Raw genomic sequence first — 60,319 nt, 5'->3', positions numbered from 1 at the left:
TAATGTTATGTTCATGGAAAGAGGGTTACAGGATGAATTACTATGAGTTAAAGATTCAGTTTTAAAGAAGATCTAATTCATGTAGGTCAGTCATGGCCCCCAAAGCCTCTATGTAGCTCTTTTCAATTTACTGACAATTTTAATAATATATGCAATGGTAATTTTTTTGAATAAATATGCATATTGGCTCCCTCAAATATATATTTGATCATCTAAAAACTCATTTACTATTACATTTATACTGTAAGTATGCTCTGGTCGATAAAGATTAATACTTATTTTATTGCCCTAGTTTTGGTTTTAGTGAAATTTGTTAAAACAATTAGTATTGATATATCGTTATTTCTAAACTAATAACAAGTTATCTACCTAGCTTTACCTTCTTGTCAGTTTGAAATTTAATTTAGAACAAATTTTACATTAGAAAAGCGACACAAAAATTGTGTGTTTAATTTATAAAACCATGTAAAATTTTATTTATTTATAGGCCCCACTTTATGGCTTAATACTAATTTTTCCTTGACGTTGTTCGATCAGCCAACTTTTTTTATTTTTATACTTATTATGTTGATTAATGGGTTATTGAGGTTTATTAGAGTATAGTTTAATATTATTTAAGTGCTCTTTTGGGGTTAGGGTACAAAATCGTGGTTCTGGAGCTTATGGCTAAACCATAAACCATACGCAATCAACAAAATCCAAAAGTGAAATGAAAAGCAAACTCAGTGATTGAGATAAATGTAATTCTTATAGACATTTGAGTATTATTTTAGGGTTTAGGGTTTCGATTTAGAATTTAGGGCTCTAGGGCTTTAGCTAGACACCTACATCCTAACTCAATTGTAAACACGATGCTAAAAATTTAATTACTACCAAAAAATTGGCCATCAGCCACCGTCCACATTGTGGGCTTTACCCAATTTTTCCATTGATATCCATGTCTAACCCAGCTAGCTACGGAACAGCTACTAAAACTGGGTCAGTGGGTACTATTTGGGTGGGTATAGGCCATTCACTCACATTTTGTGTAAAACGGTGGGATAATATGTTGACTTCTTACCATCTCCAACAACTATAAAATAATCACCTACAGTATTTGTGATATAATTAAATATAAAATTCCTTGAAAGTTGTGTAAATCAATATCAATAAAATATATTAATTATTATATCAATATCCTTGAAAATTGGATCGGGCAGAGATTCTCGAGCAGTCCATAATTTATCTTCGTAATGTGTATCCATCCCATCAACATACAAGTGGTCTCTAACCAAACCAGGGTGAAGCCAATCACTAACCAAACCAGGGTGAAGCCAATCACGGTTACAACAACGCTTACATGGACACTTTAACAAACCATCTTGGCTAGCAACACGTAATGAATGATCAATGAAATTCTGTAATCCTGCAATGAATTCTGGACTCAGCCTATCCAGTTTAACCCAGCTTTTATCCATTGTTGCTGCAATAATTACAAAATTGAACCCAATTAATCACTTTGGATGCCTTGGTAAAATGATAGATATTACCTACCATTACAAGTTTATGATATCACAGTACAACTAAGATATGGTAATGGATCAATAAGTGCCCAAAACAAAAAAATAAAATAAAAACTATACGTATTTGTGAAGCCGATTGTCAATAAGTGTAAATGGAAAGGAACCAACTTAATGAACATACCTTGATGATTAAAGGTGATTTTAACGATAACCAACTTCCAATTCAATCAACTGCTCCAAGGGAAGGTTTAACTGAACTCATCTTGCTGATTGGAAGGGCACTCCATGATCTCTTTTGTAATCAATTATGTTAAAATTGTATTGGGGGTTATCTACGCTGCAGCAATTGTAAACAAAATTGAAGCAAATTGAGTCACTAAGTGTTCCAAATATGCGGCAATTGTTATGTGATTGTTAAAAGAGCTCAACAACGTTGATCTATGGATGTTTACAGCTTCAAAAAAAATCCAAGCAAAACATACAAAAACACCAAATTCATAGCTAAAGTTGTTGTTGTTTGAATCCGCACCAAAACAGTTCATTCCAATTACATCCAGTTAAATCAAGAGGGCTTCATTTAAAAATTAGAAAATAGAAATCCAAATTCGAAAATAGAAATCCAATCAAGAGGGCTTCATTTAAAAAATAGAAAATAGAAATCAAGCGGACTAACATACGCACCAGATAATTGAGAAAATATGCAGAGTTTTGCCGACCGTAAGCAAGGACACCCAATGTATCGGAATCGTTCCTTTCAATTCCTTTCATCAACAAATTTAGGAGATGAGCTGCAGAAGAACACAGAAGTCTAGTTCAGAGATGTTTTGTTCTTTTCTTTTCCTTTCATAAACAAAAGTATTTAGGAGATCTATGGTTCTTTCCTTTCCTTCACCCAAGTCTAGTTCTGTAATGGACCAAATAAAACAGAAGAACACCACAAAGTTTTCAATTCCATGAGTAGAGTTGTTGTTTGACTTGTGAGGAAAAAGACCCAATCTGACGTGTGCCAGGCTTTGGGTCCATCAAAAGTGAGTAATCATCTATTTTACCCCTTGTAAAATTAGTTTTATATATATATGTGAATATATATAAAAAGTTATAAAAAAATATATATATTATAATTGAATAAATTAATTTTTTAATCTGTAGACATAGATATAAATATCTGTGAGATCTATTCTCACATATTCTCATCAATTGGTGGGTTGTTTGAACTTAATAAAGGGAATAGCATTGACTGAATTGAAATTTGTCACAGAATTTTATCTATGGCTAAAAATTTGTTCCTATTGGCCAATTTTTTGGTAGTGAATGAATTTGAAAATGAATTTAATTAAAAAAAAATGAAACTCTCTCTGATTTATAATTTGTTGAATTGATGCATTATTGTTTTAGGGTTTATGCCTACAAAATAAGGGTTTAAAATGTAGGATTTAGGATTTAGGGCTTTAATGAGCCATAATTCCTAGAAACTAAACTATCAATCCTAAACTCAAAAAGGAATCACAAAATTAATTTAACTGCGAATATAACTTTCAGTAAGTGATATTATATTTCATAAAGTTACAATTTGCTAATCGAATTGGTGTAATTTTGTTAAATTGGTATACTAAGATTTATGATTCTAAAAGGAAAAATGTGTTAGGGATTGAAACAAAGCTTGTTTGGTGTTCAAATACTGTGTTTGATTTTGAACATCTTATTTGGGTGTTCAACGCTCTATCCTTGAGTTTGGAAAAAACAAAATCGATCATCACAAAACTCTCATCACTCTCTCTAAGCTCTTATTCATTATGAGACCAACAAAGAACGAGTGGACATAGATCGATCAAATTGCAAGTTAATTGTTAGATGTATTGATACAAATTTCATTTCTTTCAGTTGCAATTCCTCCATGACCTGACGGATGTACCTTAGAACCTGATAGTACAAATGAGTATAAACTACATTTTTGGTCCACGTGTTATATCCCGAAATAACATTTGGTTCTGGTATGTGTTTTCCATTTTTTCATTGTGGTCCTTATGTTTTACGTTGTTTGCAATCTTAGGACTATTTTAACAAAATTCAAATTTTCATTTTGGGATAAATTATCCACTTGTTTTCAAAAATATTTTTTTTTTTTGGGAATTGAAAGACCATCTTATGAGCTTTTTAAAATTAAGGCATAAATTCAATTTAGACACATAACTATATATGCTATTTCAACGGGGTCCACGAACTTTCAAATATTTCAAATATACACCTGATTTATTATGTAAATTGAAAAATGAAATTTCGTCTATCAATTTATTGAGAGATCAGTTAAATGTCAGCTTGGCTTTTGCTAACGGGAATTAATTGGCGACGTGGCACCAACTCAGCATACATTTCCCGCCAAATGAGCAACACATGTCCACTTGACACGGGCCCACACACTCATCACCTCTTTCCCGCTCGTCGAACGCTCTCCTGACCATTTAGTCTCCAAAAAATATCACGTTCCCCCAAATTCGAATATAAATCTCTCACTTGTGTTCAACGAGTGAGAAAGAGATGATGACTTTGTGGACCCGTGTCAGGGGTTAGGTGGACTTGTGTCGCTCATTTGGCGGGAAATGAGCGATACGGGTCCACCTAACCCCTGACACGGGCCTACAAACTCTCACTCTCTCTATTATTAATAAATTGTGGGCCTGTGTCGCTCATTTGGTGGAAAATGTTTGCTGAGATAGCACCACGTCGTCAAGTAATCCTAATCAGCAAAAGCCAAGCTGTCATTTAACTGATCTCTCAACGAATCAATAGACAGAAATTCATTTTTCAATTTAGATAATAGATCGGGTGTATATTTGAAATATTTTAAAGTTCATGGACCCCGTTGAAATAACTTATATAGTTATGTGTCTAAATTGAATTTATGCCTAAAATTAATTTCAATTTTTCATTTTTGTATTTATTTGTTAAGAAATTGAGGCTCACAAACTTTTTAGGGTTTGAACTTTAAGTTTGAGATTTCTTTGAATTCTTGTTTGAAAATGATCTATTTCAATTTTAGACACATCTTTAGAAAATAAAAACTAAAGAGTAAATATTTCTTGATTCTAATCTTCTTTAGAATACATTCTCCAAACTTTAGTTTCCATTGACATTTTATGTATCAATTAGATTGTCACACATATACTAGCTTATATATTAACAGATAAAATAAATATTTCCCTTTTATTTATTTATTTATTTAATCCCTAAAAAACCAATAACTAATTAGCTTTTAGGGCATACATTCAACAATGATAATGTGTAAGAATATTTGTTATAAATGTCGACAAAGTTAAATTAAATTATTCAGAAATTAAACTAAAAAGATTCAATTGAAGTTGAATATACATTGAGAAATATGGAAGGCATACATTAAAGTTGAGGGGAGCTTTAAAGAACTGAGGTGGCGGCTAAAAAGAACACCCATTTAACCTTAAGGTTTAGAGTTTTTGGTAGGATCGTGGTCCCTAACGCAACAAGTTCGCTAAGTCCTTCGGCGCCTCACTAGCTCCGTTTGGTGGCTATAATGTCTGCTCAACACTGCTGTGATGAGATCTTGGAATTTATGTGGGCTTTGATGCTCTACTGTTGTAGGCTTTTGCCTTCTTGTAAGCCTTTGAGCTCTTTCTTTGTATTTACTCTGCATTTTGGCTGATCTAATGCAATGAGATGCTTTATAAAAAAAAAAAAAAAAGGGTGTTGTTAATAAAGTGAAATAAAATCACTTGATATGAGTCATATGACACAAGGGTTTCCTGGAAACAACCTAAAAGTGGGAATAAAATATTCACATTATAAATGCAGTCACATTTCTATATGTACACGGGATATATTACCATTAGACTAGCTTATGTATGGCGTGTGTCACTCCATACTTATAGACATTATGCTTATATGTGAAAGTCTTTAAAGATTATGAGATGATCGATGACTATCACCATACGTAATTATTTTAGGGATATGAATGCTCAGTGCTAAAAATAAATCTCGAAAAAATAAAGTGTCATTTCAATTGCTTGAAGCAAATTCATGAAGGATATAAGCAAGGAGTGAAATTTTGAAATTTTCGGCAAAATTTCGTAGAAAATTTCGTTTTTTAGGGGTATGGAAATTTTAACACCATACCAAATTGATTTCAAAAAATTTTGCAGCAAAATTTCATCAAAAATTAGGGGTATAGAAATTTTAACACTATACCAAATTGATTTCAAAAAATTTCGCTGAAATTTTGCCGAAATTTTCCGTCTCGAATTTTCGATGGTAGCTAGAGACCAGAGGGAGAGAGGGGAGGAAGAGGCAAAGTCGCCGTCATCGCTGGAGGGAGAGAAAAGATCGGGGAGGAAGAGGCAGAGCCGCCGTTGTCAGAGGGAGAGAAGAGATCGAGGAGAGAAAAGATCCAGGGAGGGAAATGAGGAAGAAAGGGAGATCAGGGTGGGAGAGGGAGGCGAGAAAGGAGATTAAGGAGGGAGGTGGGAGTGAGGGACTAGGGGAGAGAAACAGAAGGTTTCACAGAGAAGAGAAGAAAAGAAAGACTACTGGAAGTCACAGGGGGAAGAAAAGGAAACAGAAAAAAAAAAAAAAAAAAGAGAAGAGAAAAAAAAAGAAAAAAAAAAGAGAAAAAAAAGTGGGGTTTGGGGTCTTTGGATAATTGGAAAGAAAAAAAAAGGGTTTGAGGTTTTGTTTGGGGTTTGGTTTGGCCGTTTTGGTGTTTCGTTTAGTTGTTTTTAAATCCTAATAGATTTCCATATGAAAAATAATTAAATTATCCCAAAGTGTCTAAACTCTAATATCTTATACCATATCCTAAACAATATAGAATATACATTATAGAGTATATAAGGTTTAGTGTATAGATTATAGAGTATAAAAAGTATTAAGGTATATAGAGATTAATTATTAATTAGTGACCCATTTTTTTAACAGTATTTGTCTTCAACGCGCATTATTATATTCACCTTATATCACATGAAACCTACTATATAATTTGGTTTATTCAATGTTTTTTTAATGTAGTAGATAATATGTTAAATAAACATATGGTTAAGTTTCATTCAAAATTTTTGTATTTTGATAGCCATTTCCGTCGTTTTTGTCTAATTTTGTCGAAATCAAATTTTAATCGAAACCTAAATTTTACTCCTTGGATATAAGGAGTTTGGAGCTCAAAATATGTTCTAACTTTATTACCATAAATATGATCTAAATTGCCTCAGTGAATACTTTGATAAATAGATAAATCGTCGAATTCAATGTCTTTGCAACGTATTCAAAATCTTGAGCAAGTTAAATCAATTAGAGTTTCTGAAGAGCTTATGGAAAACATACAAAAATTCGTGCATATATATTAAAATTAATGGCTGGTTATATATGCCATGTAATTTTCTCAATGCTCCAAGTATTTTTCATAATACTTAATGATGTTTATTTATCTATTGTTATTATATATCTTGATGCCTTTTTCGATCTATAAAATAAGTGCATGAAATTATTTGAGATTTTCGACCAAAAAAAAAAAAAGAAATTATTTGAGATTTGTTTCTAACCTTTTTATTTAGTGGAACTATATTTTGTTGGTATTGCTCTAATTAACCTTAACAGGAATTTAATCGATAGTGACGATCATATAACCTTTACTGATAGTATTGAAGACATGTTCATACAAACACTTCCAAACTTCACTATCTAGAAGATAACATTTGAGATGAATTATTCAATCGGTCAAATTAAAGTTTGTTGTTCTTAAAGGGAATAATCTATTAAGGGGAGCATTTAACCATTTTTGCGTGCTGTATATTTTTTTTCTTCGACTAGGTTTATGTCCCACCGTGTTTTTCTTAGCAAAGTTTTAACGAGATAGCATTAATTAAGCGCATCCAACAATCCTGAAAAATGTTATACTATTTTCCTTTCACTTCAATTTTTGGGTTTTCCACAAAAAGTTTTAATGAGGCAATCATCATTGATTGGAGAACTTATATTAACATTAGGGAGAGTGTGACATCAATTGATGGCACGTGTACTATACTCTTTTCCTTTCATCCAAGGTTTTTGTTCACTTAGGATTTAGGGAAAATGTTGGCAAAAAGACTCCAATTATACCTTATTTTCAGTTGAGAATCATGGTTTCACTTTGATTCAATCTAGGATTATTATTAACGATTTGTTTCAATCAAAGACATTTTGTCAAGTCTGTCAAAATTTTTTTTAAAAGTTGATCACATGACCCACACGTGACCAACTTTTAAGTACAAATTTGTATTATAATTTTTTTAATTGAAAAAATAGTTTTAAAAATAAAAAAAAGCCCAATTAATTGGGTTTTCAATCAGCTTAGGACCAGTACTTGCAGAAGACATGGTTAGAGCGAGAAGAGAGGGAGAGAAAGCGAGATACAGACAGAAAGGAAGGATAAGGAATGAGAGAAGAGATATAGAGAGAAAGTGAAATGGGGGGCCACCGGCGGGGGTTGGGGGGTTGCTGACAGTGGTCGGACAAGGGAGAGAGAAGGTGGGAATGGTGAGGGTTGGTGGGGGAGGGTTTCTCCATCCCTTTCCCTTTTTATTCATATAAATTTTTATACAATATTTTAATTTTAATTTTTTTGGTAATTATTTTTTAGGTAAATAGACATTTTTATCCCTAAAAATTGGTCATGTGCTTGACACATGACCAATTTTTAATGAAAGTTATAACAGAAATGATGGAAATCCTATATTGAAACAAATTATTAATAATAGTCCTTGTTTTAATCAAAGTGAAAATGAAATCTTCAACTGAAAATAGGGGTATATATAGTTGAAGTATTTTTGCTAAAATTTTTCCTTGATTTTTCTGGCAAGGTTTTGATGAGTTCATGTTGCATGTCTGTCATAGTAATTATGAGATACACATGAAGCTAGATTGTAATCTTTTCCTTTATCTAGTTATTTTTTCCATAAGGTTTTGGCCAATATGTTTTTTAATAAGGCAAAATTTATATGTAGTGGGCATCCAAAGGGAAGTGTTGTGAATATGATAAATTGTGTGGCTATCCACAAATGAGTTTATGGTTAATATGTAATATTTAGATACTTTAAGGAGTCATTTTCATTGTAAAATATGATATTTCTATAAACCCTAGACCCAAGACTCCGTTTGGTCGACGTAATGGGTCCTTGCGAATGTCATATCCATGCTTTCTATATTTGATTTGTATAGTAATAGGAATCAAAACTTGTTTCCAATAATACCCTAGTTTATTATGTTTTTAAAAAATATTTTAAGGGTTTTTTTTTTTAATTTGGTACCTAAACTTTAATCTGTGTCCTAACTTAATACCTGAATTTTTATTTGACCTGATTGGGTATCAAAACTTTTATTTTGTATCTAATAAGTACCTAATCTAATTTCCATCCAATCTGTTAACAGAACACAGGGATAAGAATGTCCAAAATCATCCCAGCCGCACCCCTGCCTTCTGCCACCCTCGTAGCCAACGGTTGTACTCATCCCTCTCTCTCTCTCTCTCTCTCTCTCTCTCTCTCTCTCTCTCTCTCTCTCTCCCTCTCCCTCTCCTTCTTTTTCTCCCTCTTCTTCCCTGCTGAGAAAGAGGGGTGGGTAGACTCCCCCACCTAACCTAGACCCAGCCTTGTCACACTCAACCTCATCCCCTCCCCGGCTCCCCTAGAACAGCCCCGCCCAGACTCGCCTTGCCCGCCTCAGCCTCGACCCGCCCTAGCTTGGCCCACCCTCACCCAAAGAAGAGAGGTGCATGGGATCTGAAAAAAAAAAAAAAGGAAGAAAAAAGATGAGAATTTGTGAAGAATTCTTGATTTTTTTGTTGTTTTAAACTTGTGTATTTGAAATTTAAAAAAAAAAATAGAGAAAAAAATGGGGACATGTAAAGAAGAAGAAGGTGATGTTGATGTGTAGGTTGTTGTAGAGGTTAATAGAAACTGAAGAAGGAGAAGGTAGCGTACGTCTAGGTTGAGTTTCTGTGGAGGTTAAGAGAAAAAAACAAAAGATTGATTTCATATTTTCATGCATAAGAAGTCCAATGATGCCCAAATGATCAAGCTGAAGACAAAGCTTTACAATGAGGTGTTGGACTTCCAAAGTAGGTCCATTGGTATAGAAACTCTTGCTCATCTGAGGCAATGAAATCAAAGTGTGATTTGGTCCCAATAGGGCAAAAATCACGGTGATCTTAAACCACTTCAAGAGAAAATCACTCTTGCTTACCTTTCCTTTTCACCATGTTTGGGTGAAAAAGCTGGCGTGTAGGTTGCAGTAGAGGTTAGCATAAGAAAAAAGGAAGAGATGATGTGGGTTTGGCCCGTTAGGGTGGATGGGGGCAGAGGGAACTGCAGAGGAGAAAAAAAGATGATTTTGGACATTCTTACCTTTGGGTTCTGTTAACAGATTGGATGAAAATTGGATTATGTACTTATGAGATACAAAATAAAAGTTGAGGTACCAAATTGGGTCAAATAAAAGTTTAGATATCAAGTTAAGACATGTGTTAAAGTTTAGGTACCAAATTTGAAAAAAAAAATAAAAAACCCCTATTTTTAATTTTTTAGTGGGGTTATTTTGGTATTAAGTTTCAACAATAAATCCTAATTTCCTAAATGATGGGAATAGCAACCCAAAGGGGACCAATTAACCAAGGGTTTCAAATGAGGGCTGTTATATGCACACCTCTCTTTCTCTCATTACACACCCCTTTCTCACCCATACCCCATTTTCTTTTTTATTTTATCATTTTCTTAATACACACTCCAAAAATTTTAAAAATACTTCATTAAACAAAAAAAAAAAAAAACCCAAAATCCAAAACCCGGCCACCCCAAGTCCCGATCCCACCTTGACCTCGACCCCATCGAGCGTCGGCGCTGCCATTGTCACCGACCTCCTTTGTCTCTCCTTCCCTTTCTGCCTATTTCCTCTCTCTCTCTCTTCTCTGTCTATTTCTCTCTCTCTCTCTCTCTCTCTCTCTCTCTCTTTCTCGCATTTTTCCTCTATCACTCGATCTCTCTTCGATCGGTAGCAAGGTTGCCAACCTCAAGATTGGTGGACGCCGACCACCGATTTTGAGTCGCTAGCCCCTGCAACCGATCGGAGATAGAGTGACAGAGGAAAGATGCTAGAGAGAGAAATGGTGAAAGGAGAGGAGAGAAAATAGAGAGGAAAGTGATAGAGAGAGAGGAGAGAGAAATGGATGTTGACGGGTTAAACCGCCAGCAATAGTGGCGGCGCCGCCGATATGCGGTGGGGTCAGGACTTGGAGTGGCTGGGTTTGGGTGGGTTGTCCTTTATGGTCATTTGAGTTTGGGTTAGAATGGTAATTCAATAATTTAAGAGTGAGGTGTGTAATGAGAGGAAAAATGACATGCATATATAGTAGCCCTCTTTCAAATTCTCCCTTCATGGGTATCTCATACCCATGTAAAAGGTTACATATTCTAGTGAATGTGCTTACCAAACAAACATAGAAATGAAATCTCATACCAATCCCCAAGCCCCAAATTCGCCAACCAAATGGACACTAATTCTCTTTTGTAGTATTTTCACTATGCCTCTCTTAGTTTTATAACACTAAAAGATCATGTGAGCATGTGGGTATAATGAGCATGTGGGTATAATGAGCAGATTTTCGTGTATATATAGAATTTCCAAAAGATCAATAAATAAAAAAAGCTGGGACACAAGGATTTTCAGTCCTTTGCTCTAACTAGCTGAGCTACCTGACTGCTTCTATTCACTTTGCTCAGAGCATTTGCTTCGGTCTCCTCTCTAATGATCTTTTCTATAGGTAGAACTACTGTAAGCAGGCGCTCGACCAAAAAAGAAAGATTGAAACAGCCAACTCCCTCCTGCTGCAACCTTTGCCTCGATCGAGACCAAGCCGAGCCACTAGTGGAGTGGCGAAGAAATGCATCCATCTCTTTTAGTTGAAAAAGTTGGACTCTCACTTAGATTTTGAAACTCTTTTCAAGAAGGCTTGTTTACACAAATACTACCCAGGCCATAGCAGGTGCACATAAATATCACCAAACAAAATTTTTCTAACTATTTGCCACCCAATCTTATTTCTATGTGACAATGTGAAACCTACTTTCTATTTTCATTAAATTTTCTGTTAACTTCAACGGTACTTTCGTCAATTGACGTATTAGAGTATTTAAAAACTAAAAACCAAATATAATATCCAAAACATTTTAGAATAAATAACTCTTAACCCAAAAAAAAAACAAAACGTACACCTAGCACCTAAACATGATTGACAACACCTAGCACCTAAAAGTTATAGCAAGCCCCACCCCGCCCACTCCCTCCACTCTTTACGTCATCTTCGCCGTCGACCCTTTTGCGTCACCATCTTGTCACCTTTGTGTCATCGGAGATCAAACATTCATTGACCTCAGACTAATGAGCTTAAACACTATTATCTCAATGAGAATGTACTTATTTATCTACTTCGGACTACCATGTTGCCATTCAGACTCGGAAATAATTCAAAAACTGTTCTGTTTAATTAGATTTAAGCCGAAACGATCTCAGCCATTCGGATCCAGAAATAGTTCAAAAATTGTTCTGTTTTATTATATAGATTTTAATTTTTAAGTCATAAAATTAACTTTCAAACTACTCTAGATCTTTTAATGTGATGAATAATGCATTTCTTGTGTCATGTAGGTATGTTTTAGGTATTGATGTAAATTGACATAATTAGCTAATTAGGTATGCATTTGTTGTATTAAACCCACAAAAAGGGCTGATTTAAATCCAAAATTTGGCCTAAAAAGAGGCCTACTTCAAGTTGTCAGAGTGTGCCAATTTTGAACCGATCCAACCATTGGTGTCGATAAAACCAACCTTTAATAAACCGACATTGTCGGAGTCGGTTCGAAATATGCCCATTCCAACAATAGTCGGTAGGTGGTTGGAGCCTATCGGTAATTGAACCGAACCCAGCCCTAGTCTAAAATCGAGTGACAGACGTTGGGTTATAGTATATTGAGTTACTGAGTGATAAAACACGTTAGGGTTTTGGGTTTTCGTGGCCCAAAAAAAAAAGGGTTTTGGGTTCTTACGGGAGGACAGGTGTCAAAAAAATAAGCAGGAGACAGGATAGGGACAGGTTTTGGAGACAGCAGATTTTGCCTCAGTTGAAAAAAGCCTTTATGAAAGTTCCAAGCCAAAGCGTGCGGCTTTCCGTAAATTGCATTTGGGCGGGGGGCGATAGATAGCTTGTGGGGGGTCCTGTGCTTCGAAATGATGCTATGAATTCATGGCCTGCTTTCACTCTTCGCTGCTTCACATTCTTCCCCTTCGCAGAAACTTCACATTGTTTTGCAGAAGCTTATCAAGCACTGCGAGGGTTGGGCACCACTTGCGCAGTCCGAAGAAACCCAATTCAATCCATTTTTCTCCTATAATATCCCCAAAGGTATATTACCCAATTATGTAGTCAGTGTTTGAAACGGTTTGAGGCGGTCTTTTTGTTATTTTAATGTGAAAAATTTGATATAAGACAACCTCTTTAAATTTGAAGTTAGTTTTGTATGATTATCATTGGTATACCAAGTGACCACCATGAAATTCTGGGTTGCGTATCCTTAATTTTGGTACACAACAAGTTAGTATGAATTTGTGATATATGTATAACTGTATTGTATATCTGTGTATAAATATATGGTAATTGGTTTTTGGGCAAGTTTTTTTTGAATATGTTTAGTGAGTTTAGTTTATATTCTTATGTTATTCATAGTTATAACTTTTGTTTTTTTAAACTGGGTTCTTTTTCATACATTTTAGGGCTATTGTAATATATCCAATAGTTTTACTTCGGCTTTCCCGGGAATTGTTAATGAGAGCGGTAGTGCAGAGCAAGTACGACAGGGAGATATGCTACTTGATTTAGTCAAACATGAAGAAAAAACAGTGAATAGTAACCCTTCAGATGGTAGAGTAATGCTCATTGACGGCACATCAATCATATATAGAGCATACTATAAGCTCTTAGGTAAGTTATACAATTCCTTGTCTTGGTATATCTATTTTTTTATTCTGGAATTGGATTCGTCTATTGCTTAGGGTGTACATTGAAATAGATGAACTGGTTTACTTTTTATGATGTTTTTGCAAATCTAATTTGGGTGTAAGAAAGTAGGGTGCAACATTTAAAGCCATAATAATATGATGGCTACCAACATGTTCTTTGAGCATGCCAGCATTACCACAACTCTCTTCAACATAACACATGTAACCTGAAACAAAAGACCATAAGTGAAGTTAGTTCTATACAAACACCAATGTATAATCTTCTTGCGTTCTAAGGTTATCCATATTACAATCTGACCTAGAGCCACTGATCAATAAACAAAATGCCACTTTTTGAGGTACAATCTACTGCCAATTTTTTCTTTTTCTTTTTCCTTTTTGGAATGCCAATATCCAATCTTACTTTTGATGCCTGATAGTTAATTTTAACCTTTGACATTAAATTCTCAGATGATGAACATGTAAACCTATCATCCACATCTGTCTGATCTCCGAGTCTATAAAAATAATACAACATGAAATAAAAAACTGATAAATTTTGATGTTAAACTCTGCCAGAAACCTGATATACAGATTCTGATCATTGTCTTTTGAATTCCTTCTTGCGGCCTTTGGATTCTTCATTTTCTGTTGTTTAGGCTTTTGGGGGCTAGAACCTGTTTCTTCCTTGAAATAACTGTCGCTTTTGTAGGAAAAATTCAGGCTGACTTGTCATATGATCGACATTTTGTGGTTGAACTTCTATGAAATTCCTAGTTTTCACTTCTCTGTCTCAATTTAAATACAATCATGTTCTGCTCCTCTTATGTATAATTTTGTGTCTTTGTTACTCCTTTCCCTATCTGCCGAAGTCAGTTTTACTTCTGAAAAATAAATTTTAAAGTACTGGAAAGATTAGAAATTTAAAGATTTTCTCAGTCAAGTATGATGTTAAATTTATGGCGATATAATATGCACATTATAATTGTACACTAGCTTTATTCTACAAATTAGAAAATTTGTCATTTTCTATTGCCTAATTGAATGCTTAACAGAAGGCTACCCCCCCCAAGATGATGTTTTCTGCCATACTTTAAAAAATCATAAACCAATTTCCTTTCTTATTATCTTTTGCAACTTTGCACGAACAAATTGAAGATTTAGGGCAGTATGTCTGTATTTGAAACTTCCTTTTAAAATTTTAAAAATGGTTAGAAGAGGCACCACATTTTTAATATTTCTCTTTGTTTGGTAGTTCGCTTCTATGGTATACAAGTTGCTTTTGGTCATAGAGTGTGCATCCTAAAATTAGCTCATTTGAATTTGAATAATGTGCTTTTTTTTTTTTTTTTTTTGATAGTTTAGCACCACTAACCATTGCTTTATTTCTTTTGATGAGAGTAGCGAAGTTGCACCATGGCCATCTGACACATGCTGATGGAAATGGAGATTGGGTGCTGACCATATTTACAGCGCTTTCTCTTGTAAGTGATGTTCATGTAAAGGATTCAACATTTTTTCAGTTCTTTCTTTTTATGTACTTCTTTATATTAAATTTATATTTTCTCATAGATTATAAATTTAGCTGCAAAATTACGTTAATTGCTGTGTGAATGTATGATTGTGTCACCAAATTTCAATTATTATTCTTCTTTTCTTTTTGACCCTGCAAATAGAATCCTGATTCTGAGAATAATAAGAAATAGTCCAATTTTTGTTAAATTATGGGAAGTTATCTTGCTCCAGTGCTTTTTTAGGATGTAACTTGGTTTGAGTTGGTAAGGTTGTAGATGTGTACCTTATTGAGTAAGTTAGACTATATGTGATTAATCCTTGTATCCTCCTGCTATACTAGCCACAAGAAAATTTGATTATTTTCCCATTTCAGATTCTTTTTACTAGTATCTGGTTCCTGTCTAATAAATACGGTGTATCAGTTGGCTGGACTTTTCTAAAGGGCTTACTTGGAATATTTTATATAGGATTGCAATGCGCTAAGAACTCTTTATGGCTGGGTCGAATGCAAACCAAAAGTAGATACATTTCCTTTTATCGTTTGTAATTTTTAGGTCTAAGGCATTTTTTATTTTGATTTTCTTGCAGATAATTGATGTGCTAAAGGTTGTCCCTTCCCATGTGGCGGTATGGTTTTCTTCCATTATGTGTGTTCATACATTATATCTGCATTATCATCCTATTTCGCTCATAATTTCTGGTAGGCATGTTCTTGTTTCATTTTTCTGTTCTTAATTTGTTGGCTTACATTTTGTTTCTTCCTGATTGGCCTTTTCTAATTTTATTTGACAAACTTAGAAAGGTTAGTGATGCAGAACCAATAGGGAAAAGAGAAGAAAGAGAAATAAAAGAGGGTGAGGAAAAAAGAGAGGGAGAATGAGATGAGGAGAGGGGGAAGTGAGAAAAGCAATAGGGAAGAATAGGATTTTAACATATGTGTCTCAAAAGTGTTGTATCATAGCCTTTTTATAAGGCCAGTCCTACAATCACACCAAAATCAACCCCTCAATCAACTCCCTCAGCCGAAACCAACTCAAATCAAAATCCTTAATCAAACCATATCCCTTGTTTTTTCCCTCTCATTCTCCATCAACTAGTGCATTGTTGTTTTCATTTATGTGGTTTCAAATGCATTGTTGTTTCCATTTATGTGGTTTCAAATGGTTTCAAATGTATTTCAATCATCATATAAGATGCAAATATTGATTTCACAGAACAGTTATTTCTTCTGAATAGGACATAGCAGCCATTGATCCTTGTTTGGTTCTTGAATATTTCTGAATATCATATCCTCCATTATTTTCTTGTAAGTGTCTTTCTACTTTTGAATTGGCTGCAACTGCTTGTAATTTTTTCTTCTTTTGTTCATCTTTTCATGCAGGTGGTATTCGACCATGATGGTGGGATATGAATTTTGTTAACCTCTTCCCTTTGTACTTATTTGCTTAAATGCTGTATATGAAGTTTGAGTGAAGTCATATATAGTGTGCTCAATATGTAAGTTGGGAAAATTGAGGGGGGGGGGGGGGGGGGGGGGTTATTTTGCTTAACATACCTCATCATAAGGTTACTATGTTGTACAGACAGCGGTGTTGCAGGACATCCTGACTGTTGGATGTCAGGGATGTCCGTGTTGTGTGTTTAATGTGGTACATTTTGAAAGAGAAGAATAAGATTTCCTTGAGGGCTTGTAGTTTCACACTGCTTTAGATAAAATATAATTACAACAAACTAAGTGGTTTTTCCCCCCTTTTAAGGAGCCAATTTGTTAGCTTGCTATATATATAATATATATATATATATATTTTGGGTTCCACTTTTTGATTTTTCAGATCTTTTCATGTAAATACTATAAATTAACTTGTGCAACATGATATATTAAATATACTAAATTGATGATCTGACAGCCGCCCACTCCTACCTCTTTACTGATGGGAATATTTTCATATATTTACTCTGGTAATTTTCCCAGGAACCATTTACATATGGAACTATTTACAACTTTTTCTTCTTATAATATCTCTTTCCATATCTCTATCAAGTTTAATTTAATAATTTTTTCTTCTTCTTTTATTCTCCAAATTCTTTTCATTTACACATTCTTCTCATTAGATCTCCATTTCTCATTCTAGATTTGTGAAACCAGGTGCAACTTATGTTTTAATTATGAAGTCTACTGCACGTTGGGTATTTCATGTAAAGTAATTCATTAACTAATGGATAAGCTTCAAGAGCATTATGCTAAACTAGCATTTTGTTGTCCAAGCAGTAATGTACATATGCCTGGAAGAGCTTATTTCAGAGGATGTATCATGTCTTGTGGTTCTTTATGTAATAAGTAGCTTTAGGAGTTGATTGACTTATAAATTTCCTCTCAATGGATCAATAAGTAGTTAGTTATCGAACATAATTATGCATTTCTGGCGGGTGAAATCTCTATTTGAAGGAGGAATTTTGAACAAGAGTCTATAGAAAGTACTTTGTTCCCTGTTCCTTTAGGTGGTTTGAGATTACAAAGGGCCACACTTGGTCATTCAATCTTGTGCAAAAAAAAAGAGATGTATATTCTTTTGTACATTTTTCAGTAATGGTTTGCCTTTTGGTCATAAATTAACAATTGTTTTCTTATGTCATATAATATTTTGCATATGCTTCTAGAAGCAGTTAATTTTAGGTTTTATCTGAATTTTAAGATATTGAACACTGTTATGTAGTTTCATCTACCTTTCTCCCCAATTACTGGCTAATTATGAGTTATCAGCTGCTTTGGTTTTTGTAGCTGTTTTTTCAAGCCCAATTTTGATTGGACAAACCTTCTCTTTTCAGGAGTTTCATTTGGTCAAACTTGTATTTCATCCAAAGAAAGTGTTAAAAGAAAAGGTATGATTCTTTGTATTTTAGTTTTTTTTTCGGTTTGCATGTTGGAGTTAAGAACGTAGGCCAATCTGAAAAGTAATTCGCGGTTGTTAGTAGGTGGGAATAGATTCCTGCCAAGTCTTGTGAGGTTTACTTACATAGTATATATCCTGCTGAGTTTACCTACATGATTTACACCTAATGTAGTCATCAAACACCCTACCTTGTTATAGGATGACCTGGGTTACCTCCTATGTTCCCACATAAGCATATGTAATGTCTTTTAAGCCTGCTTTCTTATTGTAAAATACTGTTACCTAGGCCTAGTAATGATATTTGTTATTTTTCTAGAGATTCTGATAAATCTTTTTTTGAAAAGAAACAAAACTTTATTAACTCAAAAGTCATGTATGATGTCCACAGCCAACATAAGAAACAGTATGACCAAACACTATACAGAATACAAGTCAACAAAAAACAAACTGAACTAACAAGCAAACATCAATCCACCACAGCTAGAAGATCTAGAAAAATAGTTGAACGGGCAATCCCCCTAAAATCAGTAGAAACGCACCCACAAGGCTGACCAAAATCCTGTGGAAAGAACAAACATATACTGATATCCTTGTTTTCCTTCTTTTTTGGTTTCTCTGCCCTTATTCTTGTGGTTGGGTATGAATAATTTTTTTTGTCTTTTTCCTTTTCCCTGTGATACTGCTAATTTGGGTAATACTGAACTTAATATTTTTTTAGCTATAAAATTTAAGGTTTTAAAACCATGTGTTGTCTAAGAGCTGCTATCTGCTTTGTCTCTTTTTCAGGAATGACATGTCTTATAATGTGATCTTTATTTTTATTTGAAGGCCTGAATTTTCGTCATACTTTATACCCCGCATACAAGAGCAATCGGCCCCCTACACCTGATACCATTATTCAGGGACTTCAATACTTGAAAGCATCCATCAAGGCTATGTCCATTAAGGTGATTGAGGTAATAGCTCTATATCACGGCTTAATATGAATAGCTAATCCTAGGTATGTGGTGATTGATCGTGAGTCTACTCAAAGGCAGGTGCCAGGTGTGGAAGCTGATGATGTGATTGGAACGTTGGCTGTTAGGAGTGTTGATACTGGGTACAAGGTTAAATTCCGAAGTTCTATTATTTAAAGAAGACTGTTTTTTGAAATATACTTAATGCTATCCCACTATGATTTTTCTTTTCGTTGTAGCTGAAGAATGATTGAACACACTTTCTTGTTCATAAGATAATTCACCACTTTGATTGTCAAGTGGGAATCCCACTTTCATATATGCTCCAGCTTGAGGTGGAGTGCTGGAGATTAACTGTAATTAGGATTCTAAACATATTTTTAAGGGTGTGATCTAATTTTCTGAATTATGTGATTTAATTGTTATTTAGTTTTCTATTGTAATTAGGGTTGTACCTTTAACTGTATGATTCGTATTCTCTCCCTGTTTTTCTTAAAAAAGGAACAAATCAAAATAGTCGCCTGATAAATAACATAGTGGGATAATAGTATACATTTTTTTCTTATAAATCTTCTCAGTCACTTTTGATTGCACTGACTTTTTCACAGGTACGTGTTGTCTCCCCAGACAAAGACTTTTTTCAAATCCTATCGCCTTCATTACGGCTTCTACGAATTGCTCCACGTGGATTTGAGTAAGTAACTCTATTGAATTTCCATGTTTACTTCATGGCTTGTGCTAAAATCTTAGTTAATGGGTACAAATGTGCTTATATTTATTATGTTCATGCAATATTGCTTAGTATATAGTGTCTCTGCCACTCCATATGGTCCATGGTTTTTTAATTCTGGAAAGCCTCATCAAGTGGTGACTGGTGACAGTCTCTCACAGTCCTTAGGTTATCCAAAATTAAAAATGAAGAAAGCTCGGAAGAGGATTATGTATAACAATTAACCTATGAAAGAGTGGTCTGATTGGTTGATACAGGGTTTTTCAAATTATAATAATGCCAGAGAATTAATCAGTATCATTTTCTTTTACGTCCAATAGGTTAAAATCATCGGTTACCTTTGACTTTAGGACATTTCAGTTCCAAATATTTTGCTGGATTGGGTAGCTTTGATGTGAATTCTGCATTTTTGTTTTTGCAATTCTGTTCTGTTAACTTCGGTGTCTTGAATTATCTTGATAGACTTGAGTGTCATGTGTTCTTGGTTTAGTGTAATCTGGCTTTGGTTTCATTGTCCACACTTGTCTTAATGATTAAAACACAAATTTTTTTCTTATTGAAAAACAGTATAATTTTTTCTTACCGGTGCAAAAGATTGTTGCATCTTCTGTTTAGTTTGCACTTCAATGAAGTTTCAATAGTAGAATAGTTTGAGATAAATATCCTTCTCATCCTGCTTCTTATTTATAAACCCAATGGAATTACATCTTGATTGACCTTACACCTTCATTTGCTGTTATTGGTTAGGAAAAATTTTTATGGCACAACTTTATGAACCTTAAAGTATAGATGAGGGAAAATGTCTGAGATGATTTGATCAAGAGCCTTGGGGATCCAAGGATGATCCACTATGGAAAACTAAGTTGGTAAACCAAAAAATCAACATGAAAAGAAGTAGTAGAAAGCATAGGGATTAATAAAGAGTGAGTTTGGGTAGGTCCAAGTGGTTGAGGAGAGTTCATTGAGGACCCCAAATTATTCATGAATAGGATTCACCCCCAATATCTAAGATAAAGGCTTGAGTTGAGTCGAATTTTATTGAATGGTTCAGTGTGTATCAATTGAAACTTATACATCTGCATGCCCTTTCCTTGTCAGGAAAAGAGAAGGGTGATGCATAGAAATTTTTTTCTTCCATCGTTGGTGTCGCTGAGAATGAAAGTTATTTGAAAGTGTGAAACTTTGTATTCATATTCTTCATTTATTGTTATAGTCTTATTTTGTATTTGTTCTTCAGTTTGAGTTTGGACTCTGATATATGCATATTGCTTTCCCAGGATGGTTTCATTTGGAATGGAGGATTTTGCTAAAAAATATGGAACCTTGCAACCTTCTCAGTTTGTTGATGTGATCTCACTTGTCGGTGACAAATGTGATAATATTCCAGGTTATATGTGTTTCATTTTGCGAAAAATTAAATGCAAAAGGAAGAAAGAGTTTTTGGTTTTCCTTGTTTAATGGAAGAAAATGTATAGAGAATATGAAAAAATGACGAGTAATTATAGCATGATATTCACTGTTTCCAAGGCATGAGATGAAATTCAGTGAAATTTTTCTTTGAAATGTGAGACATCAGCCTCGTGGCAATATTTTCATAAGAGAAAAAAATTGTCAGAGTTTTCATTCTGGGAAAGTGACAATGATGCATCTGTTCTATTTTTCCAATGGAAATGTAAGAGCATTTATGTAACAATATTGTAATTTACCTAGATATCTTAATAAATTATCTTTCACTTGGGCTGGGGGATGGGTGGTTGACGTATCCCTGTTATCTAGCTCAGCCCTTGTACTAGAATAATTAAGAAACAGAGGTATAGTTTTAATGAATGTCAATGGCTTATAAGAATGTTGTATTGGGCTTGGGAAAGAATCCTTGTTCTGGAACTTTTAAGCAGTTTTCTTTCCATTATTATGTTTCTGAGAGCAAAATGAGCATTGAAGCTTGTGTTTCAATAATTGGTTGTAATAACTGCAGGAGTTAATGGAATTGGAAACGTTCATGCTGTGCAATTGATCACTAAATTTGGTACGTCAGTTTGTCATCTTTATACTTTCTTTTGGAATGTGAACCTTGCATGGTTCCAGAAATGGGAAGTCTTTCATGAAGGCCTGACTGCTCAATGTAGTGCTTGGTATACTAATAATTAACCTGATTTCTGTTGACAGGCACATTGGAGAATTTATTGCAGTGTGTTGATCAAGTTGAGGAGGAACGAATCAGAAGGGTAATGCTATAAGTTATGAGTAATTAACAATTTCATGAATAAAAAATGCTTGTTAAAATAATTTTTCACTCATTATCAACTTTCTTTATTAAAAAAAAAAAAAAAAAAACAAAGAACACTGGTCTGGTGTCGGGGGATAAGCTGGGGTGAACTAGGCCAGGTGATTATTTCTGATTGATTGAACCTGTTTGGACTCTTGATCACATTTGAGATCTTTGGTGGGATTTGAATCAATATGGCTGATGCAACTTGAGTTCAAACAGTTTGAATAAAATTGTATTTTTAATCCTGGAAACATTTCAATTCACATTGGGTTCTGTCACTCGGACCTGATTTGAGTTTTCATGGTTTTAAATCGATCAATGGAGGGAGCATATCTGATCCTTACTGTTTTTAACTTTAAATTGGTCCATTGGGTACACAGCAATCCGATCCAATGTTGATTGTTTTGTAAATTTTGCAATTTTCTAATCTGACCTAGGATTGTAATCCCATTTAATGTCGATTGGATTAGATTGGATGATCGGTATTTAGTGAAGGAAGAAGTATATTGAAAAATAAAAAACTGTCATAAAATTAAATCCAATCACAGATTTGATTAGATTTAGATGTGAAATGAAGATTGAAGGCAAAAGAAAAGTATTATGTTTATATAATGTTCCAAACATAATTCTATGGAATGCTATATTATATCATTCCAGAAAACAGAGCTATATATATTAAAAATTTCAATAATATCAATGCCTACAAGTTACAGCCAAAGAATCATGAAACCAACCAAATTATGTTGTGGGGAAATCTGCATGACTTTTGACTTTTTTTTTTTTTTTGAAAAGAAAGAAACTTTATTAAAGAGAGCTCAAAAAACTGTACAACCAATGGACAAGGAGTCCATTAACTTAGTTACAACACAAAAAAACAGCCCTCAAAACTCAACCTTGACTAAACAACTCAATCCAAAACTACCTAATTACTGACTTCCAGTCAAGAAGTATTGTAAACAAAGGCACTCCCCTAAAAGCACTAGACACAGAGGCCCAAAAGGATGACCAATAAGAAACTAACTCCCACAATTCTTCCACTTCTACCGCATGACTGATCCAAACATGTCTGTTTTTGAATTTAGAGATCCAATCCAATTTGCAAAGTCATTGAAACTAATCAAGTTATATTTGGTTGGATTGGTCGGTTGTGAATTGGATTGGATTTGAACACCCCTATTCTCTTGGACAGACAGTATTACCTGTAAGCTAATTCATAATTGTTCAGAACTTATAATGTGATATCTGACTGACAATGCTATATCTTTTTGTTGTTGTTGTAGGCCTTGACAACAAGTGCTGATCAGGCTCTCTTGAGCAAGAACTTGGTAATCATATCATCAGCATTTGCTTTACGTAGTTTGCTCTTCTTTCTTTCCCTTGTTTCCTTTTCTCTTTTTTCCTTTTGGGGTTGGGGTTTGCCCATTTAAGTCTATTTGCAGGAACTCTCAGTGAAAAAAAAAAAAGTTGTCCTTCCATGAAGTGATATTTCGAGGGCATAAACATGTTTTTATGCTATTAAATGTTAAAAAGTGAAGTACTTATTTCTGATAAATCAGAAGAAAAGTTGAAAGCCCTGTAAATTTGTGGTTGTGCAGTAAAGACCACACTAAAAGAAAAACTGGAAATGTTTAATCAATGGAATAGTGAGATCGACCAAACAAATAAAAAAGAATGGGATAGTGAGGATTTTGTATGATTTATGCAGATTTTGACTTTGTCTGGGTAGAGTAAGTATCTATTTATTGTCATTTGATTCCTATACGAGGACTTCCCAAGAGTCATTGCCATTTCTTTCTTATGGCTAGTAATGTTTTACATATTTTCATAACATATTCTTTTGATATGTAATTGCTCTCTATTATGACAGGCACTACTACGTTCAGATCTTCCATTCTACATGGTACCTTTCAGCACAAAAGATCTGACATTTAAGAAACCTGAGGTTTGTGCCTATAATTTTGAAGTGTGCAGTTACATTGGCTTGAATCCCATAAAGCAAGTCATCATAAATGACAGCACTTCTTTTGTTTGTTATGGAATGAATTCTAATAGACTGAACATAGTCTGCGGCTTAGAGTTTCCTATTATCTGCAATAGATGGATGCTAGATCTACCACCTACTCGGTACTGTGTTGGGCTGATGTCGTAGTTTACTTTTCCTTTTGAGAAATTCATTACATCTCTAAATTTTAAGATATTCTTAAATATTGCTTGAATTTGTAAAGCTTCCATTGTTACTGTTTAAAATGTGTATAAATTTACGAAGTGCATGAATTATATCTATATCTTGCTTAACTAATCTAAACATGGTTGAACGCATGCATTTAGTACACAAGTAAAATGTTATGCCCTGATGGAACAATTAGTGATTCTGGTTGTTGGAAAACTGATTCGTATGGTTACAGGACAATGGAGAGAAATTCACGAGCCTCTTAACTGCTGTAAGTGCATATGCAGAAGGATTTTCAGCTGATCCACTCATCAGGAGAGCATTTTCCTTATGGAACAAACTTGAAAACCATAATCAAGTTTTTTAGTTCTGCTCTTGGTCATATAGTAGGAAGCCTAAGCTTGTTATAAAGAGGATACGCAAGCAGCAGAAGATTCAGGGGTTTTCTTTGTAAATTCAGTTATCAATTTTGTTTGATACTGGGTATGTAGGCTCATCAGCTTGAATTGTATTCATTGTAGTCAATCGGACCCAATTTCGTCCATATCAGCCTGAAATGTATTACATGAAAATTTCAAGAATGCCAGTCAATTTCTGAAAAAATCAAGGGATCACAACCTACAAAAAACAGATTGAGCTCCTAGCGAGTCAATAGTTACAGCGTCCATGAGTTGCTTGACTTCGGCATAGCCGCCTCTAAGGGAAGGCTTTTGCTCAATATGAGGCTCAAGGCAATGTGCGTTGCTCACCCTGTGTTTAAGGTGGCCCTGAATAAGGAGAAATTATTCCGTGTAACCAATACATACACCCAATAATTTTTCTTGAATTAGATAATACATTATAAGAGAACATTGAATGTTGGCAAGAATATTTTGAACTTGTATTTACTAGGCCAAAATGGAGGTGAGACTCTGAGATGGTAATGGAATTAAAAGAGAATTTGTATTTGCTTGCTTAATTGCTTTAGAGAATAAAAAGTTTGATGAGTGGAACCTGAAGAGAGACCCAAATATAGCTGACAAATTAAACATCTAAAAAGAAAAAAAAAAAATCTTTTCTAATCTGCTAAAAAAAAAATATCAATTATTTAACCATATATACATAATAATCATAAGAGAAACTCAATTCCTTTTGAACGTTTTTTATATGTTCTCACTTCTCACATAAAAGTATATATAACAAAAATTCATCCCAATTGCCCGCATCTACTTCAATGCAAATGACATATCCCTGCCTTTCCTAACTTAATAAAATTGCCACAATTTTTTAAGGAAATTAGGCTTCCGGTAAAACTGAAAGTGAAGGTGGTGTACAGATTCCATACTTTTTTTACGCATTTAACGGAACCACATCTTAGATCCAAAAAATAGTATACAGTAGCATGAGATTCCAGAACTCTTTGGACGAAAAATATGCCATGTTCCCACTCCCAACAATTACATTCTCTAAGCCCAGGATGACAAGGATGATGAAGACGATGTACAAACATTCGAGTATCCACTTTGTAATCTAGCACCCATTCTTTCTTATCATAATTTTTCATCACCCATATCCCAATATACTCTACTAATGATGCATCCACAATGGCCATAGATCCTCTAAGATTAAGCAAGTGAAAGTCATCAAGACATAGCATACCTGGCGAGCTTCGTAAGGTCGGATGAGAAGTCCAATAGAATTCCTCTTTCTTAAAGTCAAAAGAAACTATATGGCTTCTACTTCTTCCTCCTCCAATATCAATATGACTTCCTTCTTTGACCAACCAATGCATGTCTCCATGTGCACATACCTTCTTTTTGCTTAAATTACAAGGTGGAACTGAGCGTATCTCTCGCCATGATGAGTTTGTGCCCAATACATAAACTTGGGCCGCCAAGTAGTTGTGCTTTGCATCTTCATAAACACGAACAATCTTGTGAGTGCTGGTTATATTATCAAATCCCATACCATACCTAATTATAGTAAAGTCTGGAAGTTGGATGTTACTCATTGGGAGCTTTAGAACTTCTCCCCTAAGAGGGTTGAGTAAAAAGCATGGACCTCCACATCTCGAATCCTCTTTAAAGAAAACCAAATTGCAGAAAACAAAATCTACACCGTAACTTTCCCAGGAGATAACATTTGAGACAAAAAGAGTGCGATTGCTTCTTGTCAAGGCATGCTTTCCATTGTATTTCAATGGCTGAAATTGGGATTCACAACTCCAAATGTAGGATCGAGCAAGAAGCATGAGTTGAGGTACTTCAACATCAACAGAGTAGGTAGCAGCAGAATTAAGTAAACGTGGAGTGTGCAGTTTAGCAAACAAGGGGGAGTCAACAATGTTTAAACAGGTCTTACAGGCAGATTGCATGCAACAAAGTGATTTTATGGGTAGTCTCATAAGGATGTCCACCATAATATCATTGGGTAGGTCCATCAACTTCAACTTTGTGTTTCTCATTTTCTCGAATCTTACAGATCACCCAACAAAAAAAATAAAAAACTCATTAACAACTTAAATTGAATACTTATATTCAATATATATGTACCTGAATTAAGCAAACTAGAAATTGAATAACTTATCCCAAACTACATATGGATTGAGCTTCCAAAAACTAATCCAATACTAAGTAATCTACATAAATTAATTTAACAAGGTAACAAATTACTCTACATGAATGTTTTTCAGTCCAACATATATATATTTATATACATGAACGATCTAACCTAGCAATGAACTTTATTAAATATGTATTTAAACAAATATGTGTATTTACCGTTAAAAGGAAAAGTATATGTGTACTTAATTTGTCATGTATTAATAGAAAACAGCATCGCACTTGATGTCATACAGTTACTAGTTTAAGTAAATTAAATGGTAACAACAAATCAATGATACTTGTAATAAAAAACAATAGAAGATGTGGTACCAAAACCATTAAAACATCACCATATCCGTTTAAGGAATTTCTTCCAAACCAGAAACTACGTACGATGCTCTTCATGTCAGTCTCAGCTATCCTCTTTTAAGAGATATGATCCCCCTACTAATGTTTTTGGTGCTTATATTGTGGCCGACCCTAAACTTTTTGGGGACCGAGGCGGACCATTCACTTGAAATCTTCTTTTTGGTCAGCACCTACACAAGTTCAAACAAAAATAGTCTCAAACGCACAATAAACCTAAACAAAGCAACGAGGGTAAAATATAAAATTCAAATTCTTCTACTCAAAACCTAAACTGTAAAATTGCTCATTTACAAAAATAATTTACAATGCATCCAAATAAATGCACGAAATTGGTACTGTACAAGGCCATTTTAAAAGCAAAAATTTGGTACTGTATATAATGCTATAATAAGACAATTCAAATTGTCACTGTATATAACACTAAAATTTCTATGCATTGAATTGACTAGTACTGCAATACTATTGCAGAAATTGTTGTACTGGGTTTAAGTTAAAGTCCCAGACACTAATGTGCTTGATAACAAAATCAATTCTTTGCCACTGAAGTTTGGTTCCGCAAAGGTATGTTGCTTAGTTCTCCATGTATATTAATCCCACTGAACCCTAGAATACTAAAATAATCAATTCTTTAACATAATCAGTAAATACTGCAATCTCTTGTTGTTTTTTTGGTAAGATGAACCTATAACTTATAACAAGACGAACCTAGTGAAACCATGATATCCAAACACAAATAAAACTCAAACTAGAAATAAACTATGAGTCAGAAACAATATTCTGCTCCCTATACACATGATGCAGAACACAAATACTGCAATCCAATATCAAATATTTAAAATAGGTATAGTATTCAAAAACTGGAACAAATTAAGTAGAGAAAGAAAAAAAAAAAATAAAAAACTAGAAGGAGAAGAAGAAATCCGAGCAAAATTCCTTTGAATTTTAATTTTTTGGGGTCGAATTACCTTTGAATATCAAGACCCAATTTTGCTCTTTTTCCTTACGAGGCAATAGAAAGTCAGAGAAGTGAGAATCAGAGAGTGGTCATGAGACTAAACGAAAAAATCGACTATTTGCTTGCTTGTTTAGAGAATCCAAAATTGATGAATGATGAAGCTGAACAGAGAATGGCAGGGTGGAGGACGTCTCCCCGGTATCCTTTGTGAAAACTGTTTTTTTGTTTTTTGTTTTGTTTCTTTTCATCACTATAAAAATGAAATAAGTAAGAAATTTTTCGAAATAGCGTTCGAGTAGGATACCGAATCAGTAAAGGATCTGGATCCTCAACTAATATGTTATGTGTTATTCTCATATGTAAAACTATGTCTTTTTGTCAAGGCTTAATTACATTTTTACTACTCATAGTTTAGTTGATTCTCAATTTATTATCCAAATGTATATTTGTCTCACTTTATTATCTACGACTATTTATCTACAACTATTTTTCGGTCTCATTTTACCTTTTTTTGTCTATTTTGTCACCCAAGTTGTCAAAAATACTGACATGCAGGGGCATTTTTGTCACCAATATTGACGGATTAGTTGACGATATGGACGAAAAAAGATAAAGTCAGACACAGAGGAATAGTTTTAAGTGGTAAAGTGAGACAAATAAATATCTAAGTAGTAAAGTGAGAATCAACTAAAATTATGAGTGGTAAAAACACAATTAAGCCTTTTGTTAATATTAAAAAGGCTCGTTGACTTTAGGTACCAAATTTCAATGTTATTTCATTTTAACTATTAAAATATTTATGTCATTTCACTTTAAATACTAAATTTCAGTTTAAGTACTAACTTTAAAAATTATAGTTCTATCGAGCTGTGATTGTTTAATAGTCACAATTTTTTATTGATTGTTGTTTTTTCAGTATTTGTAAAGCGTAAACTTTAGTGTTTAGTCTATAGGTTATAGGACTTCATCTCCAAAGTCTAAATCAAAACCACTAAACTCTTATAAATTTTGAATTTTTATGAATTTCAAACAGTCACAACTGTATAGTAAACTGATTTATGACCAAATCCAAAATGTCTTGCTCTAGGTTAGTACCTAAACAAAAAAAAATTAGTGTCTTGATGCTTTGCTGAAAAACTATTGATATTTGATATTTAATCCTAATTTCCTAATATTAGAAACTTGGGTAAATTACAATTATATACCTCAACTATACACCACTTTTTTACTTGGTACCTCAAGTTCAAAAAGTTACATTAAGGTACACCAACTACAAAACCATGTCAATTAGATACCTCCGTTAGTCTGGCCGTTAAAAAAATTGTTATCTGATGACGTGGTACAAAAGGCTTCATTTCAATTTAGTACCTCAACTTTACCATGTTTTTTAAGTTCATATCTCAAGTTAAAAAACTTGCAAATAAATAAATGTTTTCCAGTTTTTATCTCAACTTCACCTCAATTTTTGACCCATCAAATCTTCACAAAAATCAATAATCTTATACTCATTTTGAAGCTATGAATCTCCTCTTTATAACCATATAAAAATAAGGGTAAATTACAATTTAATACCTCAACTTTACCTCGGATTTCAAGTTAGTACCTCAAGTTCAAAAAGTTGCAATTTCATGCCTCAACTTTCATTTTGTTTCAAGTTAATACCTCCGTTAGTCTTGCCGTAAAAAAGGCCGTTATCTCATGACGTGACACACCACTAAAAGGTTTTATTTCAATTTAGGACCTCAAAACTTTATCATATTTTTCAAGTTCATATTTCAAGTTCAAAAACTTGCAAATAAATAAATGTTTTTTAGTTTTTATCTCAACTTCACCCCAGTTTTTTTGCTCATCAAATCTCTACCAAAATTATCAATCTTATACTCATTTTCAAGCTATGAATCTCCTTTTTAAAACCATATAAAAATCATGCAAAAATGAGTTATGAAACCCAAGATAATTGGTCACAAAGTAGGCTACCCAAAAGTGCCAAAATTTTCAAACAAATTAACAATTTTGGGTAGCCTAATTTGTGACTACTTCTTTCGCGTTTCATAACTTCTTTTTGAATTATTTCTATATGGTTATAAAGAGAAGATTCATAGCTTCAAAATGAGTATAAAATTGTTGATTTTGGTAAAGATTTGATATATGGGTCAAAAGTTGGGATGAAGTTGAGATAAAAACTAGAAAACATTTATTTATTTGCAAGTTTTTTAACTTGAGGTATGAACTTGAAAAACATGGTAAAGTTGAAGTACTAAATTAAAATGAAGCCTTTTAGTGGTGTGTCACGTCATCATGTTAATTTTCCTTTTTCGTTTATAATTTTCTTTATGAAACTTCAACTTAGGGTTCAAAATGTCTACAAACCTTAATGTTGATATCTGTCAATATAAACCTTACAGTATATATATACCCATTTCCAATTCAAGTACATCATAAGAAGAATTTCAGATAAAGAGTAAGTCTCAAAAACCCATTTCACATTCATGTATACTTTTTCAAGTAGTCAAGAACAAATAACTTGCATGTTATGTACATATAGTAGATATATATGCTGAAATCTGCAAATTGCAATAGTCTTGCATAAGGAAAAACAACTTTGCCACAAAGTCGTTCATTAAGGTTGAAAAGAACAAAAATAAGCTTAGAGAGAAAAGAAAAAAGTACAATAATTTGTGGTGAAAATATATCAGAATGCAAGGAAAAGTCAAGTCATCCAAGATAGCAACAATAAATCTGAAAAATAAGCAGCTCGAAAAACTGAGAAAAAGGGATGAGATTGTGAATGAAATTCTAGAGAGAGAAACAATGAATGAAAAGGAAAAGGAAAAAGCAGGTGGGCAAATGACTAGCAAAATGAAAAGACAATTGAAGAAAATCCAAGTGACACTGCAAAATAGAAACAAGCTAGATCAGACAAAAGAAAAGTGTCATCACCGCTTATGATCCCAAACGCCGGAGACCCTCAATATTTCCATTCCTTTTGCCATGCCAACTTGATCTATAACTATGTGCTTTTGAACCATTTTTTTCTCTTTGTAAAAACAATGTGGGGTTTTTTTTCTTCCACAGAGATCTATTATTTTGTGTTGGATTTTTTGGATACCCTTTTGGTTTGATTGAAGGAACATGGGATGACATTGGGTTTTTGGTTGTAGGGTTAGGGGGTTTGGTAGTGGTAGATCTCCTATTGCTTAAGAGAGAAGAAAAGAGAGGGAGAAAGATGAGGGAGGAGGTTCCGGCGGTGGATGTTGCCGATACCGGCAGTGGAGGTAGCCGGTGCCGGCAGTGGGGACTGACGGTGTTGGACCTCTGGCAGTGATGATGGGAGGGGGTGGAGTTACTAAGTTGGATATGAGTGAGAGTGTATGGCTACATGTTTAATTAGTTTTAAATCAAACACATGGCTCGATTTTTATTGAGCCACGTTAACACTTACGAAAAGGGGGCCTTTAAAATTGAGGACTCAAGTATTTTTCGTAATTTGCAATGTCTAAGAAAAAAAATCATAATGTTTTGGATTCATAAAAAGAGAAAAGAGAACATCTATCAAATTAGCATGCTAGAAAGCAGACATTTGTGGCACCATAATCCATGCATGTCGTATTTAAATATTTTATTAATGGAACTAGGAGTGTATTTATATAATGCCAAGAGGGTAATTGCCTTCACTATATTGGCTTAATGATTTTAATCTTACATTCTTAATTACACAAGGTAGCTATATATTCTGCAGGTATTTGATTGGACATCAAATTGCTCAAAATATATAAACATGCATGCATGCTTTCACTAAGGCTTTAAATTCATTCTAAAATTAATGTTTGTCGTAATGTCTAATAGATGATACTATATAAAGGGTACATGATGATGCACTTTGAACTTTATAAAAATTTAGAAAGATAGACAAGGCTGAAGATCATCAAATTAGAGGCATCAAATCAAACATCGAAATGAAGTATGAACCAATACCAATTTACAGGGAGAGTATGAACCAGTACCAATATATTTACAGGGAGAGATATCAATGATAAGGTCTGTATTTAACCATTGGTTGTTGGCACTAATCTCTTCCATCTTGCATTCTCTTTAAAAAATATCAATGACCTAAGATTTTTGTGCGTTCTGATCAGGTATGGAGGGAAACCGAATTAGATCTTCTGGAGAAGTGGGCGACTTACATAGCTACTGGAGAGTGGAAAGTGCCAAAGCTGGGGGATTTCTTTGCCCTGCCCTATCCCACTTCATGGCCCAATGTCTTGTTAGGCTGGGTAGAGGAGAGAAGTAGCCAATGTGTGACTCACCTTAACATGGTGGTCGACCTTTCCATGAAAGCCATCATCTGCCATTTTTGGGCACAAAGCTCATTGACACCACGATTCCCGGTGACAAAGATGGTTAGTATTTCATTTTTGTACTCTCTGCTTTTCTTTTCTCCTTTAACAGTTTTTCTTTTTCTGTTTTTGTTTTTTTTCTAACAGTATTTTGTTTTCTAGGGGCAGTAAAGAAAGGAGTTCAACAGGTGCTTGAAAAATCAATTCGGATTGTATCATAGATCTTGGTCTTTGGATGCTTGAGAAGGAAAGCAGTACCAGATTGTTTCTGAAATATTATAGGTACAGAGAGCTGACAATAGTAATTCTTTGTTTTGCCAGACACCTTATACTTCTACCACCCGATGGTTGAATAGAGCTAAGTACAGACAAGGCCAAATTGTGAAATAGATGTTGGTCTATGGATTTGCTTGAGGAGGAAATCAAGTACGAGATGTTAGATTTGTTTCAAGAATATTATAGGTATAGAGTATTCTTAGGTCATTGATATTTTTTGAAGAGAATGCAAGATGGAAGAGATTAGTGCCAACAACCAATGGTTAAATATAGACCTTATCATTGATATCTCTCCTTGTAAATATATTGGTACTGGTTCATACTCTCCCTGTAAATTGGTATTGGTTCATACTTCATTTGGATGTTTGATTTGATGCTTCTAATTTGATGATCTTCAGCCTTGTTTGTCTTTCTAAATTTTTATAAAGTTCAAAGTGTATCATCATGTACCCTTTATATAGTATCATCTATCAGACATTACGACAAACATTAATTTTAGGATGAATTTAAAGCCTTAATGAAAGCATACATGCATGCTTATATATTTTGAGCAATTTGCTGTCCAGTCAAATACCTGCAGAATATATAGCTACCTTATGTAATTAAGAATGTAAGATTAAAATCATTAAGCCAATATAGTGAAGGCAATTACCCTCTTGGGCATGATATAAATACACTCCTAGTTACATTAATAAAAATATTAAAATACGACATGCATGGATTATGGTGCCACAAATGTTTTCTAGCATGCTAATTTGATAGATGTTCTCTTTTCTCTTTTTATGAATCCAAAACATTATGGTTTTTTTCTTAGACATTGCAAATTACGAAAAATACTTGAGTCCTTAATTTTAAAGACTCTCTTTTCGTAAGTGTTGACGTGGCTCAATAAAAATCGAGCCATGTGTTTGATTTAAAATTAATTAAACATGTAGCCATACACTCTCACTCATATCCAACTCAGCAACTCCACCCCCTCCCATCATCACTGCTAGAGGTCTAACACAGTCAGTCCCCATCGCCGGCACTGGCTACCTCCACTGCCGGCATCGGCGACATCCACCGCTGGAACCTCATCCCTCTCTTTTCTTCTCTCTTAAGCAATAGGAGATCTACCAATACCAAACCCCCTAACCCTACAACCCAAAATCATAACAATCAAAAACCCAATGTCATCCCATGTTCCTTCAATCAAACCAAAAGGGTATCCAAAGTGAAAATGGGTTTTTAGAGGCTTTAATGTTTGTGAAATTCTCCTTAGAATGTACTAAAATTCGATATTTGTATTTTCTGGAATTTTAGTTGCAGTAATATTATGTGGCAGAGAAGAACATCAAAAAAAGAATTTGAAAAAACTTGAAGGGGGTTACTCTTGGTTTAGGATCAAGACCTTTTATATGAAACTGTAGAGATCTCAAATCGTTTTTATAGTCCTTGTTGTAGGAGTTGCATAATTTCCTTTGAATTTTCTTGAATGATTTTGAGAGAGTAAAACATGAACAGTTGTTAAATTCAGTAGAGTTTAAGAATGGTGAACAGTTTTTTTGTTGAGTACATTTACATCCACCAACTATAAGGTCCATTTCAAGTTGGGGCACGAACTATAAAATATTTTAAATTCCCCCATTAACTAACAAAAACATACAAAATGGTTAATCCGTTAGAAATTCCGTCAAAGGGACCCTTAAGTGCCACACTGGACATAGTACTTTGCATTTTTAATGACGTGACGTTAACTGGTAGGGGGCAAAAATGAGTTTTGCCCACAATTTCCACTGCAAATTGAATCTTATACAGTTCAAAGCCTGATATTTTGTTAGATATTATGAGAATTAGTGTTTAAGAAGGCATAGTGGACTACATATTCCAATATGACACTTAAAGTCATTTTGACGAAATCCTTAACGGATATACCATTCTGTATGTTTTTTGTTAGTTAATGGGGGAATTTGAAATGTTTTGTAGTTCGTAAGACCAACTTGAAAGTTCACCCTATAATTGATAGATGTAAATGTACTTGAGTCAATTTTTTATTTCAATATTTGTAATTTTTGGGCTGGTAGTGTTTTTGATATTTTGGGCCTCGTAGGTTTGTTAGTTTTTTGGCCCGTTGCAACTATGAGGACACAATTACACAGGAATTTAGCGTGTTTGTAGCATGTGGCCCGCAAAAGAGGAATGGGCCATTGGGTTTTTATAGAGCATGGCTCACAAACAAATAATTGGGCTTTAGGTGTGTTTGATTAAGAAATAAAGTTGTCAGTACATGTTTATTAATGGACGTACTCTTTATAAAATATAGTAAAAATTTTTAGAATTAATTATAATTATATACCTCAATTATACACCACTTTTCAACTTAGTACCTCAAGTTCAAAAAGTTGTATTAAGGTATCCCAACTACGAAACCATGTCAGTTAGGTACCTCTATTAGCCTGGCCGTCAAAAAGGCAATTATCTGATGATGTGACACACCACTAAAATGATTCATTTCAATTTAGTACCTCAACTTTACCATGCTTTTCAAGTTCATACCTCCAGTTCAAAAACTTGCAAATAAATAAATGTTTTCCTGTTTTTATCTTAATTTCACCCCAACTTTTGACCAATCAAATATTCACCAAAATTATCAATTTTATACTCATTTTGAAGTTATGAATCTACTCTTTACAACTATATAAAAATCATGCAAAAAGGATTTATGAAGTTATGAATCTACTCTTGATTTTTTGGATACCCTTTTGGTTTGATTGAAGGAACATGGGATGTCATTGGGTTTTTGGTTATTGTGATTTTGGGTTGTAGGGTTAGGGGGTTTGGTATTTGTAGATCTCCTACTGCTTAACAGAGAAGAAAAGAGAGGGACAAATATGAGGGAGAAGGTTCCGGCGGTGGATGTCGCCGATGTCGGTAGTGGAGGTGACCGGTGCCGGCAGTGGGGACTGACGGTGTTGGACCTCTGGAAGTGATGATGGGAGGGGTGTAGTTGCTGAGTTGTATATGAGTGAGAGTGTATGGCTATATGTTTAATTAGTTTTAAATCAAACACATGGCTCGATTTTTATTGAGCCACGTCAACACTTACGAAAAGAGAGTCTTTAAAATTGAGGACTCAAGTATTTTTTGTAATTTGCAATGTCTAAGAAAAAAATCATAATGTTTTGGATTCATAAAAAGAGAAAAGAGAACATCTATCAAATTAGCATGCTAGAAAGCAGACATTTGTGGCACCATAATCCATGCATGTCGTATTTTAATATTTTTATTAATGTAACTAGGAGTGTAATTGTCTTATATAATGCCCAAGAGGGTAATTGCCTTCACTATATTGGCTTAATGATTTTAATCTTACATTCTTAATTACTTAAGGTAGCTATATATTCTGCAGGTATTTGATTGGACAGCAAATTGCTCAAAATATATAAGCATGCATGCATGCTTTCATTAAGGCTTTAAATTCATCCTAAAATTAATGTTTGTCGTAATGTCTGATAGATGATACTATATAAAGGGTACATGATTATGCAGTTTGAACTTTATAAAAATTTAGAAAGATAGACAAGGCTGAAGATCATCAAATTTGAAGCATCAAATCAAACATCCAAATGAAGTATGAACCAATACCAATTTACAGGGAGAGTATGAATTAACCAACACCAATTTACAAAGAGAGTATGAACCAGTACCAATATATTTACAGGACATTATAATAATGCCAGAGAATTAATCAGTATCATTTTCTTTTACGTCCAATAGGTGAAAATCATCGGTTACCTTTGACTTTAGGACATTTCAGTTCCAAATATTTTGCTGGATTGGGTAGCTTTGATGTGAATTAGGCATTTTTGTTTTTGCGATTCTGTTCTGTTTACTTCGGTGTCTTGAATTATCTTGATAGACTTGAGTGTCATGTGTTCTTGGTTTAGTGTAATCTGGCTTTGGTTTCATTGTCCACACTTGTCTTAATGATTAAAACACAAATTTTTTTCTTATTGAAAAACAGTATAATTTTTTCTTACCGGTGCAAAAGATTGTTGCATCTTCTGTTTAGTTTGCACTTCAATGAAGTTTCAATAGTAGAATAGTTTGAGATAAATATCCTTCTCATCCTGCTTCTTATTTATAAACCCAATGGAGTTACATCTTGATTGACCTTACACCTTCATTTGCTGTTATTGGTTAGGAAAATTTTTTATGGCACAACTTTATGAACCTTAAAGTATAGATGAGGGAAAATGTCTGAGATGATTTGATCAAGAGCCTTGGGGATCCAAGGATGATCCACTATGGAAAACTAAGTTGGTAAACCAAAAATCAACATGAATAGAAGTAGTAGAAAGCATAGGGATTAATAAAGAGTGAGTTTGGGTAGGTCCAAGTGGTTGAGGAGAGTTCATTGAGGACCCCAAATTATTCATGAATAGGATTCACCCCCAATATCTAGGATAAAGGCTTGAGTTGAGTCGAATTTTATTGAATGGTTCAGTGTGTATCAATTGAAACTTATACATCTGCATGCCCTTTCCTTGTCAGGAAAAGAGAAGGGTGATGCATAGAAATTTTTTTCTTCCATCGTTAGTGTCGCTGAGAATGAAAGTTATTTGAAAGTGTGAAACTTTGTATTCATATTCTTCATTTATTGTTATAGTCTTATTTTGTATTTGTTCTTCAGTTTGAGTTTGGACTCTGATATATGCATATTGCTTTCCCAGGATGGTTTCATTTGGAATGGAGGATTTTGTTAAAAAATATGGAACCTTGCAACCTTCTCAGTTTGTTGATGTGATCTCACTTGTCGGTGACAAATGTGATAATATTCCAGGTTATATGTGTTTCATTTTGCGAAAAATTAAATGCAAAAGGAAGAAAGAGTTTTTGGTTTTCCTTGTTTAATGGAAGAAAATGTATAGAGAATATGAAAAAATGACGAGTAATTATAGCATGATATTCACTGTTTCCAAGGCATGAGATGAAATTCAGTGAAATTTTTCTTTGAAATGTGAGACATCAACCTCATGGCAATATTTTCATAAGAGAAAAAAATTGTCAGAGTTTTCATTCTGGGAAAGTGACAATGATGCATCTGTTCCATTTTTCCAATGGAAATGTAAGAGCATTTATGTAACAATATTGTAATTTACCTAGATATCTTAATAAATTATCTTTCACTTGGGCTGGGGGATGGGTGGTTGACGTATCCCTGTTATCTAGCTCAGCCCTTGTACTAGAATAATTAAGAAACAGAGGTATAGTTTTAATGAATGTCAATGGCTTATAAGAATGTTGTATTGGGCTTGGGAAAGGATCCTTGTTCTGGAACTTTTAAGCAGTTTTCTTTCCATTATTCTGTTTCTGAGAGCAAAATGAGCATTGAAGCTTGTGTTTCAATAATTGGTTGTAATAACTGCAGGAGTTAATGGAATTGGAAACGTTCATGCTGTACAATTGATCACTAAATTTGGTACGTCAGTATGTCATCTTTTATACTTTCTTTTGGAATGTGAACCTCGCATGGTTCCAGAAATGGGGAGTCTTTCATGAAGGCCTGACTGCTCAATGTAGTGCTTGGTATACTAATATTAACCTGATTTCTGTTGACAGGAACATTGGAGAATTTATTGCAGTGTGTTGATCAAGTTGAGGAGGAACGAATCAGAAGGGTAATGCTATAAGTTATGAGTAATTAACAATTTCATGAATAAAAAATGCTTGTTAAAATAATTTTTCACTCATTATCCACTTTCTTTATTAAAAAAAAAAAAAAAAGAACACTGGTCTGGCTTCGGGGGATAAGCTGGGGTGAACTAGGCCAGGAGATTATTTCTGATTGATTGAACCTGTTTGGACTCTTGATCACATTTGAGATCTTTGGTGGGATTTGAATCAATATGGCTGATGCAACTTGAGTTCAAACAGATTGAATAAAATTGTATTTTTAATCCCGGAAACATTTCAATTCACATTGGGTTCTGTCACCCGGACCTGATTTGAGTTTTCATGGTTTTAAATCGATCAAGTATGGAGGGAGCACATCTGATCCTTACTGGGTTTTTAACTTTAAATTGGTCCATTGGGTACACAGCAATCCGATCCAATGTTGATTGTTTTGTAAATTTTGCAATTTTCTAATCTGACCTAGGATTGTAATCCCATTTAATGTCGATTGGATTGGATTGGATGATCGGTATTTAGTGAAGGAAGAAGAATAATGAAAAATAAAAAACTGTCATAAAATTAAATCCAATCACAGATTTGATTAGATTTAGATGTGAAATGAAGATTGAAGGCAAAAGAAAAGTATTATGTTTATATAATGTTCCAAACATAATTCTATGGAATGCTATATTATATCATTCCAGAAAACAGAGCTATATATTATTAAAAATTTCAATAATATCAATGCCTACAAGTTACGCCAAAGAATCATGAAACCAACCAAATTAGGTTGTGGGGAAATCTGCACGACTTTTTTTTTTTTTTGAAAAGAAAGAAACTTTATTAAAGAGAGCTCACAACACTGTACAACCAATGGACAAGGAGTCCATTAACTTAGGTACAATACAAAAAAACAGCCCTCAAAACTCAACCTTGACTAAACAACTCAATCCGAAACTACCTAATTACCGACTTCCAGTCAAGAAGTATTGTAAACAAAGGCACTCCCCTAAAAGCACTAGCAACAGAGGCCCAAAAGGATGATCAATAAGAAACTAACTCCCACAATTCTTCCACTTCTACCGCATGACTGATCCAAACATGTCTGTTTTTGAATTTAGAGATCCAATCCAATTTGCAAAGTCATTGAAACTAATCAAGTTATATTTGGTTGGATTGGTCGGTTGTGAATTGGATTGGATTTGAACACCCCTATTCTCTTGGACAGACAGTATTCTCTGTAAGCTAATTCATAATTGTTCAGAACTTATAATGTGATATCTGACTGACAATGCTATATCTTTTTGTTGTTGTTGTAGGCCTTGATAACAAGTGCTGATCAGGCTCTCTTGAGCAAGAACTTGGTAATCATATCATCAGCATTTGCTTTACGTAGTTTGCTCTTCTTTCTTTCCCTTGTTTCCTTTTCTCTTTTTTCCTTTTGGGGTTGGGGTTTGCCCATTTAAGTCTATTTGCAGGAACTCTCAGTGAAAAAAAAAAAAAGTTGTCCTTCCATGAGGTGATATTTCGAGGGCATAAACATGTTTTTATGCTATTAAATGTTAAAAAGTGAAGTACTTATTTCTGATAAATCAGAAGAAAAGTTGAAAGCCCTGTAAATTTGTGGTTGTGCAGTAAAGACCACACTAAAAGAAAAACTGGAAATGTTTAATCAATGGAATAGTGAGATTGACCAAACAAATAAAAAAGAACGGAATAGTGAGAGGATTTTGTATGATTTATGCAGATTTTGACTTTGTCTGGGTAGAGTAAGTATCTATTTATTGTCATTTGATTCATATACGAGGACTTCCCAAGAGTCATTGCCATTTCTTTCTTATGGCTAGTAATGTTTAACATATTTTCATAACATATTCTTTTGATATGTAATTGCTCTCTATTATGACAGGCACTACGTACTATGTTCAGATCTTCCATTCTACATGGTACCTTTCAGCACAAAAGATCTGACATTTAAGAAACCTGAGGTTTGTACCTATAATTTTGAAGTATGCAGTTACATTGGCTTGAATCCCATAAAGCAAGTCATCATACATGACAGCACTTCTTTTGTTTGTTATGGAATTAATTCTAATAGACTGAACATAGTCTGCGACTTAGAGTTTCCTATTATCTGCAATAGATGGATGCTAGATCTACCACCTACTCGGTACTGTGTTGGGCTGATGTCGTAGTTTACTTTTTCCTTTTGAGAAATTCATTACATCTCTAAATTTTAAGATATTCTTAAATATTGCTTGGATTTGTAAAGCTTCCATTGTCACTGTTTAAAATGTGTATAAAATCATGAAGTGCATGAATTATATCTATATCTTGCTCAACTGATCTAAACATGTTTGAACGCATGCATTTAGTACACAAGTAAAATGTTATGCCCTGATGGAACAATTAGTGATTCTGGTTGTTGGAAAACTGATTCGTATGGTTACAGGACAATGGTGAGAAATTCACGAGCCTCTTAACTGCTGTAAGTGCATACGCGGAAGGATTTTCAGCTGATCCACTCATCAGGAGAGCATTTTACTTATGGAACAAACTTGAAAACCATAATCAAGTTTTTTAGTTCTGCTTTTGGTCATATAGTAGGAAGCCTAAGCTTGTTATAAAGAGGATACGCAAGCAGCAGAAGATTCAGAGGTTTTCTTTGTAAATTCAGTTATCAATTTTGTTTTGATACTGGGTATATAGGCTCATCAGCTTGAAATGTATTCATTGTAGTCAATCGACCCAATTTCATCCATATCAGCCTGAAATGTATTACATGGAAATTTCAAGAATGCCAGTCAATTTCTGAAAAAATCAAGGGATCACAACCTACAAAAAACAGATTGAGCTCCTAGCGAGTCAATAGTTACAGACTACTTACAGCGTCGATGAGTTGCTTGACTTCGGCATAGCCGCCTAAGGGAAGGCCTATGCTCAATATGAGGCTCAAGGCAATGTGCCTTGCTCGCCTTATGTTTAGGGTGGCCCTGAATAAGATAATACATTATAAGAGAACATTGAATGTTAGAAAGAATATATTAAATTTGTATTTTACTAGGCCAAAATGGAGTTGTGAATCAGAGATGGTAATGGAATTAAAAGAGAAATGAACTATTTTGCTTGCTTAATTGCTTTAGGGAATAAAAAAATCAATTGATGAGTGTAACCTGAAGAGAGACCCAAATATAGCTGACAAATTAAACATCTAAAAAGAAAAAAATAAATCTTTTCTTATCTGCTAAAAAATAAATACAAATTATTTAACCAAATATACATAATAATCGTAAGAGAAACTTTGAACGTTTTTGCTATGTTCTCACTTCTCACATAAAAGTATATATAACAAAAATTCCTCCCAATTGCCCGCATCTACTTCAATGCAAATGACATACACCTGCCTTTCCTAACTTAATAAAATTGCCACAATTTTTAAAGGAAATTAGGCTTCTGGTAAAACTGAAAGTGAAGGTGCTGTACCGACGCCATACTTTTTTTACGCATTTAATGGAACCACATCTTAGATCCAAAAAATAGTATACAGTATCATGAGATTCCAGAACTCTTTGAACGAAAAATATGCCATGCTCCCATTCCCAACAATTACATTCTCTAAGACCAGGATGACGAGGATGATGAAGACGATGTACAAACATTTGAGTATCCACTTTGTAATCTAGCACCCATTCTTTCTTATCATAATTTTTCATCACCCATATCCCAATATACTCTACTAATGATGCATCCACAATGGCCATAGATCCTCTAAGATTAAGCAAGAAAAAGTCATCAAGACATAGCATACCCGGCAAGCTTTGTAAGGTGGGATGAGAAGTCCAGAAGAATTCCTCTTTCTTAAAGTCAAAAGAAACTATATGGCTTCTACTTCTTCCTCCTCCAATATCAATATGACTTCCTTCTTTGACCAACCAATGCATGTCTCCATGTGCACATACCTTCTTTTCGCTTAAATTACAAGGTGGAACTGAACGTATCTCTCGCCATGATGAGTTTTTGCCCAATACATATACTTGGGCCGCCAAGTAGTTGTGCTTTGCATCTTCATAAACACAAACGATCTTGTGAGTGCTGGTTATATTATCAAATCCCATACCATACCTAATTATAGTAAAGTCTGGAAGTTGAACTTTACTCATTGGGAGCTTTAGAACTTCTCCCCTAAGAAGATCGAGTAAAAAGCATGGAACTCCACATCTCGATATCTCTTTAAAGAAAACCAAATTGCAGAAAACAAAATCTACACCATAAATTTCCCAGGAGATAACATTTGAGACGAAAAAAGCGCGATTGCTATTTGTCAAGGCATACTTTCCATTGTATTTCAACGGCTGAAATTGGGATTCAAAACTCCAAATATAGGATCGAGCAAGAAGCATGAGTTGAGGTACTTCAACATTAGCAGAGCAGGTAGCAACAGAATTAAGTAAACGTGGAGTGTGCAGGTCAACTATGTTTAAACAAGTCTTAGTGGCACATTGCATGTTGCAAAGTGATTTTACGGGCAGTCTCATAAGGATGTCTACCATAATATCGTTGGGTAGGTCCATCAACTTCAACTTTGCGTTTCTCATCTTCTCCAATCCTACTGATGACCCAAAAAAAAAAAAAAAATCAATAACACCTTAATTTCAATACTTAAAGTCAATATATATGTGTGCCTGAATTCAGCAAACTAGAAATCAAGTAACTTAATTATATATCCAAACTATATATGGGTTGAGCTTCCACAAACCAATCCAATACTAAGTAATCTACATTAAATAATTTAACAAGGTAACAATTATTCTATATGAATGATTTTCAGTCCAACATAAATATCTGTATACATGAACGATCTAACCTTGCAATTAACTCTACTAAATACATATTTTGTATTACCGCTAAAAGGAAAAGTATATGTGTATTTACTTTGCGGAAATTCTTTCATAACTTTACTTTGTCGTGTTAGCAACAGTAGTAATAGAAAACAGCATCGCACTTGATGCCATACAGTTACTAGTTTAAGTAAATTAAATTGTAACAACAAATCAATGATACTTACTTGTTATCGAAAACAATAGAAGATGTGGTACCAAAATCATTAAAACATCGCCATATCCGTTAAAGGAATTTCTTCCAAACCAGAAACTACGTACGATGCTCTTCATGTCAGTCTCAGCCATCTTATTTTTTTTAAAAATGACCCCCTACTAACGTTTTGGTGCTTATATTGTGGCCGACGCTAAAATATTTGGGGACCGAGGTGGACCATATAACATGTAATCCTCCACTCACATTCACTTGAAATTTTCTTTTTGGTCAGTATACCTACAAAAATTAAAACAAAAATAGTCTCAAACATACAATAAACCTAAGGTCCTAAACAAAGCCACAAGGGTAAGATATTAAATTCAAATTCTTCTACTCATAACCTAAACTTTAAACATGCTCATTTACAAAAAAAAATATTTACTATGCAATATTATCCAAATAAATGAATGAAATTGGTACTGTTTAAGGCCATTTAAAAGCAAAAGAAATTTGGTAATGTATATAATTAATGCTAAAATGATACAATTCAAATCGCTACTCTATATAACATTAAATTTCTTAGCAATGAATTGATTAGTACTGCAATACTATTCGAGAAATTGTTGTATTTAAGTGAAAGTCCCAGACACTAATATGCTTAGTAACAAACTCAATTCTTTGCTACTGTAGTTCGATTCTGCACAGTTATATATGTTGCTTAGTCCTCCATGTCATTAATCCCAGTCAACCCTAGAATACTACAATAATCAATTCTTTAACATAATCAGTAAAGGGGGCACATCCGTAACATTCTATTTTAACACAAGTTTTTAATATGACTCACTTTATATAGGATTTCAACGATCCGAACAGTCTATTTTTCAAGAGACCAAATGAAAATGAAAAAGACATTCGGTAGTATTCTGCCGAACATTGTCATTATATTTGGCCAAAAACTGCCGAACTCCTTAGTATATTTTTGTGGCATACTATCGAATGAGTCTAGATGATTCCATAATGTTTTGCAAGAAAGGATAAAATAAGAAATTTATAGAGTGGGCTCCATTAAAAATTTATGTCAAAAATATAATACATGGATCCTTCTCTCTCGGTAAATAGTGCAATCTATGTTTTTTGTTTGGTGAGACGGCGGGCCTAAGCCCAAAAAAAAAACAAAACCTACAACAGGACGAGCCTAGTGAAACCATGATATCCCAGACCCCCAATTATGACTCAAACTAGCAAGGGAGTCAGCAACAGTATTCTGCTCCGTATACACATGATGCAGAACACAAATACTGCAATCCAATATCAAAGATTCAAAATAGGTTCTAGTTATTAAAAAACTGAAACAAAGTACAGAAAGAAAAGAAAACACACAAGAAGAAAATATCTGAACAAAATTACCTTTGTATCTTTTTTGGTCGAATTACCTGTGAATCTCAAATCCTAATTTTGCTCTTTGTCCTAAAGAAATTTCGGCAATAAAAAGTCAGAGAAGTGAGAATCAGAGAGTGGTAATGAGATTAAACCAAAAAAACGACTATTTTGCTTGCTTGCTTTAGAGAATCCATATTGATGAATGATGAAACTGAAGAGAGAACCGCAGAGAGGAAGACGTCTCCCCGGTATCCTTTGTAAAAACAGATTTTTCTTTGTTTTTGTATTTTTTTTTTCCGTCTATGCTATTTATAAATAAATGAAATAAGTAAGAAATTTTTTGAAATAGTGTTTGATTAGGATACCTAATCAGATCAGACTTGGATTTAAACTTTCACCTGGGTCCTATAATTTTATAATTTATGGACTAAAACTTTATGACTTTTAAAATTCTAACTAAAGTGTAATAATATTATAATCATTCTATATTACGCGCTCGACGGCCATTTTTAAGTGTTCGGTAGTGCATTTTTACTTCTTCCTCAAACACTGATTTGTCGGCCTTATATTAAGTTTTAACTCTAACATTTTGGGCTTTGCCCAAAATTTCAGAGTTAAAACCTAACATACAGCCTCTACAAACCTCATTCTATAGTCTAAGAAGGTATGAGGTGAACTTGTACCCCTCCACTCAAAATCTTATAGTTAAACCTAACATGTAGCTTACACAAACTTTATTCTATAATCTAGGAAGGTATGAGGTGAACTTGTACGTACCCTATATCCTCAAAAAATAAAAAAATAATGACATATTTCTTTGATAAGACGATGGTCAAAAGGCTTTATTTAGGAAAAAAAAAAAACTTTATAGTTTTTTTTTTCCAAATAAGAAATGTTAGAAGGACTAAACTCTAATTTTTCCTAAATCCTCTACTAATCCCTTGTATCTTAATTCATATAATCAATTAAAGCTACGTACATCGTTTTGTTAATAAAAAGAACTTTAATTTTTGTATTTTTAAGGGTTAAATACAAAATGGTTCATAAACTTTACACTGAATCTCAATTTAGTCCATTAACTATAAAAAATGTCAATTTGATCCACGAATTTTCCAAGTTGTATCAAAGCAGTACAAACGTTAACTTCCATAAAACAATTAATGGAATTGGTCACATAAAAATGTGATGAACGGACTAAAATGCCTCTGAGGTCATTTGCTGTGCACATGACCAATTTTCGTTAAATTTTTTTATGGAAGTTAATGTTTGTACTGCTTTGGTACAACTTGAAAAGTTCGTAGACCAAATTGACACTTTTTATAGTTAGTGGACCAAATTGAGATTCAGTGTAAAATTCGTAGACCATTTTTGTATTTAACCCTATTTTTAAGGTTAAATAAATTTTTTGTCTTTATTAACAAAAAAGTGTATGAAGTCTAAAAGATTTTTTGTTGTAAATATTGAATCATATGTGGCTGTTCACATATAGGAAAACTTTAGGGCTCATTTGGTTCAAGGAATTGAATTCTAATTCCTATACAATTTCTAAAGGAAATGGATTGTAAGATTCTCATTCTTGTGTTTAGTAATGTTGGAAAAGTAAACCAAAAATTATCTTTTTATTTTCATTCTCATGTTTGGTTTGTACAGAAATAGGAAATAAAAATTATTTAGTTTTCCAATTATACCCTCATCGATTTATTATCTATTATATATATATAATGTGAAGAGTTTGTTTTGGATAAAATTGGTATTATCAAATATTAAAAGGGCTATAATTGTCTAGAAAAAATGTAATAAATGCTTTCCTAAGAGGAGGGAAAACGAAACTCAAGCTGATAGGAGAGATTCATTTTCCCCCCTTTGGATGTGTCAGATTCTTATGGCCAGGAAACCATTTCTCATGCCAGCACTTACCAAACATAGGAATGTAATTATTTTCTCATTCCTATCCTTCTAAAACTTGAACCAAATGGACTGTAAGGTTTGTTATTATGTAATATATAAAGTGTAGATACATGTTTGATGTAAAATATGAAAAGATTTGTGTATTACCCAAGAAAATTGGAGTACCCCCAAGCAATATGGGTGGTCTCCATGTTTCATTTGCCTATAAATAAGGGAATGTATTGATGAAATCAATTGAACTCTTCCATTCCCCCTTACTACTAAGAAGCACTTCCTCACATCACCTCTCTTCTTAGTTTCAAAACATTCAAAGTTTTATAATATTTATTTTACCATATCTATAACACGTTATCAATACGAGACGATCTAGGTACGAACATTCTTTCTAAATATTCTTATAATCTTCTGCATAAAATATTTCTAAAAGCTTGCCTAAAATATCTTACAAACTTAGTGTTTTTCTCAAGTGCGAATCCGATATTTGATTGAAAACTCTTGTTGTCATTAATTGCTCTAAGTGTTATATATGATAATTTAATTAGTACTACTACTACTATCAAGCTTCACTTATTGTGCATCCGAACTGCATATGACATATGTATTTACATGTTATTCAAATATAAAGCATATATATATTTCACGTATTTCAATAGAACAAACATATACATCTATACTTCCCTTTCATAATAATTCTATATGCGTCCTATATATATGTGTATATAGTTCTATATATGCTTTTACATGCATTTTCGTAAAATCATAATGAGAAGACCTTACCTATCCCCAAGGAATTAAATTTCGTTTTTTTAGGGTGTCGAAATCGAAACACATGTTTAATAATTTTTCGGGAAGATTTCGCCGAAATTTTTGAAATTTACCGAAATTTATCGAAATTTATCGAAATTTGCTGAAATTTACCGAAATTTATCGAATTTATCGAAATTATCGAAATTTTCATATTTTCTATTTTGTCCAACTTCAGAAATTCACCAAAAATAGCTCGAGACTCCAAATAATTCACCGAACAATTCTACGGACTCGTATTGATGAGTACTAATTTCCTATAACCTCAAAATAGTCAAATTGCTTTCAAAAAAATTATGAAAAATCCTACTCTTATAATTTAATTCTGAAAAAAATAATAATCGTCAAATTCTTGAATTTTCATTTTTTAAAATTCATTTCCACACAACTAAGCTCTAGAACCACAACCAAAGGTCTAAGTTAGTTAAAATAAACTTAAAGAAATTTCAAATTCCTTTAAACAAACCTTAAAACAAATTTGAAAAATTTAAGTAACAAAATTATCATAAGCCAAAATTTGGGTTGTTACACGTAGTGAAGACAAAGCTTGGTTAGGTAAGAGACACGAGAAAAAAGGAAAGAAAGATAAAATAAAAAAAAAAGACTGAAGAGAGAGATGCAAGGAAAAAAAGTAAGGAAAGAAAAAAAAATGAGGGGGGGGGGGGGGGGTTTGTGGCCTTTGGGCAATTGGAAAGAAGAAAAAAAGGTTTGAGATTTCTTTTAATTATTTTAAACCTTAAACTAACACAAGATGAAATCTAAAATATAAAGCAATAAAGTAATTGGAAGGAAAATAAAGTAAATAAAGGGGCAATAACTCAAATATTAAATTTATAGATAAAAATGACAACTCTTAAGTGTTAGAAATTTAAACGATGGTATAAAAACCAAGGTTAAGGTTTCACACCACCATGTACAAACTTAGTAAACTTCTAGTAATTTCCCAAAGAAAGGAAGGCACCTAAGACTCAGCTAGATGCCCTCATCAAAGATATTTATATTTTAAGCACAAAAGAAATAATTTTCTATGGTAGGAGTTCTTACTTAATGATACAACTTTTAAGCAACCCAAGTGAAACAAAATTTTAGTAACAAGTAGAGATAAAAGAAAATTGCATTAAACTTTAACAAACAAGCATAGATGTGGAAAAGAGGCTTCTAACAACCCATGATACATGGCATTATGGGTGAAAGTTTACCATTTTCACAATTTATGAATAAGATCTATAATATTTTAAGGCACTAAAACATGAGAAATTAACTAAAACTTAACTAGAGAATGTAACATGGTAGTGCTTCCCCCTTACCTTAATAAGAGGGTTTAGTGCCTACCCATGAGATTGATACTAACAAAATAAAAACAAAGTAAGAAATAAACAAGCATGTAATTAATTTAAAGAACAAGGAAATAAATAACACTAATAACCATTACATAAAATAAAATAAGGGACTACATAAAATAAAAAACATAAAGTAAATAAAAGACAAGGAAAAGAGAGAAGAGAGACATGAATTAAAATTCCATTTCATTAAACAAAATGAGCATATACATGAAGAACTTTCCTATTCTCTCAAACAAAATAGCCAAAAAGTATAAAGAGAAATCCTAAGAGATACTAAAATAAGACAAAAAATAAAATATGCAGAAAAAGATGTGAAGAATGGGCTGAAGGCTCCCTTAAATAGGCAAATACTAGGCCATGAAAAGGATCAGCACAAAAGCTGGTGCAAGGCTGAAAACAGCTGGGCTCTCTGCCATTTGTCACATGCTAATTGGCTAGGAGAGGATAAATGTCGAGCACAAAGAAAGGTGGAAGGAAAAAGGCTGGAGAAAGGATGTGCACAGCCTGCCCGCACCACGTGTCAACCTGTGAGAGGCTGAAAGTAAGATTAATCAAGCGAACCGGAGGCTTGGCTGTGTGATGAACAAAAGCCTGTTTATGTCGTTGCGGCTGAGAAAGATAGAGAGAGAGAGAAAAGAGAAGCGGCTCAGCTCAGCTTGCTGGCTTGGGCTGAGCTTACATGGGTCTTGTGTCAACAGTTGGAGGAAGAAAGAATGGACCAGGATCCTCTACCTGGTTTTTCCCTGCCCGTTTATATCAGGCTTCTAATCCTGGCCATCCAAACAAATAGAACAATTGAGATGATGCCACGTCTGCAATCTTATTTTTTGTTACTCTTATTTTTCATTAAAATTACAAGATATTCTTAAAAAAAATAAAAAAGAAGTTTCTAGCTCATCGTTTTTTTGAAGGGAAGGAGTCTGAGTCGTCTAACCCAGCCTCATGGACTCCGGCGGCCCATTCTCACCGATAGCAACTCAACCTCATCCTCCAGCGACCTGAACACAAGAATTAAGAGTATGAATCTCATTGAGCTTTATCTCCATGGCTATTCGCCAAGATTGAGATCAATGAAACCCAGAGAGAAGGGAAGGAGATAGAGAACAATGGCCTGATACGAGGGTTTAAGCAGAAAAAAAACATATAGAAGGAATCTCAAAATAACATTTTTAAAATATTAAAAATATTATTTTTTATTTTCCTTTATGGGTATGATTTTTTGATCTTCACTATTGAATTTTGGCTTGAAATATTTAGTGAAGCTCTCCCATCCGCCTCTCACAGTGTACGGATATATAGAGAAGAAAAGGAAGAGATGGTGAGAGAGAATGCAAAAAGCTTTTGGTTTGGATCAAAACCGTACCTTTTGGTATCTTTCTCTCACTCTTTCTTCTTTTTTATTTTTTCAAGAATATCTTCTAATTTTATTGAAAAATAAGTGACAAAAAATGCCATTGCAGATGTGGCATCATCTCAGTTGTTCTATTTGTTTGGATGACCAGGATTAGAAGGCTGGTATAAACGGGCAGAGAAAAACCAGGTAAAGGATCCTGGTCCAGAAAGAATGAGGGCTGCAGGGGACGCGTGTCGCAGGCCAGTGGAGAGAGAGAGAGAGAGAGAGAGAGACGAGAAGGTGCTGGGAAGCTTCCCCAGCATGTGACTCTTTGGCTCCCACGGTTTAGGCCAGGCAGGCTGGCTGATTTTGTGGGCTTCCGACTTCAATTCTCCTTCTTTCTAAGCTGGGCCGGCTTCTTTCATTTCTTCTTCATCTACTGGGCTTCTCTTTTCTTTTATGGTTGTTTGCTGCTTTATTTTATCAACCTATACAATAAAAATAAACTAATTAATAAAAAATTTCAGAATATTTATGTAGATATTTAAAATATTAATTAAAATACTAAATTTGCTAAACTACAAAGACTAAAATGTAAAGTTTAATTAAGGATATGAAATATGTTATAAATTGAACTCAACATTAATCAAATAAGGAAACTTCATTAAATAACCCTTTTTAATACAACCCTTACTTTTTTAACCCTTCCCTTCTAACTCTTATTTTTTTTTTGACTATTTAGCCACTTTTCAGACAAAAATGCCCCTGATATACATGTCTCTTCTCTCTCCCCAAATTTTCAGAATTCTCTCTCTCTCCTATCCACATCCTGTTCTGCTTCTCCACAGATCTAAGAAATTGAGTGCCAACAGATCTAAGAATGGCATTAGGAGTGCCAACAGAAATATGGCGACAACCCATATGGTGGAACAACAACCTATAGTCTGGATTAATTTTTGTTGGTTGACGAAATGGAACAACAACCCTCTCACTTCTTCTTCTCACAATTGAAAAAAGGGAACAACAACCCATAGTCTCATCATCGGGTTGGGTTTGGACTGATAGTTTGGGTTGAGTATCTGTCAACCCATAGTCTCTCCTTCCTCGCGCCCCCCGAGATCTCCAGCTAGCTTCGCCTGATCACATTGGGTTGGGTTTGTTGAATCAAAAGTTGATGATTCATGATCAAGTTGATTCATGAATCAGCTAACTTCGCCTGCACATCTCCAACTAGCTTCGCTTGCACATCGCCTTCATTTTGGCTCTATAGTTTATCAAGAACATTGTATTCATCATTGAACAACAAAAAACAAAAAACTTGGATTAAGACTTCAGAACTTTAATAAATTTAGAATTTTCTGCCAATTTTTTCATTTTTAGATCTGAGTTTAACAAACTATGATCTAGATATGTTGTTTCACAAAATTCCAATATGGGTTTGTTGTTCCAGATATGAAATTTCGATATGAATTTGATGTTTAAGAATTGAAATTTTGACCTGGGTTTATTGTTTCAAATTGAAAATTTGATCGTCAACGACAAATGGTCGACACATAGTTGACAAATGGTGCTACAACCACTTTAGATGGTCATGTAGTCCGTTCATCATATTTATCATTTTTTACTTTTTTTTTTACATTTTTGTTAAAATCAATTTTTTGATCCACATGTGGACCATGTGGCGACTAAAAGGGCATTTTTGTCCAAAAAGTGGCCAAAGAGTAAAAATAGTAAGAGTTTGGAGAGAAGGGTTACAAAAGTAAGAGATGTATTAAAAAGGTACAGTACTCTTTTTTTTTTTTACAACAGTTGCAAGATTAAAAGACTATATATATCCTATACCACTTATTGTACACATTCACCTAATTGTCAAGTTTCCAAACTCATGCACCAATCTGAAAGTGATACTAGCTATAGTTAATGTAGGTATTTTCTAATTTATCCAATTTTTTTAAAAAAATTATTCATAAACTCAGTTTTTAAAAGATTTTTAACTAGAAATCTAGCCAAATACAAAATTAAGTTTCAGCCCAATCTGTTCGTGTACACGGACGCAGAGCAGAAAAATACACTACCAAGCACTTGGCATGTTACCGAAAACTCGGCAGCCTACTGAGCGCTAGGTGTATATGCAGTCGCTTACAGATGCATCTTTTGGGGGGGGGGGGGGGGGAGGGGTTCAATTTGACGTCTCTTCAACATATATTGTACCACTAGATTAATTCCTAGTACACTTACTAATGCCACTTGAATTAAGACTAATGAATGGGCAAAATAAATTTTGCTCTTGCTATTAAGATATTAATGCAAGCTAATATGCATAGGTACCAATATTGCTAATATGTGTAAGCATCTTGAAAATGATCTGCGACCATCTCGATCAGGCCAGTTATCTATACAGAGAATAGCTATATTGTTCGAACCACTTGGCCGGTTTCATGCTCTTCATTATTGAAGAGTCTATATATATTGACCTACACGACTTGCTGCAAAAACAAGTTGCTCATTTGTGAATTTAAATGCCTTTGCGCTTCATGTAGTTCGAAAATATCAAGTGCAGAATCTATATGACTAAAAAGTTGAATTTTGATATGAATTCATACCCAAATTCTCACAGCCAAAGGGGGTACGTAGTTTTCACAAAGTGGGGTCAACAAATTAAGAGAAATGGGTAGTTTTCATCACCAAACCATTTCTATTGTATAACTAAAAAATTTTCTTTCTTATATATCGCAACAATATGGGATGGCTGGTTATGAATACTTCATTCGTTTTGTAAGTACAAAATCAAATAAAAAAAGAAATATAAAAAAAAAAATGTACCAAATAGCTAGACTATCAAGGACTACTTTTTCTAGATTAGGATCCAAACAAGCCATACGCAAATTAAGATATTTTATAACTGAATTGAAGAACGTTACTATATGAAATCTAAAAGTTACGTTCACCTATGCACAAACAAAAAAGAAAAAGCTAATATTGAAGAGAAAAAAATTAAACTACACCACATACAATAATAAGCTAATAAGAATATAGAACATATATGTATTTATATACATATATGTATATATATATAGATAAAATCACTCTATAGGGCGAACACCCGCCTTTTTTTTCATAAATTCTCTTCGTTGAGCGTTCGGTAGCCATTATCAAATGCTTGACAGTGTATTTTTCTTCTTCTCCGAGAATTCGACACCTGGTTTGTCGGGGAACCAAATGCAGCCTCCATAAGCCCTATCCTACACCCTAAAGAGGGTATAGGGTGAACCGCGTCGGGAAATACCCTAAAAAATTAGCGGAGGAAATGGTGTCGAGTGCTTCTTGCAGTGTTCGCTTGTTATCAAAAAAACACTGTTGAGCACTCTCCGCCATTGCTGAGTGCTTGTCATTGGATATCCAGAAAAACAAAAAATGAAGAAAATCATATATATATGAGAAGTTCTCTAAAGCTAATAAGTGAATACGAAACTAACCATACTTTTGGGTCCACCACATAACTAACCTCATAATTCGCACCGTCCATTTTTTAGATCTTATTTCAAAGATCATCATTGCAAAAATCAACTAAATCATAAATCATTTTATCATCTAATTGTGATCAAATAAATAGACGTTCACTGTTTTTGATAAAAGCATATAAATAATTGTTAATATAATCAAATGGCTAAATGATTTCCGATTTTAGAGATTTTTTAGAGAGATGATCTTTGAAGTAGAGCTTAAAAACTGGAAGGTTCGGATTTTGAGATTACATTGTGAGGTGGGCCCAACATGGTAGTTAGCTTTGTAATAACTTAATTATTAACCAATTAGTTTTAGAGCATTCTTATACAGGTAGCTTCTAATAAGGGATCCTTCATTTAGTGTTAAATGAGGGATCTCCCTGTGGGGCCCACACGAGTCGTTTTGTGTCAATCCGAACCGTTCATTTTTTACATTTTCAATGATAGATATTTCATCCTTGAAAAAACTCTTGAAAATTATTTGTCTATCTAACTTTGATCAAACAAATAGATTGACGAACCAAATATTTTCTATGAAACCGTTCATTTGTTTGATCAAAGTTAGATAAGCAAATAATTTCCGATTTAGCTGATTTTTTGTAAGGATGATCTATCAATATAAATGTAAAAAATGAATTGTTCGGATCGACACAAAATGACTCGTGTGGGCCCCACAAGGGGGATCCCTCATTTAGTGTTAAATGAGAGATCCCTCATTGGAAGGCCTCTTCATTCTTATATATATATATATATATATACAAAAATGCTCTAGAGCTAACCAGTTAGTAAGATAATACGGTGCTAACCACCCTTTTGAGTTCACTACACAATGTAATCTCATGATCTAAACCGTTCATATTTTAGGTATCTAATCAAAGATCAACCTTGTAAAAAATTAACCAAATTTGAAATCTTTTATCCATTTGATATCATTACAATCATTTCATGTTTTACTGAAAAACTTGTGTTTGTCCATTTACATGAGCACAATTAGCTTACTAATAGTTGAATAAACGATTTCCGATTTTGTTGATTTTTTTGTAAGGATGATATTTGAATGAGAACCTAAAAAATAAACGGTTCGAATCATGAAATTACATTGTGTAGTGGGCCAAAAGGATGGTTAGCGTCGTATAATCTTACTAATTAACTAGTTAGCTCTACAAATTAACGCGAATACTTGGGAATGAAAGTTTTGAATTTATGTAGTAATCTATAAATATGCTAGACAGTGCATGGATGGGACTACGTGGATGGGCATGTACGCTCAAGGGACGTGTGCATGGCCATGCACATAGGACCCGTGCACTAAAATATATGCATTAAAACGGAAACTTTTTTTATTTTTAATACATGCCATACAAGTTAATTTATTATTCAAAAGGGCTCTAGCTAGTTAACTTTCTTAAAAGAAAATAAAAAATTGAGTTTAAATATCTAAAAAGGTTTGATATTTGAAGTTTAATAAATTAGAAATGATTAGATATGAAAGGTGATTTAAATCAATTAATATTCTTGAGATATTGGCTAGTAAATTATTGATTGCATGAAGAAGTCCCGGATTCTGTGTTGTTAAGATTTATATATAACAGCATTTTATAATATTTATAACTACCCCCCTATGTATGCAACATCTTTGTGGCTTGTTTGAGAGAGTGACATCCTCATCTCCACTAGCTTCATACAAAAATGATCATTGTATACACGGACATTGTTTTTATGATGATGGATTTTTTTAGCCAAGGTAACAATGTACTTAGAAACGTACTGTGGCACTCAGGAGGGTATTTCCATTATCCATCATGACTCATTTGATTGGTCATGAGTACAAAGTTGATACTCAAACATGAGTAACCAAACATTGTCCTATCTAAAATCGACTCCCTAAATTTGATATAAAATTATATTTCTGTTAATAATTGGAAGCATACATAAGCCCAATGTACACATTGAAATAATAGATATATATATATATATATATATAACATGATCCATGAAATATAAACATACAAAGTTTTAAACTTAGAGTGAAACGATGCATATTGGTAAGTCTCTGATTCAATAAGTAGCTGAGATCCAATAGTTGATTCATTAATTAAAATCTCCATTGCATATATATGGAACAACATTGGGATAAAACAACAAAAACATTACATGGAAATATGATTAGAAATGATAAGCTGAGCTATGTTGGGGTGACCATGGCATGACGCCTATCCATCGTCATGTCTGGCCATGGCTTCAATCTATTGCTCGTTATCCCATTGCGTGGAACAATCTCTTGCAAACCACATGTTTCCTTTGTGACAGAATAATCTATGGAGGCACTGAAGCCCTCTATATATCTTCACTTCATAACCTCACACTTAGAAGAAAAGGTCGCAACTTATACTCATTCCATGGCTGCAGTACCCTCCACATATATCGGCCAGTACTTCAAACCAAAACGGCAGCTAGCAAACTGAAGATGCCAGCCTCATGATATTTCGAGGAGGTGATATTTTGAATGGTGTGTGAAAGACCCAAGATTCATAGCTTCGATTAGGACATGTGTAGATTTGCAATCCATGACTTCCAAAGATTTGAGACTCGAACTAAAGATTTTAAGCTCACCCTCCCAGTATCCGACTCATTGTGTTAATGACAAATACTCCAAGGAATGGTACCCACGAAATCAATTTCAAGAGACCCCGGTCATCAAAACGTGCAGTTTTGAGCGACATAGTTTTCAAAGAGGGAAGCTAGACTTATACAATGATTGTCACTAATATCTTTCATTCTGACGTACTCTAAATTCAGAGTACGTGGTGGCAAATTTTGCAGCAAAAAGGTATATTCACTAATATTCCCAAACAAGATTTATTTTGATGGAAAGCTGAGATCAATCTACCTCTTTGACGCTTCTCTCAAGTGCAAAACGCAACCACTTGTCTATGCTAACAGGCCCTCCGCAGAACCACGTTCGGAGTTTGAATTTGTCATCCTTCCCACAAGGGTAGGAGGTGTGGCATCGATGACCCTGTCATCCTCCTTTGCCTCGAGGGTTCGCTACAAAAATTTTAAGGCAAAAATGGAATGAGAATCATAGTAGTCAACTCCCAACAACTATTTTTGCATGAATTCCAAAAACAATAAATACAAAAAGAAAAAAAGATCATTCATCTACACATATTCATCACTCACAATATGCAATGAATTCATAAACCGAATTCCCACAGCCAGAGGCGTAAGTTTCAGAGTAGGGCCAGTAAGGGAAGATATCAGACATGGGTAGTTTCATCACCAAACCATTTCTAATGACAACAACAAATTTTCTTTCCTGTATAGATCGTGAAATGTGATGGCTTGTTACGAATACCTTCATTTATAAGCAAAAAATGAAATTCAGAATGAAATTCTCAAAACAAATGTATCCAATAGACCATCAAAGACCTATTGATTTTCAAGATCTAGATCCAAGAAAGACACAAGAATTAAGATAATTTAACACCGGATCATATAACATCACTATAAATTTATCCACTAAAAAGGCATAAGCACACACATGGAGAAATGGACAGAACACCAAGATATGGACATATATATGTTTATACATCTATTAATTAGAAGGGTTGAGATTGGATCTCAATATCTTAGCATTTTAGGAGAACACAAGTGTGTGTTTTTATATAAAAAAGAAAATTGAACCAAAATTAATCAATTATCAGAAATATGAAACCCTAACAGCATAGGTTTATACATTCAAGAGACGAAATGATTCATGGAAGGGTTTATTATACCTCTGGTAAATCACTGATTCGCTCTTGGTTAAGCTCTCCAGTATTAAGACCATCTTCCTCATCATCTTCGCCTTCACACACCTCCGAAATCTTCACCATTTTCTCAATGAAAAGACAAACTTCGATAAGTAAATGGAGATGGAGATCGATTAGAGTGCAGGTGGTTTGTGCATAGAGCAAATGATTAGTCATTAGGTCATTTTTATAGGTGGATAGAGGATTCCAGAAGAACGGTTTTGAAAAAAACAATGTGCTACAAATCTTTGTCAGAAATCTGGTTTTGATTTTGATTTGGCAAGTAATTGATTTCATCCAGATCTTTTCAGCACGTGCTTGGCTGTCACTTCATTCTTATCTTTATAAATTAGGGTCAGGTTCAATGAACACAAAAAAACCACATATTTTTACCAAAATGTTAAAAAAAAGAAAAAGATTTCTCTTTTGCATATTTCCTAGGGACCGCACAAGTAATAAAGGATTTTTCTCATTATCAACAAATTTCTGTGTAAGCTATTCGTTTTTAATTAAAGAACTGTCGTGGGCTGTTTTATGATTTTTGCCATTCTCCATTCTATTTTGGACATAGTTCAACATTTTGAGAAATACATCCAAAACTTGAGTGTTAAGAGTCTCAATTCACAATTTATACCTAATTTATTTAAACGTACTCTGCTATGAATTTCTGGGAGCAAGCTAGGTTGATGTTTCACTCTTTTGTTGGTGTCTAAAATTAATTGTGCATTGATCATAATATTGTTCATAGATGCATCGATCTCCACAAACAGACAAATCGAGGTCCCCATATTGTGTTATTGTGAAGGGAACACTAAGTACTCCACCAACCGTTTCAGGCGTTCTTGTTGTTCCTGAAAGAGTTTCAGTTTTGTAGACTCTGAAACAACATGCATAAAAAAAAAAAATCATTCAGATTTTGACCTTAAACTTATATTTGTTCCCAAATCAATGAAAATAACTTATATTTGTACAAAGAAATGAACATTAGAAAATTACTAATTACAAAGAACCATAATGTGCTAATGAACATTAGATGTGATGGATGATACCCAGTCCTCCCTTTGTCGGAGGTGGTCCCAACTTCAAAATTTATGGATGAAAGTTTTTAATTAAAATGAAAAAACTAGATACAATATATGTAAGAAGATATTGTAACCCTTAAGTTTCTTCAATAAATCTACTTTGGTGATTAAAAAAAGAAAATTTTTATGTTCAGCAATTTAATTGTAAACATTAACTAAAATTCCAATATTTGAAATGCTATATGTATGTATATATATTTTTTGATAAATATGTATGTATATGACAAACGAAATCTAGTCTCACCACTACATTAACCCCATTTAGTATTTGATATCAAGAGACATATATGTGTTAGTCAACATCGATATTTCATTGGGGACTCTTGTTTCACTGGGTCTCTTTTGTTACCTATACTAACTGATACTCAAGCCCAATTGAATTCCATAATTGTATTGGGCCTTTTAATTCCCTAATTGCATGTCAAGTTTTCAAACTCATGTACCACAAATTAAACAAAAAAGTGGATTCAGATCCCAAAGTGACACTAGATATAGTTAATGTAGGTATTTTGTAAAAGAGTGCTGCTATTTGCACATTTTTTTTTTCTTTTTCTACACCCTTTTCTCTCTACACAGTCCCCTACCTTCTTCTAAAATTTGAAATTTCTCTTAATAGACCCCTTCCATTACCAAAATATCCATAGATTAGTCATCTCACTAAATTGCTCATTGCACACCCACCCTCCTCCTCCTTCCCTTTCTCTATGGTTTATCAACCCTGCCACACCCGAACCCATTCTCTCTTTCCTCACTCTCCTTCTCTCTCCCGAACCCACACTTTTTCTTTCTCTTGAACCCACTCTCTCTGTTGGCGATGGTCAATGGAGTTGGCACCGGAGATTACGGATTGGCGACGACCCAAGCTCGACCTTAACCAAGGACTACCACCCGAGCAGACCGTTCAGCACTGGTTTGCCGAAAATGGTAGTTTCGTTCGGCAGTAATTTGCCAAATAGAATAAGATTGTTCGGTGGATGTCTGCCAAACCAATTGCACAGAGACAGAGAGATAGAGAGATATAAAGAGAGAGAGAGAGAGAGAGAGAGAGAGAGAGAGAGAGAGAGAGAGAGAGAGAGATAGAGAGAGAGAGAGAGAGAGAGGGCTTACTAGATTAATTCCTAGTACACTTACTAATTAATGCTACTAGAATTAAGACTAATGAATATTGCGCAAAATAAATTTTACTCTTGCTAATAAGATATTAATGAAAGCTAATATGCATAGGTACCAATATTGCTAATATATAATAAGCGTGTTGAAAATGATCTCCAACCATCTCAGGCTAGCTAGTTATCTATACAAAGAATAGCTATATTGTTCGAACCACTTGGTTTCATGCTCTTCATTATTGAAGAGTCTATATTTATTGACCTACACGACTAGTACTGATGTTTGAAAACCAAGTTCATTTGTGAATTTAAATGCCTTTGCGCTTCATGTAGTTCGAAGATATCAAGTGCATAATCTATATGACTAAAAAGCTGAATTTGATATGAATTCATACCCAAATTCTTACAGCCAAAAGGAGTATGTCATGCCCCAATCCGAGACTAAGAGTTAATCTCGGATTAAGGTATGAACCACAACAAATAGAAATAAACTTCATACTATTATTATACTACAAACCAGTGGCGGCTCAATAAAAAATGAGGTCTAAGGCAAAATTACATAGAGACTTTCTAAATATATTATCCAAAAATATATATTTTTTTTTAATCTTAAGTTAGGCTTTTTTTCTTAAGTTTTTTATATGAGCAATGCTTGGATTCTTATATTTGAGAACTAATCTTGTCTTTATAGCCAATTAAATAAGTCAATGATGGGATCCACCATCCTAACTCTCTTTTCTCTCTTATGGTAGAGCTCATTTAATTGGTCATGAGGAC

General features: G+C 33.8%; 3 protein-coding genes and 1 long non-coding RNA gene across 4 annotated transcripts; 1 reads left to right on the top strand and 3 right to left on the bottom strand.

Annotated features, from left to right (window-relative positions):
* Nucleotides 1-1,299: 1,299 nt before the first annotated feature.
* Nucleotides 1,300-2,376, bottom strand: LOC147293287 (uncharacterized). Its single transcript, XR_015120945.1, has 3 exons — nucleotides 2,184-2,376; nucleotides 1,684-1,839; nucleotides 1,300-1,462 (listed from the first exon to the last, which is right to left on the bottom strand). It is a non-coding gene; the product is annotated as an uncharacterized LOC147293287 (long non-coding RNA).
* Nucleotides 2,377-12,679: 10,303 nt separating this feature from the next.
* LOC147293286 (uncharacterized) lies at nucleotides 12,680-24,603 on the top strand. The gene is made up of 15 exons (XM_086232817.1): nucleotides 12,680-12,951; nucleotides 13,320-13,527; nucleotides 14,949-15,028; nucleotides 15,648-15,686; nucleotides 16,441-16,459; nucleotides 17,886-17,939; nucleotides 18,779-18,906; nucleotides 18,988-19,056; nucleotides 19,515-19,600; nucleotides 20,914-21,023; nucleotides 21,612-21,662; nucleotides 21,803-21,861; nucleotides 23,186-23,230; nucleotides 23,773-23,847; nucleotides 24,311-24,603. The coding sequence occupies exons 1-15, from the start codon at nucleotides 12,793-12,795 to the stop codon at nucleotides 24,440-24,442; spliced, it is 1,314 nt and encodes a 437-aa protein (XP_086088943.1). The 5' UTR covers nucleotides 12,680-12,792; the 3' UTR covers nucleotides 24,443-24,603.
* LOC147293285 (F-box protein At5g48550-like) lies at nucleotides 24,597-26,518 on the bottom strand. The gene is made up of 3 exons (XM_086231044.1): nucleotides 25,451-26,518; nucleotides 24,735-24,842; nucleotides 24,597-24,626 (listed from the first exon to the last, which is right to left on the bottom strand). Exons 1-3 carry the CDS (start codon nucleotides 26,516-26,518, stop codon nucleotides 24,597-24,599), a joined length of 1,206 nt encoding a protein of 401 aa, XP_086087170.1.
* A 14,445-nt stretch (nucleotides 26,519-40,963) lies between these two features.
* Nucleotides 40,964-42,799, bottom strand: LOC147293284 (putative F-box protein At1g19160). Its single transcript, XM_086231043.1, has 3 exons — nucleotides 41,733-42,799; nucleotides 41,137-41,242; nucleotides 40,964-41,017 (listed from the first exon to the last, which is right to left on the bottom strand). Exons 1-3 carry the CDS (start codon nucleotides 42,797-42,799, stop codon nucleotides 40,964-40,966), a joined length of 1,227 nt encoding a protein of 408 aa, XP_086087169.1.
* Between the last annotated feature and the right edge of the window lie 17,520 nt (nucleotides 42,800-60,319).

Source organism: Dryas octopetala, chromosome 2 (genome assembly GCF_963921425.1).
Source record: "Dryas octopetala chromosome 2, drDryOcto1.1, whole genome shotgun sequence".
Classification (NCBI taxonomy): Eukaryota; Viridiplantae; Streptophyta; class Magnoliopsida; order Rosales; family Rosaceae; genus Dryas; species Dryas octopetala.
The sequence above is the reverse complement of the archived record's forward strand: the minus strand, read 5'-3'. Positions and strand labels throughout refer to the sequence as shown.

Bases quoted from the DNA above. Each gene is read 5' to 3' on its own strand.
- LOC147293286 (XM_086232817.1), top strand. From the start codon at position 12,793: ATGGCCTGCTTTCACTCTTCGCTGCTTCACATTCTTCCCCTTCGCAGA. The intron at 13,528-14,948 runs GTAAGTTATACA...TGATGAGAGTAG, and splicing joins AGCATACTATAAGCTCTTAG to CGAAGTTGCACCATGGCCAT. The intron at 23,848-24,310 runs GTTTGTGCCTAT...GTATGGTTACAG, and splicing joins TGACATTTAAGAAACCTGAG to GACAATGGAGAGAAATTCAC.
- LOC147293284 (XM_086231043.1), bottom strand. From the start codon at position 42,799: ATGGTAGACATCCTTATGAGACTGCCCGTAAAATCACTTTGCAACATG. The intron at 41,243-41,732 runs GTACAGCACCTT...TATCTTATTCAG, and splicing joins GTAAAAAAAGTATGGCGTCG to GGCCACCCTAAACATAAGGC. The intron at 41,018-41,136 runs GTAAGTAGTCTG...AATACATTTCAG, and splicing joins TCAAGCAACTCATCGACGCT to GCTGATATGGATGAAATTGG.
- LOC147293285 (XM_086231044.1), bottom strand. From the start codon at position 26,518: ATGAGAAACACAAAGTTGAAGTTGATGGACCTACCCAATGATATTATG. The intron at 24,843-25,450 runs GTATACTATTTT...CTCCTTATTCAG, and splicing joins TTCTGGAATCTCATGCTACT to GGCCACCTTAAACACAGGGT. The intron at 24,627-24,734 runs GTAACTATTGAC...AATACATTTCAG, and splicing joins TCAAGCAACTCATGGACGCT to GCTGATATGGACGAAATTGG.